We start from the raw sequence: 70,244 nt of genomic DNA on the forward strand, positions 1-70,244 counted from the left end.
GGGCCCCGATGGCCCATCCAACTGACCAGCCTCATCCACAGCCACTTGTCCTCCTTACACCAGACTGGCCCCTCACTCCTCCTGAAATCCGCCTCACGCTTTGTCCCTGCTGGTCTCCAGCTGCCTGAAACCCTCCTGCCCCCTCCCCCCAAAAGCCGCTCAGACATCCTCAATAAAGCCTTTTATTTTTTTATTTATTGTTTTTAAGCCTTTTATTTTTGATGATCCAATTTTAAACGACAGCCTGTGTATTTCCGTTTCCTCCGTAGCTCTATTACCATCGGAGGGAACATCTTATTTACTATCTGTTTATCTGACTGAGTCTCACTGTGGGATAAAAGGTCCGTGAGGGCGGAGGACTGGTTCATTTTATTCCTGGCTACACCCCAGATCCTAGGAGGGCCCTGGAGGAGGACTCGGTACCTGGAAAGAAAGAGTAAATATCATATCCTCGGGGTTGGTTTTCCACAGGGCAGCTGCAGGCTACTGTCAGGTTATGTACATCAGGTTATGTACAGTTTGGCTCCTCCAGGGACAGCTCAGGGCATGTGGGACCAAATCCCAAGTCCTACCCTGAGCGCCACACACACACACACACACACACACACCCACCCACCCACACACACACACACACACACACCGGCTTCTATCTCCCTCTCTGTTCCTCGGTCCTCTCCCCTTCACTCGCACTCCAGCTCTGTGGGTCGCCACACTCTTCCTTGACATTGCAAGCATGTCCCCTACAGGGCCTTTGCACTCGCTGTTCTCTCTGCCCCAATTCTTCTCCACCCGAGGAATCACTAGCCTTGACCTCCTCCCTCTATTCCAGTCTCTGCTGAAATAGCATTTCCCCAAGAGGACTTTGCTGGCTACTCTGCTTTATTTCCTCCAAAGTGCTCCTGCTGGCTGTCACACCACATAGCTGTGGATTCACTGTTCTCTCCCTGCTAGAATCTTAACGCTGTGCCAGTAGGAATGCTGTTCAGTTCTCTGCCGTGTCCCTAGCCTCTGTGTCTGGCACTTCCTGGTAGCAAACACTTAATAAATATTTGTTGGATGAATAAATGGAATAAACTCATTCTAAAAATAACACTCATCTTACCAAGTTCCTCCTCTGATCTGCCACTAGATATTGATTATCTCTCTTAAACCAGAGAACAAGACTTCCAGGTGGCTATGTTTACCTGCCAGGTTCAGGAAAACCAAGAGGTCACAGCCTTCGCCCAGGACTCAGGCATGACCGGGTGACTGGGCTAGGATGCAAAACTAGTTCTGTACCTAGGAGACTTTTAAAGACATCATGTTGATTCCACCCCAGGCCAAACCGTCTCCTAGGGCCCTGTTCTGTCCCCGGGAGCTCCCTGACTGTGAACTTGACAGGCTTTCCACTGCCTACAGGACAGACCAAGCTCCTTAGCCTGAGAAGGTGCTTAACCATAGAGCCATATTCCCAGCCCTTTTTACCTCTTTATTTTGAGACAGAGTCTTACTAAGTTGCTTATGGCCTCACTGAGTTGCTGAGGCTGGCCTCAAACTTGTGATCCTCCTGCCTCAGCCTCCCAGTCACTGGTGAGCCACCACACATGAACCATTAGCCCGACTTTTTATGGGAGTCCATTTTTTACTTCCAGCCACATCCCTTGCTCTGTCCTGCACAGACTTCCCTGGGGTTTCATTGTCCCACCAAATGTTCCTTAATGGAGCCGACCCCAGAGTCTTCTTTCCTAACAGCCTCCAGCAGCCAATACATAGGAACTTACAGTCAGATTTCCCCGGAGTGTGGAGGAAAAGTCCATCATGGGGCAGAATCTATGCAATATGCAGAGGTAAGTTCTGGTTTTTATGGTCTCACCCTGAAGGCTAAGACACAAGAAGGTAAGTCAGTTTCCACCTGTGGACTGGGAATTTTCTTTTGTACAAGATTTGACCCCTCCCATTTAATTCACTCATTAAACAAATATTTACTGTGCCCTCCACACATCCGATGCTGTAGAGGGTGTTGAAACGACAACGTGGCAGATCACATTTTCTAAAGACTGTGGTGACACGGTCTCTCATCTCATACCTCCTCTGCACATCACCTAACCCTCCCTTCTCCACTCACTTAAGTCCAGGCACGTCCTCTGAGTGCTTCCATCAACTGATCATTGCAGAAGTCACATGTGCCAGTTGTGTGGTGTGCCTTCACTAGCCTGCCTCTTGGGACACCAGCTGTGGGGGCATACACAGCTTTAGGAACATCCCTCTCAGAATCCAGCCACCATCCTGGGAGATGCCCGAGCTCGCCAGGTGCTCCTTGGTGACAGTCCCAACTGAGCTTCCCACCAACCGCCAATGCTCATCTCATGAGGGAGTCGGCTTGGGGTTCAAGCCCAATCAAGCCTTCAGGTGACGTAGCCCCAGCCACCTTCCGACTCCTGAGAGAACCTAAGTGGAACTTCCCCCACGATCCAGGGAACCACGGGACCAGGAGAGGTAATAAATCGTCATTTCCTGCCCCCCTCCTTTCCCCCTCAGTACTGCTCGGGGTGCACAGAGCCGGCTCGGAGCTCTGAGCTCTGGTTCCTGCTGTCCGACCACAGTGGCTGCCTGCAGCCATCATGATCATCTGCTGGACCTCACGGCATGATGTGTTCTCTGACATTTGCATGGTCCAGAGGACCACAAAGGGTGAGCCTGGAGACAGAGGGGGATGGCCAGCAGGACGGACAGCAACACACAGGACGGACAGCAACACACAGGACGGACAGCAACACACAGGACGGACAGCAACACACAGGACGCACTCGCGGCTGGAGCAGCCTCTGCTGAGAGTCCCCCAGAGCAAGGTACCGAACACAGTGACCACTGGTGCTGATACCGTCACCCACCATCTCTTACGGGAAACCAGCCTCCCAGAAGAAGCCTGTACGGAATGCATGGAAAACTGGGGCTGGGGCTGGGGCTCAGGGGCAGAGCGCTCGCCTGGCACACCTGAGGCTCTGGCTCCACCCTCAGCACCCATAAAAATAAAATAAAAGTGTTGTGTCCACCTACAACTAAAAGAAAGAAATACTTGGGAAACTGCAGGAAATCTACCAAAGCAGAACTGAAGGCCCAAGGCCCAAGGGTGACACCTGCTATTGACAAGCTGCCGAGCAGATCCAGCATGTCCTTGCTGATTTCAAAAAGGACCAGATCTTTGTTGGTGAGAACGTGAACCCAGGTGACACGCTTGCTCTGCTGGATGACGCAGAGGACATTGTGACCCATGAATCTGACTTTCTTTAAGGAGGGTTTAGAAATGGGAAACATTAACCGATTTGGCAATCACTGTGGACGTGTCACCTGTCACCACGCTGGTTGCTGCTTGTCATCACGCCACAGAGGGACTTAGTGCAAAGGGCACCAATGTCATCTCGAGCTCCTTGTTTCTTTTGACCATGATTTCCTTGAAGTGGTGGCATCGGTTTTCAGGGGCAGAACATGCCATGTATGTTGTCCAAAAAATAAAATTCACTTAAACCTGTTTGAGAGCATGTCTCTTAGCTTAACACATACTTACCCTGATCTGGAGGAGCGAGAGCCTGGGTAGGACCACTCCTGGGAAACAGAAGGCTGCTTGAGGCAAGCAATAGTCAGAGCTTTTAATTCTGAGTTCTAGTAAGCGAGAGGCCAGGCTCACAGCAATGCCAACATTTTAAGCCATGCCTTATACATTATATCACCCGCAACAGAAGTCGGTAACTCTGGAGAGATGACCAAAGGAATCAAAAGAGACAAATCCAGCTAGAAATAATAGTAATGAATTGTTGTTTTAAGCTACTAAGGTTTGGGGTGTTTCCTTACACAGCAATAGATGACCAAGACAGTGATAAATCAAAAATAAAATATCTCAGGCTGGGGGGGTAGCTCGGTGGTAGAGCACTTGCCTAGCACATGTGAGGCACTGGGTTCAATCCTCAGCACTGGTAAAAATAAAATAAAATTAAAAATAAAAAAAAAATCTCTACTCTCATAAACCAAACTCTCTAGTGAAGAAAATAAGCAAAAAATTAGTAAATGGAAAATATCAGCTGGGAGTGGTGGTGCACACCTGAAATCCCAGTAACTTAGAAGACTGAGGCAGGAAGATCACAAGTTTGAGGTTAGCCCCAGCAACTTAGCAAGACCCTATCTCAAAAAAAAAAATTTTTTTTTTTTAATTAAGGAGATGGGGCTGGACACAGTGGTGCACACTTGTAATCTCAGCAGCTCAGGAGACTGAGGAGGATTGTAAATTCAAAGTCAGTCCCAGCAACTTAGCAAGTCCCCAGCAACCCAGCAAGACCCTGTCTCTAAATAAAACATTTTTAAAAGGCTGGAATGTGGCTCAGTGGCTGAGTGCCTCTGGGTTCAATCTCCAGTACCAAAAAAAAAAAAAAAAGTTGCAGACACGGACACGTGCTATAATGAAAATGAAGCAAGGTCACATTATTGTGAGTTGGGGGTAAGGGATCTAGGAAAGGGTGGGGTGAGATGTCCTTTTGCATACAGTCACCTGGGGGCGAGGGTTACAGGGGTCCACAGGCTTCAAGGCAGGAACAAGGCTGGTGAATTCCAAGAACAGTAAGAAAACCAGTGTAGCTGGAAATGGAATCAAAGAGCTGAGCAGGGACAAGGTTGTGAGTCGGGCGGAAGGCAATGACAAGCAGCAGCACGATGTCTTCCAGGAACAATGGAGGTCGAGGGTTAACTTGAGCTGGGAGGCTGGGTATGAAATCATCTGCTTGATCATCTTCGAAAATCACTCCAGCTGCTCTGAAGAACAGATTATAAGAGGACAGGCATGGAGATTGGAATCATAGGAGGGGAAATTTTGCCGTTGCCTTGGCAAAGGATTGACAGTGATGGCTCCTTTGATTCGGCAGAGGATGATGAATCCCTTGGTGCTGGTCAGTCTGGAAGAGAGGTGTGATTTATCAGACTTGCCACCCTAAGGCAAAGTCACAGGGAGCTGAGGGGTCACTGATTCACCTGTTAGCAGGATGCCAATCTCCCGACCCCGACTCTGGCCATTCCTGGGATTGGAAAGATGGGGTTCCCTGTAATTACCCTGAAGCCGCATCCATCCCAAAGGGAAGTTGCTGGGAGTCATGAGATTTTCTCTCCCTATAGCCACGAGTGCGGTGGCAGCTTTGAAACATGACCACAAATGTTTTGGCCCTCCTCCAACTGAGAGATGGGCTCTCTGTCTCCTTCTCTTGAATCTCGGCAGGTTTGTGAGTGCTTCAACTAATAGAGGACAAGTAATATTCCATGACTTCTGAGAGAGACCAGCTCAGAAAAGCTCATGCAGTTTCTGCCCTTTAAGAAAAAAAAAATGTAAATGTTAGCTGGATGCGGTGGTGCGCACACTTGTAATCCCAGTGGCTTGGCTTGGGAGGCTGAGGCAGGAGGATCTCGAGTTCGAAGCCAGCCTCAACAACTTAGTGAGGCCCTGAATAACTCAGTGAGACCCTGTCTCTAAATAAAATACAATAAAGGGCTGGGGATGTGGCTCAGTGGGAATGCCCCTGGGTTCAATCCCTGATACCCACCCCCCATAAATGAACACGGTTGTATTGTTTTGATTTTCAGACTATGCAAATATATTCTTGCAGTTCTTCAAAAACTTAAATTTAAAAAAAAGGAAGCATATCAAAATGCAATCAGGTGACTTGGACATTCTTGCTGGGGCCACAGGTGTGGACTGCTGGAGAAGTCCTGGGATGCCACAGATGCCCCCCACCCCCCTTTTTTTTTTTACTTTTCCAAATCAAGTCACACCCCCAGTGGTACAACAATGAAGTCAATCAAGGTCCCCTTGCAGAGTCCTCCCTTCCCGGGATCTTTGAAGCATGCCAGGATTAATTAGGTCCAAGCTAATTAGAAAGGATTCCAGCTTCAGTTCATGTGTCAGTACTCTTCTGATTTTTTCCTGAGGCTGCAGGGCACAGAACCAAGAATAGACTCTCTAGCTCACTGCCTGCACTCAAAGTCCGCGGCCACTCACTGGCTGTGTGACCTTGGGCAATTTGTTAAACTTCTCTGAGCGGGCTGGGGTTGTGGCTCAGCAGCAGAGCACTCACCTAGTATGTGCAAGTCCCTGGGTTCGATCCTCAGCACCACATAAAAATAAAATAAAGATATTGTGTCTATCTACAACTAAGAAAAAATAATAAAATATATATTAAAAAAACTTCTCTGAGCTGTAGCTTCCTCTGAGAACCCAGGGCAGGACCCAGAGGTCTATCTCGGCAGCCAGCTTCTCTGCGAATTCTTGGGCACCCCGAGGCCAGAAAACCTCTGCATTTGGAGCAAGTCCTCAAGAAATGGGAAGAAAGATGCCTTTCATGTCCTTCCAATGAGCCCAAGAAAATCAAAATATTAGAGGAGAAACACGTTTTGACTCACAGTTTCTGAGGGTCAGTCCACATCTGGCTGCCTTGCTTTGGGCCTGAGGAGAAGCAGAACTTGGTGGCAGAGGAGCATGCAGGGTGGAGGGAAGTTGTCCAGATCATGGCAACTGGGAAGCAGAGAGAGGAAGGGGCCGGGAGGAGACCCACCCTCCCGGGGCAAACCCCTACCTCCTCCAGCACGTCTCACCTCCTCGGGGTCCATGCAGGTTTCAAAGGCGGAGCCCACTGGCAGCCAGAGCCCCACGATGCAGCACTTTCCCACCCTGAACCAGCTGCGACGCTGAGCAGGCCTTCAACACACGGGCCTTAGCAGAACAGTCCAGATCCCAATCCAACCACCCCCCGGCTCCAGGGCCTGCCCAGCCGACTCAGGCCTGGACCTTCCTCACTCACTCCCCGCCAGCTCATGATGCCCCAAATAATTTTTCTCTGCCTCCTAAAGTCAGGAGTGACGGTTCCTCTGCCTGATCTCCCCGAGGGAGGCTGTAGACACCATCCTCCTCCTCTCTGATTGCCTTAGTCAGCCTTCCCAGTGCCGTGACTAAAAGACCCGAGCAGCACAACTACAGAGGAGGGGAGGGTTATTGGGGGCTCACGGTTTTGGAGATCTAAATTCGTGGACAGCCGGCTCCATTCCTCGGGCTCAAGGTGAGGCAGGACATCATGGCAGAGGAGTGAGGCAGAGGGAAGGGCTCACGTGGTGATCAGAAAGCAGAGGAGGTCTTCACCTGCCAGATACAGATATCTACCCCACAGCCGCCCCCATGAACCTCTTCCTCCAGCCCACCCCACGGGCCTCCAGTGGCCACTCAGTCAATCCCATCGGGGATCACTTCACTGACCAGGTTGAGGCTGTATCCCAGTCCTCTCTTCTCTGAACCTTCTTGTGTTGTCTCACACGTGAGATTTTGAGGGACATCACGTCTAAAGCTTAACTCTGACAGTTTGAATGTGTCCCCAAAAGTTCTTATGTTGGAACTTATTTCAGTACACAGAGGAGGCGGAGCCTTTAAGGTACAGTCAGGTCTTTACAAAGGATCCCACCCATGCCCTTCCCGTGGGTGGGAGCTCGCTCTTATCAAGAGAGCAGCTGTCACACAGCCAGGCTGCCCTGGGCTCTGCCTCTCCTGTGCTCCTGCTCCCCTTCCATTTTCCCATCGTGAACAGAAGCCACGTGTGGCCCTCCCCAGAGACACCTGCCTCGATAGGGGGATTTCCAGCTTCCAGAACTGTGCAGCAAAACAAGCTTCTTTATCAATTATTAAACCTCAGGTGTCTATTTTAGCAACAGAAAATGGACCAAGACCCTCACCAAAAAGAAAGCCTAATTTTGTGTGTGGTAACAAATACTCTGCTAAAGTACGGGCTCTGCCTGCTCCCTTGCAGCTAAGAGTGGTCAGGAGACACAGATCTACCCACGGCACACAGGCTGAGGTCTCTGCTGAGCATCTCTAAGTCCAAATAAAAATATAAAAACTCAAAGAAAGAAAAATTTTAAAAAGAAGTTTTCCCCTTTTTTAAAATTGAGAATGGAGACGTGATGCCTAGGGAGACAACAGCTGTCTTTGTGAACATTAGGTAACAAGCATGAGCACAAGATCCTTATGACCTGGAGACCTGGAAAGCCCCTGGTGGCATCATGAGAATATGCCAGATATGGACCACCTACTCCAGAAGGTTTTGTCCACAGGCTGTTAGACACTTTTTGTTTTTGTTTTATTTTATAATTTTTTTAAAAAACTGGAAATTGAACCCAGAGGCACTTTATCAATGAGTCATATCCTCGGTGCTTTTTATATTTTATTTTGAGACATGGTCTTACTAAGTTGCCTAGGGCCTCACTAAGTTGCTGAGGCTGGCCTGAAACTTGCAATCCTCCTGCCTCAGCCTCCTAAGTTGCTGAAATTATACACATGCACCACCATGCCCAGCTTAGACTTTTGAACTTAATCCACAGATTTTTTTTAGTTATATCAACATTCACCACTATAGAAATTAAAACCAATAACTTCAAAAGTACTTATTCATTTAAAAAAAAAATAAATCTGTTAACTTTTTTTAAAAAGTCAAAAATGACCCTATTTTTAAAAACAAAACAAAGTGAGTGGAGAGTGGCCTCGTGTCCCATACTTGCAGACCTTTAGCGTCTGGCTTCGTGTGAGGCCGCTGTGTCCCCACGTCGGCTTCTGCATTGGTCTCTTGCATGGCCTCCCCAGATATGTAGTTGGGCAAGGACCTCGCAGACCCCGGGGTCCTTGGGCCACACTTTGGAGGGCATGGTGTAGCCGTTGGCTTTAATTCTACATCCTTGAAAATATAGAGAACCCAGAAAAACCGGAGGAGGAAGAGACATCCCAAACGCCTGGACCAGGAGTCAAGGACGTCACCCGCAGAGCCCTCGGGGTACCTCTCTCCCTCAGGGAGGGGCGCGGCCTTGCGGTGGTGAGGCTCAGGTGTGCTCCACTGGGAGACTTACTTTTGAGGTGAGCTTGGGAAGAAGGTGCATGTCAGATAGCCAAGGAGGGGCAGCAGGTGCCTCTGTGACTGGACACTCGGGGCACCCCTCCTTCATGGGCAAACCCTCTGTCGCTGAGTCTTGGCCTCGCCCAGAGCTACAGGAGCCAGAGGACCTCTCTTCTCACATTCTGGAGACTACAGAAGGAGCACACAGCCGAGGCTCACCCCTCCTCTTTGCAGGTGATGGAGGACTTCCTCATGGCAGCAGGGACAGCCTCTTTGAGGAGTGGTCCCTAGGTATGACCTTGGCCGGGTTTCCAGCAGCAGGACTTCCCAGGATCCCCTTGTGCTGGCTGAACTTGACCCCAGACTTCCTGCTGGTCGGAATATTGTATCCCCACAGATTCTTTCTAAGGCAGAGCCTTGGAGAGGGCTGAGGGTGGCCCCTGCTCAGGCCCGACTCCACCCTGCTGCTTCCCGGTACCCCAACCAGCACCCAGCACCCAGCACCCAGTACCCCACCCAGTACCCCACCCAGCACTCACCAACCGGCTGGTCGCCCTGACGCAGCCTCCATCTCCCACAGTACCCAGTGTAACCCTGTGGAGAAGCCTGGGACTGACTACAGCACTTCCAAACAACTGTCCCCCACGGAGCAGCCAGGTCTCACCAGTCTGCTGAGGGTCTGAACACAGGGTCCTCCCCCCACACCTCAGGTCCCCAACATTCCTTCAAATGCAACAACTTATACATTACTTTAAATTCACACTCTATTTGTGAAACAGAAGGCAAGGAAGTAATTCATGACTTACCACATATTCTGTGATTCCTTTAGAACCACCTTGTCATGTTTTCAATTCCTGGGCCAACAGCCCCCAGTGCAGATCACAGTCTTGTTCCTTGGGCCATCCTGCCTCACTCCAAAGAGGTCACAGGCTTGACCATGGGATATGGCCTCCAAACAGCATAGGTTGAGATGTGTCACATACATCAGCAGGACATAACACTCTGCACTGCAGAGAACTAGAATATTCGTGAGCTATATTTGTGCTTAAATGGTTTAGCTTGACCTCCTTTTTCTGCCATGAGAAAGAGGATCATGGCTCAGGGGATATCATACCTCCAGCCAGGTACCCAGAATATGGGCGCATAATGAGGAGCACAGATTTCCCACCATTCATAGCCAGACAGTAACTGTATTGGTTTCCTACGGCTGCTATTAAAAATAATATTGATAATAATAATACCACATACTGTGTGGTTTAAAGAACAGAAATTTATTCCTCTCAGTTCTGAAAGTCAGAAGTCCAATCAAGGCGTCAGCAGGACTGTCCCATGTCCTTCCTCCAGCATCTGGACATTCAGGGTGATCCCTGACGTTCCTTGCTTTGCAGGAGCATCGCTGACTCCCCCTTCATCTTCACCCGCTGCTCTCCTTGGACATCTGTTGGTCTCCAAATTCCCTCTTTTTGCAAGGACATTGGTCGTACTAAATTAGGGCCCACCCAATGTCCAAATTCCAACCTGATTTCCTCTGTAAAGTCCCTATGGCTCAATAAGGACCTGTTCTCACATTTGGAGTACCGGACTTCAACCTCTGAACGTGGGGAGGCCATTCAGCCCCTTATGGAGACCACTGCCCCTTGGGCTGGGATTGTGGCTCAGTGGTAGAGCACTCGCCTAGCACGGGCAGGACGCAGGTTCGGTCCTCAGCACCACATAAAAAAAAGAAAATAAAGGCATTGTGTTGTATCCATCTACACCTAAAAAAAATAAATATTAAAAAAATTATCATAGAGACCACTGCCCTGTGTTCTCAGCTGAAAACCCGTCCCGCAGCCTCTCTCCCAGCTGTATTTTCGGGGCCAGCCCCACGCCTGGCTTCCCTTCCTGGTAACAGCCTGGAGCCTCTCTAATGCACTGAGGGCAAACAGGTGCCCCTGGGTGCAGTCCTGACCCCCACCTCTCCACCGGCCCAGAGCCTGGCTTCTGGCTCCTGCCAAGAGGCCGACCTGGCAGCCTTGCTCAGCAGACCACCAGCCATTAAGTTTCTGTGCCTGTTTTCTCACCTGCTCTGTGGTCTCCCCAAAAACAGGATTAAGTCACAGAAACTGAGTCCAAATGACTCTCAACCCCCTCGATGACTGGCATTTGCCTGACTTGGACCTTAGAGCAAGTCTGCAGGTTTGAGTACCTAGGGGCACCCACATGCTGCCCCAGACAGGCTCTGCCCTCCAGGAGCTCTGTGTCCTGGGAAGAGACAGTAAACACAATGACACTTCACACAGGGAAGGGACAGAAGGCCCAGGGTCGGGTGCTCAAGTTGGGAAACAGACGGGGCCTTCCAGAGGGGCGGGGTCCCGAGGAGCGAGGAGTCTCCTTGTCAGTGGAGGAGTGGAGAAGAGTGCGAGCCAAGACTCACGGGGATTTTGTGGAAATGGCTTCGTGTGACTGGGGAAAGTGCCATGGAGGAGAAATGAAACAGGGGTGGGGACAGGGTGGTGGCAGATGATGCAGGACCTGGCTTCGGGTAGATTCCTCGACTGGCAGCATAGGGACAGTCGACAGGAACAAGGAGGTGGGTGTAATGCAGGGAGGGGGCTGGGGAGGCCAGGCTGAATCAGTGACCATGGGATGGCCAAAGATGGCCCAGTTTGAGGGACCTTGAGGAGCACAGAAAGCTTTTCTGCCCCTGTTGGTTCTTCCTTCTGTTTGTTCTCAAAACCACTCCTCCTGCTGACCCTGGCGCACATCTCAGGTAATGAGCGACTTGGTCCGACAGAGGAGACCCCAGGGTCAAGGTTTGGATCAGGAATGTCCTTGTGGAAGGCTTGGGTCCCATGGCCCCAGGGTCCAGAGGCGGGGCTTTGGGGAAGTAGTTGGATCTCATCAGTAGTCGTCTGATCCACCCGATGGGTCACTGATCGGAGCGGACAACTGGTGGAGGATATAGGTCATGGGGGCCAGGCCTGTGGGACTCCATCTTGTCCCTGGCCTGCCTCTCCTTCCCAGTCTTCATGAGCTCCTGCCTCGAAGCCAGTGAATCATTGACTCAAACCTCTGAAACCGTGACCCAAACAAATCTTCCCCCCTCCAAGTTGTGTGTGTCAGGCATTTTGGTTACAGCAACAGAAAGGCGGCCCACCCTGTGTGGTCAGAGGCCTGGCGTGTGATCAAAGTCAGGAGAAAGGAGCCCCCTTAATGATTCGGGAAGGGCAGGCAGTGGGTTTGGGATCCATCCCAAACCAGTACTGTATAGTCCTCCCGAGGGCTGGGCACTAGGGATGGAGCAGTGATTAAGAGATAAGCCTGTCCTTGAGGCCCGATGGCTCAGTGGGCCAGAGACACAAAGAAACGGGCAGTTGTGGTGAAATTAAAAATGTTAAGTGCTCTGGGAATCCAGTGGTGGGGATGGAGGCAGGTAGGATGATTCCCGCTGCCTAGATACACTGAACTCACCGGAAACACGTGGAACTATAGGGGGACAGGCATCCTCTCCCCAGATCTGGAAGGTGGGGGAAAGACGGTTCAAGTATTTACCCAACATGAGCAGCCCCAGACTGGGAAGAGGGCAGACCCGCTCCAACATTGGAGGGAACCGGCCCCAGCTACATTTTTATTGGTTTTATGAAACAATAGACAGCAAAACAGCATTTATGAGAAAATATATGCTGAAAATATAAAGAACAACAACACAGCAAGCACCTGTGGAGTCGGCCTGGGTGGCTGCAGGGAGCTTGCAGTCAGGACAGTAGTGGGGCCTGAGAAGCCTTCATTGCCCCTCGGCTAGTTTCCTTTCCTTTCCCTTCAGACAGGGCCAGCGACTTGAATTCTGTGCGTTTAGTTCCTTGCTGTGTTTACTAGTCTAACCACAGTGTCTGTCCCTGACACTCTTCGTACTCTACCCGTGGTGCGACACCTCCGAGATCTTCAGGGGTCGTGGACTTCTTCCCACTGTTGTGGCCGCTGGCTCTTGTCGATGATACCTCGCTTCCCTTTTATTTCCTGATTTTTGACAGTGAACTCAGGTTCCTTCGAAGGTTATTTGTGGGGCTGGGCACAGTCGTGCACGCCTGTCATCCCAGGGACCGGAGGTTGAGGCAGGAGGATCTCAAGTTCGAGACTAGCCACCTCAACTTAGCAAGACCCTGTCTCAATATTTAAAAATTTTATTTTTTTAAATTGGGGATGTAGCTCAGTGATAAAGGTTCAATCCCTAGTACCAAGAAGAAGGAGAAGGAGAAAAAGAATATCTGTGGGAATTCTTTGAGTCCTAAAATGTGAAGTCCTCCCAAGATACTTTGTTTCTGCCAAGTTTCTGGAGTCCCAACTAAGGGACCTCTTTAAACCCCTGCAGCTTGGAGTTTTTCAGGTGGATCACGTAGTGCGTACTGGAGAGGCAGCACCAGGTTAGAGGCTGGGCCTTCTCTCCCCTGGGGTTTATCTAATCTCAACACCCTTGGGTTTCTGAGTCATGAGGAGGACAGATCTTACCATCCCTTATTACAGAGGATAAAACAAAGGCTGAGCAGGTACCAGTCCCCGGCAGCAGAGTGCAGGCTCACAACAAGTGCTAGGGAGTTATCTTTGGTGCTTGCCGCAAACTTGTCTGAGAAGCATGACTGTAAAACGGAATTTGAAAATCTCAGGTGACCTTGGGTTCCTGGTTCCAGCCCAGCCGTGCGCACAGGGGAGTCTCAGGTCGCGGCCATTCCAGACTTGCTCCAGTCGTGGTGTCCACCCTCTCTCCCAGGCAGTCAGTGATGTTTGACAAATCAGATCACGTTACTCCTGCTCCCGCCCTTGGGGGGTTCTCACTGTATCTGGAACCACCATGGGAAGCACTGACTGCGCTCCAGAGCCCCCTGCCTGCCTTCCCTCCCAGGCCCGAGAAGGAACCTGGGGCCTTGGCATTCATTCTCCCTTTGGCACCCCCCAGGAACCTGGCTCCTTCCCTCACTCCTGCCTAAGCCGGTCAGTCCCCAGCGGCTGTCCCTAGGAAACATGTGTCACTGTCCCTTACTTAGGTACTCTCTCCTGCTGGAATGTCAGCCAGGAGGGTGGGGACCTGGATGCTGTATTCACACCTGTGACCTAGGAATCAGGGCCGGCCAGGTATGCCCAGCTCAGCTGAGTCCTCCCTGGGGCAGGCACTATTCTAGTCTGACATGAACTGCGTGAACCCCTCCTGGGCTCAGAAACAACCAAAGAGGAAAGTGCCACCATCCCCACTCCACGTTACAGGGGAGGCAAGTGATGAGGAGAAGCGGAGCCCCGGAGTGAACAGACAGGGTCTCTGCCTCCTGGAGCGCACTTTCTTGGCACAATCGCCAAGACTCGGAACCTCGTCTGGGCCTCTTTTTTTTTTTTTTGTACCAGGGGTTGAACCCAGGGGCACTTTACCACTAAGCCACATTCCCAGTTCTTTTTCTTTTTTTTATTTTGAGACAGGGTCTCACTTAGCTACTGAGAGTCTCACATAAGTTGCTGAGGCTAGACTCGAACTTGCAATCCCTCTGCCTTAGCCTCCCGAGTTGCTGGGATTACAGGCGCGGGCCACTCACTGCGCCCGCCTTGGTCTGTGCTTTCAATCACCACCACATAAATACTCTCTTTAATAAATACTCACTGAACATAGGGATGGCCCAGTCAATGTCCCCCAACTGCTTCGCAGATGCTCCTCAGTCACCACGGACTCAACACGCACAGAACTAAACTCTGGTCCTTCCTGCAAAGACTTCTCATTTTCCATTCTCAACTCCTTCCTCTTCCTCTGAGCAGAGCCCATGGGTTCTACCCCTGACTCTCCTCCCCACCTCTGCGGAGTCCAGGGTGCCTCAGGCCCACCCCTGCCCTCCATCCCTCACCAGAAACATTCTCCCAGGACGCCCAGGTGCTTTCTCCTCCTTCAGATAAACCCCAGACCTTGGTCTGTCCCTCAAGGCTCCAGCCGTCTGCCCCCCACGTCTGCCTCCTGATCCACCTCTCCCTAACCCTAACCTTCCTGCTCCCCCGTCCGTGCCTGTGCTCCACCCATGGCTGCTGAGTTTCCGTCTCTGCTCCGCTCGCCTCAGGGCTCAGCAGGGGGAGCTCTGTAGGGGCGTCTTCCCGCTCGCCCACCCTCAATGCCGCCTCCCTCCGCAGAAGCCAGCTCCTGCAGCTCGCCCACCGCGGGCTCCCTCTACCCATCAGCCTCTCCATTAGTAATCATCTGCTCAGTGCTGACCAGCTTTCTTGCAAGCAACCACACCCTGTGAGAGCAGAGGTTTCGTCTGTCCTGTTGACTGTGGGTGAATGCATAGTTTACATTAATTATTCATATGGATTTTGATCTATAAACTCAATTTCTCTATCGAAAAGAGAATGGTGGGGATATATCTCATCAGTAGAGCACTAGCCTACCAGGCTCAGTGCCCTAGGTTCAAGACCCAATGTTGAGAAAAAAGAAAGTCTTTGGAAAGCAGTTCCCCAAAGACTTAGACCTTCCCGTGTAGGCGGGGCATGTGCTTGGGTGAGGGCGAAAGCTGCACTTCCCTCTGCTGCCACAAGGGGGTGGGCAGTGCCTTTCTTTAAAGGCCGAAGAAGGGGTATCTGTCCCAAAGAGAATCACCTCCCCACAAATTTGCCAGGCAATGGGGTGGGCGGTTCTTCCAGGAACTGGACCCGATTGAGGCTATCACTGACGCACTAGGTCCCCCTAAGGAAGTCTGGGACCCATCTAGACTGTGGCCCTCTTGGGGGTGGGGACGGGATCTTCCTGGGGTGCACTTCCAGGAGGTGACACTAAAGTGCTATTTGTTTGTTTTCTCTTCTTTCCTTCTTTTTTCTTTTTTCAGTACCAGGGATTGAACCCAAGGGCACTGGACCACTGAGCCACATCCTCAGCCTTTTTTTTTTTTTATTTTTTTATTTTGAGGCGGGTCTCACTAGGTTGCTTACAGCCTCGCTGGGGCACATGAGCTCTCAACTTTTGCAGCCTTTCTCCTGCCAAAGGACAGAAGCCTGGGTTCTGCCACTTAACTGCTGTGAGTTTAATTTTTTGCCCCCAAAAAGGAAAGAGTGGAGTTCTAGCTCCCAGCCCTCAGAATGCAGCCTTATTTGGAGATGGGCTTTTTTATGGAGGTAGTCAGGCTAAGATGAAGTCACTGGGGCAGGCCTTCATCCAACACGACGTGTCCTTGTGGAAAGAGGAAAGGGGAGACAGACAGGGTGTCTTCTCATCCTGCAAAGATTCCAGATATGTTGCCGCGAGGAGACAGGCCTGGGACAGACCTTTCCCCCACACCCCCGGAAGGAACAGGGCCCTGTCAACACCTTGACCTTGCCCTTCTGGCCTCCAGAACCATGAGAGAAACTGCTGTTATTTAAACCACTCCGTTGATAGCAGCTTTTGATGGCAGCGCTGGGAAACTAGTACTCGGACTGTGAGAGCTTCGGGCCTCTACACCCACCTCTGTAGACCAGGGACAATATCACACCCTTCCTCAGAGAGAGGCAATGAAATGATGGCTGTAAGTGCCAAGCACGGACCCAGCTCCATGGGCAACTGGGATGGATGGGACTTAAACAGCGGGTCACTACCCAGACCGACCCCTACTCTGTCCACACACAGGAACAACCTCAGGGAACTGGGGGGGGGGGGCGGGGGTCAACTGAGCCTCAGGCTCCTTCCTTTCTCCTTGAGGGATTCCAGGAGAAACCGGGCACAGTGGTGCATGCCTGTCGTCCTAGCTACTTAGGAGGCTGAGGCAGGAGGATCACTTGAGACCAGGTGGGCAACATAGCAAGACCCGGTCTAAAAAAAATAAATAAATGAATAAAATAAGCCAGGCAAGGTGGCACTCCTGTAATCCCAGACACTCGGGAGACTGAGGTGGTAGGATCACAAGTTCCAGGACAACCTCAGCAACTTAGAGTGACCCTGCCTCAAAATAAAAAATAAAAAGTTGCTGGAGATATAGCTCCATAATAAGAGTGCCCCTGGGTTTAGTCTCCAGTACCAAAAAATAAGTGGTACAAAAACAGACCATGCTGGGTGTAGTGGTGCATGCCTGTTATCCCAGATTCTTGGGAGGCAAAGGCAGGAGGATCACGAGTTTGAAGCCAGCCTCAGCAATTTAGCAAGGCCCTAAGCAACTTAATGAGACCTTGTTTCAAAATAAAAAAAAATAAAAAGGGCTGGGGAGGTGGCTCAGTGATTCAGCAACCTGGGTTCAATAAAATAAAGCTTTAATGTTGAAGCATCACCCAGGTTTTTGTGTAGCACAGGATTCTATTAAGAAGCAGATGACACTGTATGGGGTTTGCCTCCCACAACTGGCAGGGCTCAGCAGAACAACGGGCAACACCACCATTTTTGCAGATTGCCGTTGATTAAAGCACCAAACAACAGAATCCATTGCAGTTGGTTTAATATAAGGCCAGAGCATCTAAAGTCACAAAGACAGCAAATATGTCCCACATCACAGGGGTTGGAAGATCTCTTTCTGGAAGATGCCTGGGCCACCACCGCTCGCCATGGCTGACGCTCAGAGCTGGATGCCATCTGGGGAAGAGGTGACCATAAGGTTAGGGCTGGGGCCTGCAGGCAAACCCCTGGCCCTGTAGTGTCCTGTCAGGGGACATGCTCACTCACTCATCCACTGCACAAATACACAGGGACTGTCTCCTCTGTGCCTGGGACTGTGCTGGGAACCGAGGGATCAAGAACACAGAGGCACACGGTTCTTATCGGGTGCTTAGAACCTACTGGACACGGCAGCATCGGAACAGTGAGCCCCTGGGGAGAGGAAAGGGGTTCTGCGCCAAGGATCCTGAACAGATCCTTGCACCTGACAGGTCGAGGCCACCCCAGAAATGAGCCACGCAGGTGCTCGCCCATCAGGGGACCCACAAGAAGGGAGCAATCCTCCAAGCCGGGGTAGGGAAGGCGCAGAGCCACTGAGCAGGGACAGGGGAGCAGGTGAGGTGGTGGGGATTCTGTCGAGGCACTTCTGGCAGTGACCTTCTGCCCAGCTGACCGAGGAGGACGTGCCAGTCTGTGGTTCACAGGCAGGTCGCCTCTTCCTCCTCCAAGGGCAGGAGAGCCCCGGAGGCTGAGAGTCGCTGAGCAGGTGTGGGGCGTATGGGGTCCCCCACCCACCTCCTTCCCCAGACCCCCCCTTCGGCCCATCGCGAGCCTCACCAGCGCTGTGGCCATGTCCCCCACAGACCCGCATGCACTCCTCCTCCTTCAGGAAGGAGTTCTTCTTCCTCCTGCAGCCACCGTACACAAAGGTCTCGCAGTGTCCCGAGTTGGCATTGTAGAAGAACATCCTCATCGAGGCCCTGCAGGGGCCCGTGTAGGGAGGCTCCAGGCAGAAGGCCGGCGGCACATCTGCAGGAACAGAGAAGGCCCTCGGTCAGCTAGGAAGGATGGTCACACAGCAACAGGCACACAGCAAGTGACAGAAACCTGGCAAGTCCAGCAACAGGGATGGGGGAAGGGTAGAAATGCGATAACCTGCTTCCTGGGACATTATTATTGATCCTGTTGGGTATGGCAATGAGATGGTGATAATGTAAAATAAACCATACGTCCTCAGGGAAGCATTTGCTGATTAATTTGAATGATGCCTGAGCTGGGCGCAGTGGCGCATGCCTGTAAATCCAGCAGCCTGGAGGATTGAGTCAAAGCCAGCCTTGGCAACTTAGCAAGACCCTAAACAACTCAGTGAGACCCTGTCTCTAAATAAAAAAAAAACAAAAAAACATATTTTTTAAAAGGGCTGGGGATGTGGCTCAGTGGTTAAGCATCCCTGGGTTCAATCCCTGATACCTGCCCCCACAAAAAACCCTGAGATTTTATTTTTAAAAACTCCAGAAAATATAGGAAAAAAAGGAGAATATATATATTAACAGTATTCTTTGTATGTCAATTATTTGAGCTGAATAATGGGTTCATAAAGGTTTATCATACTATTCTCTTTACTTTTGCTCATGTTTGCTTCATTTGAAAAGTTTTAGCCAGGCGCAGTGATGCACACTTATAATCCCATCAGCTCCAGAAGCTGAGGCAGGAGGACTGCAAGTTCAAAGCCAGCCTCAGCAAAAGTGAGGCTCTAAGCAATTCAGCGAGACCCTGTCTCTAAATAAAATACAAAATAGGGCTGGGGGTGTGGCTCAGTGGTTGAGTGCCCCTGAGTTCAATCCCCAGTACACAAATAAAATTAAAAGTTTTAAAAGAGCCCGGTGCAGTAGTGCATGCCTGTAATCCCAGAAGCCCAGGAGGCTGAGGCAGGAGGATCACAAATTTAAAGTCAGCCTCAGCAACTCAGTGAGGGTCCTAAGCAACTTAGCGAGACCCTATCTCTAAATAAAATATTAAAAAGGGCTAGGGATGTAACTCAGTGGTTAAGCACCCCTGGGTTCAGTTCCTGGTACCAAAAACTAAAATCAAAAGGGCTGGGGATGTGGCTCAGTAGTACAGCACTCTTGGAATCAATCCCCAGTTTAAAAAAAAAAAAAAATTCTTTATATCTTACTCTCTTCCACTATTATAATGAGTATATATTTTTTTATAATTCAAAAAGTAAATATTACAAAATATATTACAAGCTTTGTAAACTAATAAATAAATAATATTCTGGAAGACTATTTGACAGTGGAAAATGGTTGCAGTGTACTTTGGACTAAGAAAAACACTGTATCTGGTGACATCCTGTGTTGGGGAGGAGTAGAGCCCACGCTGAGTGTGGCAGTCAACCCTTTTAGCAGCAAACTTCACTTTTAAATGAGCTTTGACCACAAGAAAGTTGTCTGGAGGTCCCTGGATGTGGGCTCCAGAGCCCCTTCCTCAGCATTCTCACTAGCCCCCGCCCCCATTTGTCCCTCCCCTTCCCTTCTGGGTACACCGTAGGGCTTGGAAGCAACATGGGAACCCCCAGACTACATGTTCTCTAAGGTGCCACTCAATGGCTGCGTGACCCCAGGTAATAAGTTAACCGTCCTGAGCCAGCGGTCCCGGACACCAGTTGAGTTCCTGGGGCTGATCATACTATCCACCAACCGGCTAGACAACCTGGGGCCCCACAACCCATCTCAGTTTTGACAATTCTCTAGAACAGTTCACAGAACTCAGGAAGGCCCTTTGTTTACTGTCACAGTTTATTATAAAAGACACAACTCGGGGACAGCCCAAATGAAGAGATCTGTGGGGGGTGAGGCCTTCCATGCCCTGCCAGGGCGCACCTCCCGCATAGCGCATGGATGTGTTCACCAACCTGGAAGCTCCCCAAATCCATCCTTTAGGGGTTTATTCATCATTACTGCAGCATGATGGATTTGATCATCAGCCCTTGGTGACTGCACTCAATCTGGGAGCCCCCTCGCCTCCCTGGAAATCAGGGGTAGGGCTGAAACTTCAGGCTCTCTGATCACCAAGTTGGTCTGGAACTCCGCGGGGGAGGAGGGCCTCCCTTCAGTCACACAGTGGCATACAGGACAGTAAATGCCAAGAGTTCCAGGGGCACATGCCAGGAACTGGGAACTGAAACTAAATATTTACTCTTCTATACCACAGGGAGTTTCAGGGAAGGGGCCGAGGCCAGGGAGGGTAAAGACCAGGAACAGACAATTTCTCAGAGAGGGGTCCAGGATCTGATAAGCATTTAAACTGGGGATTGAACCTAGGGGTGCTTTACCACTGAGCTATATCCACAGCCCTTTCTTTTTGAATCAGGGTCTCTGTATGTTGCTGAGGGTCTTACTAAATTGTTGAGACTGGACTTGATCTTGCAATTCTCCTGCCTCAGCTCCTCAGTCGCTGAGATTACAGGCGTGTGCCACCGTGCCCAGCAGCCCTGGTAAACTTTTTAGAGTCATGATGCTAAAGCCCTGGAGTTAAAGCCCATTAGTCCTACATTTTCAGTTCTACAAACGTTTGAACACAAATGCATCAACATAGGATGGAACCCCGCACAGTGGTGCACACCTGGAATCCCACCGACTGTGGAGCTGAGGTGAGAGGTTCAAGACCAGCCTCAGCACTTTAGTGAGACTCTGTCTCAAAATTTAAAAAGTAAAAAAGGGCTGAGGAAGTAGCTCAGTGGTAAAGCACCCCTGGGTTCAATACCTGGTATTGAATGGGGGGGAATTTATATTTTTTTTTCTTTAGTATTTTTTTAATTGTAGTTGACATAATACCCTTATTTTATTTATTTATTTTTATGTGGTGCTGAGGATCGAACCCAGGGCTTTGCACATGCAAGGCGAGTACTCTACCGCTGAGCCACAACCCCAGCCCTATATATGGATTTTTTTATCTTTTTTTTTTTTTTTTGTGGTGGGGGGTATGAGAGATTGAATCCAGGGGTGCTTAACCACTGAACTATATCCCTGGCCCTTGTTACTTTTTTATTTTGAGACAGGGTCTCAGTAAAGTGCTAAGGCTGGCTTTGAACCTATGATCCTCCTGTTTTAGCCTCCAGAGCAACTGGGATTCCAGGCTTGGACCACCCACCCCTAGCTACATTACTGTATGTTATCCCAGTGAATACAAAGAACCAGGCGCTGTTACACACTCATAATCCCAGCAACTCAAGAGGCTGAGGCAGGAGGATCGAAAGTTTCAGGCCAGCCTCAGCAATTTAGCTAGACCCTAAGCAATTTAGCAGGCCCTATCTCAAAATAAAAAATAAAAAGGACTGGGGATGTGGCTCAGTGGTAAAGCATCCCTGGGTTCTATCCTAGATATCAAAAATAAAACAAAAACAAACAACAAAAATAAATACAACTAAATCCTTGAAATCAAGCTGAAAACCTAGAGAACACTTTCCTGAATACATCTTATGTATTCCATGTCCACTATGTACGTACTAGTTTGTTCCTTTGAACATCTACAAGTAACTTTTGCAGCAAAATCTATGTCATTTTCACATGGATTTAAAAGTATTTTCAAAACTCTAATAATTCACCTATTACTTTTCTCCAAAGAATGGCCTGGCTGGGTACGGTGGTGCACACTTTAATTCCAATGGCTCCAGAGGCTGAGGCAGGAGGATTGCAAACTCAAAGCCAGCCTCAGCAACTTAGCAAGGCCCTAAGCAACTCAGCAAGACTCTGTCCCTAAATAAAATATTTTAAAAGGCTGGGAATGTGGCTCAGTGGTTAAGTGCCCCTTGTTGAATCCCCAGTACAAAAAGGAAAAAAAAAAAAAAACAAAGAATAGTCCTCTAAGAACATAATAATTATTTCAGAGTTACCATAAGTGGTATATCTGTTGCTCAATTTGTTTTTATAGGTATTCCACATCTGGGACAAAATGGGTTTAAAACGTCCTAATTCCCCAAGAACAATCCAGAGAGATCTGACTCCACACACACACACACACACACACACACACACACACCCTGCTCCTTCAGGCTCTCCTACGGACCTCCTAGGAGAGGTGAGCCAGGACTTACCTTGGGAACGGGTGCCCACCACCAAGATGGCCAGGAGGACCAGGAGAGCCGCAGAGAGACAGAGCCGGTTCATCTTCCTGAGGAGGAGGAGGGAGGCTGCTGTGGGACCCTTGGGACTGGCAGCTTTTCATACCCAAGCTGAGGGGTGGGAACTCATGTGATGGGAGGAGAGCAGAAGGGGGAGGAGCTGGGGTCCCACCCACCCATTGCCTTATCTCCCACCTGCCCAGCATTCCTGCCTCGCCTGCTTCCCCAAAAGGCTCGACAATCATGCTTTGCACACAGTACCAGGGTGAGTCGCCTGGCATTTCCTTCAAGTGCAACCTCTGGGCTAGGCCTGAGCTGCTACCCTCCCCACATGTGCCTCAGAAACCACAGTTTCCTCTCCTATGAAATCAGCTGCTGATGGGGGGGGGGGGGCTGGGGGGAGGGCTGGGGCTGGGGCTCAGCAGCAGAGCGCTTGCCTATCGTGTGCAAGGCCCTGGGTTCGACCCTCAGCACCACATAAAAATGAATAAATAAAACAAAGGTATTGTGTCCAACTACAACTAAAAAAAGAAAGAAAGAAAGAAAGAAAGAAAGAAAGAAAGAAAGAAAGAAAGAAAGAAAGAAAGAAAAGAAAAGAAAGAATCAGCTGCTGGGCAGTACTTTGAGGAGCAAGAGACCAGAGGTGGGCAAAGGAGTGGACAGAGAGAAGGTGGCTTTCCAGGCAGCAACTCTGAAGGCTGAGGTGGGAGGATTGCAAGTTTCAGGCCAGCCTCAGCAATTTAGTGAGGCCCGAAGCAACTTAGTGAGACCCCCATCTCAAAATAAAAAGGGCTGGGGATGTAGCTCAATGGTAACGTGTCCCTGGTTCAATCCCCAGTACACATCATCCCCCTCAGAAAGAGAGAAGGTGCCTTTCCCACATTCTGGAAAACTGCAGGACCCTGGAGGAACCTGGGGAAAGTGGAAGAGGAGGCAAGATCAGGAAGAGATGGGTCACAAAGGAACCCCAGAATCTCTCTCTCCCACTGAAACGCCCCTCTGCCTGAACCTTTACCCTGCTTCTTTGAAACCTCAGTGCAAGTCACTCGACTTCTTTTGCAACAATGAAGGAGGTAGCCCCTACCTCCTCAGGGAATTAAGCAACTGTGTAGATTTCACTGTACCTGGATTGCACACCTGTGCTGCGCCCAAGTTAAATGGTCATTACAATGTTACTCCCACCCAGCTACCTTCAAGATCCTTCGGGTCTCCATCTGAATCACCCAGACCCACTGATTAATCCCCAACACTCTTGGAAGAGAAATGCCTTAATTCCTAGCTTATGCTAGAAAAAAAGTATCACGCAGGGGCCTGCCCGGGTTGAAGAGCACATGTTTCATTCACAGTAAAGTGGACCTGGGTTTGGCAAATGACTGTCTGGGGGCCTCCATTCCCTCGTACGTAAAACGAGGTTGCTTTCAAAATCAACACCTATTTCTTAGGAAAGTTATGACGAGTATTTGAGACTAAGGAATGGAGAATGCTCTGGGTAGTCCAAGCTCCGTAATTCACATTTCACCATGACTTACACCAGTTCCCAGCAGGAAAGCCTGGGCCTGACTCAGATCTGATAGAGGGATCCCCCTTTTCTCTCCAGGGTAGATGTACGCCCAGGAAGAGGTGGGGGGTAGTTGGAAGCCAGACCCCACAACGGCCCCCAGAGCTGAGACGCACCATCCTTTTCTGCCTACTACTCCCATCAGCCAGTGAATCAGCCACAGGGAACCGGCAGGGGGTTCTCCGGACACAGATGGGGGACCTCAGGGAAGAGGCGCGGCCAGCGCAAGCCCACACTGGCGGAACGCCCGGCGCCACAGGGGAGTGTCCAGCTCCAGTTTGAGAAGCTGCCCACGGTGCCGTCCGACGGCGGGGGGGACCCCACCTGGAATTGCATCGCGCTCCTAGGCTGGGGCCTGGCCTGACCTTGGAGATCCGGGAGAGTCTGCTCACTGAGCCCCTGGGGTCCGGACCTCCTGCGGCTCCAAGGGAGCCATAAACTGGAAGCCCCTTCCCCCAGCCCCAAGTGCTGGTGGCTGGGCCGCATTCCCAGCTGGAGGGCGTGCGGTGCTGAGCACGTGTTCCAAGAGCTGTTACTCGTCCCACCGAAGGTCCCTTCCCCAAGGGCGGGGATGGGGACACGTGGAATAGTTTGAAGAGCCCCTGAACCTGCCCCCCCCCCCCCGTTGCCTTCTCGAGCCCGTTTCTATTCTTTGCAATGGAAAGGAAACCGTGATTAACAGGGAAATCACTGCGCCTGCATGGGGCCGGGTGCGGAATGGAAAGATTCTGAAGATACGATAAGGAACGCGGCATTCCAGGACCCGAGTCTGCAAAGATCTCTTCGTCTGCATTCTTTTAAAATTGGCTTGAGGGCTGGGGCTGGGACTGGGTGGTACAGCACTTGCCAAGCACGTGTGAGGCACCGAGTTCACCTCTCAGCACCGCATATAAATAAATGAATGAAATAAAGGTCCATCAACAACTAAATATATATACAACTATGTGTGTGTGTGTGTGTGTGTGTGTGTGTGTGTATTTTTATTGGCTTGATGACAGGGGCCGCGGCTCTCGCCTGTAATTCCAGCGACTCCGAAGGCTGAGACAGAAGGATGTCCAGATCAGCCTCAGCAATTTAGCGAGGCCCTAAACAACTTAGCAAGATCTTGTCTCAAAATAAAAACTAAAAAGGGCTGGGGATGTGACTCAGTGGTTAAGTGCCCCTGGGTTTAATCCCTGGTACCTCAGAAAACTGTACCCATGCTGGACTGGGGTGTAGTGTCTGTAATCCCAGCCCCTTGGGCTACTGAGGCAGGAGGATCGCAAGTTGAAGGCCAGCTTGAGAGATTCACAGAGAAGCTGTCTCAAAAAATAAAAAGTAAAAAGGCCTGAGGATGTCACTTAATTATAGAGTGCCACTGGGTTCAGTCCCTAGAGGTGCGCAGGCATAAGCACAGACACACACACACACACACACACACACACATAGTAAAAGAAAAAAAGAAAGAAAAGAAAGCAGTTTCCATTGTATGATTTCATTTGCTCAAAATCATTTAAAATGACAGACATTTAAAAGAAGAAAACTGTTCCTCTGTGAGTCTGAGGTGAAAGTCCAATTAATGGGGTACTCTTAGGGCGCTGGTGACAGTCTGCAAAATTCATTGAGTTACACATTTATGCATACTCTGCCACACACGTGTGACATTCTACTTCAATAAGCACAGGGAGAAGGAAGCCAAATTAACCATGTCTCCTGTGGGATCTGATGATTCTTCTCTTTTCTTATTTTCCTTTAGTGCTAGGGAAGGAACCCAGGGGCACTGTGTCATGAGTTGTAATTCTAGTCCCCTTTTAATTTTTTTTATGTTTTGAGACAGGATCTCTATAAATTATCCAGGCTCAAACTTGTGATTCTCCTGCCTCCGCCCCCAAGGTGGCTGGGATTACAGGCATGTGCCACTTGCACTGGGCCGAATTCTTCTTAAAATGTGTGAAAGTATCAAATTAGTCACTGTGTCAACCACCAACAAGATGGCACTGGGAGACCAGGGGCTGGAGCTGACACTGCTGCCTGGGATGGGAACTATGCGGGGAATCCCTCCCAGTTGCAGGAGTCCAGGTGAGGCCCTGGCAGGATTCCAGATAAGCCTCTTGCCCAGGGACACTGGCCTGACACCTGCTGCCTCTGGCAAGTGAGTTCACCCCCATTCCTGCAGCAAAGCCCCTGTGATCAAGGTAGCTTTATCTTTTCTAAAACTTTATCTTCTTCTTCCTTATCTATCTTGTGGTGCTGGGGATGGAGCCCAGGGCCTCACGCCTGCTCCATGCTCACACGGGGCTCACGCTGGGCTCCATGCTCAGCCCCGACAGCTCAGTCTTGCACAGACTTCTCCAGGTGCCACAGAGACCCTGCAGGTCCCTGGTGGCAGCCCCCTGCTGTTCCTCAGGAAACAAACTCTTGGCTTTGGAGGGGCCTCCCTGTCATCATTTCAGGTTGACATGTGACACTGGTGCTCCTTTCACCTGGTACCCTGGTGCACCTGGCTTCCTCTCCACTTGAGGCCACGCTGGCCCTCTGGCGGTGGCTGGTGTCACCTCTCCCCTGCTGACCAGCTCTGGACACAAGGCAGCTTCCTCCACCCCTGGGACCTGTCCCCTCTCAGAGCTGTCCCCCTCCTGGCCCTCTCCCCTCCACCTTCCTGCCTGCTGATGCTGCCAGCTTAAAGGTCACCTCCTCTAAGGCTGCACCTGAGCCCCAATCTAAGTTGTAACCCCGTGAGTCCTCTCCGAGGGTCTTCTTTTTATCTTTTAAATGCCATGATTTGTATTTACACGAGGGTCAGGCATTGTTATTTGATGAATGACCTCCCCAGCTGGACTCCAAATCCCACAGAGCTGGGGCTGTATCTGGCTCATTTAGGATTCTACCCCTGGCATCTACCATAGCATCTAACAAAACTAATACTTGTGTGTGCCTTTGTTAGTAAAGAGTACTTTGGGAGGAAGCTAGTCAGCAAATGGACAAGCAAAAAAGATATGTTGGAGGAAAGGAAGATAAAATATTTGAATTGTTATATTAGTCTAGTAAAATCATGGCATTTTTTTCTCTTTATTATAGCATATTTAATCCCTTAAATCAGGCATGGTAGTGTCCACCCGTAATCCTAGTCACTCCAGAGGCTGAAGCAGGAGGACCACAATTTTGAGGCCAGCCTCCACAGCTCCACAGTTTGAAGAGCAATTCAGTGAGACTCTGTCTCAAAATAAAATATAGGAAGGGCTGGGAAATAGGTCAATGGTAAGGTAAAGCATCCTGTATTCAATCCCTGGTACCAAATAAATAAATAAATAAATAAATAAATAAATAAAATAAAAGGCATAGCAGCAGGCAGACCCAGTACCCCCGAGACACAGGACGCTGAGGCAGGAGGATCCCAAGTCTGGACAACTTAGTGAGACCCTGCCCTAAAACAAAAAGAGGCTAGGGCTGGGGTTGTGCTCAGCATTAGAGCTCTACTCTAGCATGTGCAAGGCCCTGGGTTCGATCCTCAGCACCACATAAAAATAAGTAAATAAAATAAAGGATCCTGTCCAACGACTTCTAAAAAATTTAAAAAATAATTTTTTTTTAAAAAGAGGCTAAAGGGGCTGGGGCTGGGGCTGGGACTCAGAGGAAAAGTGTCGCCTAGCATGCGTGAGGCCCTGGGTTCGATCCTCAGCACCACGCAAAAACTAAATAAAGGTGTTGTGTCCACCTACAACTAAGGAATAAATGTTTAAAAAGTAGCTCAGTTGTCCAGTGACCCTGGGTTTCATCCCCAGCACACACACACACACACACACACACACACACACGCATGGGGTTGGAGGTCAGAAGATAGAAGATTCCAATGCCGCAGGAGACAGGTCAATTTCCCCGCTGCCCCCATATTTACTGACACATAATATAATATGTATTCAGAAGAGTGTGCATAAATCTATATCTCAGTGACTCTGCAGACCATCAGCAGCACCCCAAGAGCACCCCTTCACTGGACACTCACTCCAGACACCCAGAGGAACAGTTCTCTTCTTCCAGGTATCTGCCTCTTTATATGCTTTTTGAGTAAATAAGACCATACAGTGGGGACTGCTTTCTTTTCTTTACTGTTTTTTCTTCTACTGTTCCTGTGTGTGTGCGTGTATGTGTGTGTGTGTGTGTGTGTGTGTGTGTGGCCTTGGGCATTGAACTCAATGGTATTCTATCACTGAGCTACAGCCACAGCCGTTTTTATTTTTTATTTTGAGACAGGGTCTCACTAAGTTGCTGAGGCCAACCTTGAACTTGTGATCCTCTTACCTCAGCCTCCTGAGACATTGGGATTATAGGCCTGAGACACTGGGCCCAGCTAAGATTTTTCAAATGAAAGCTCAACTTTATATAGTACAAATTTGTTTTAAATGTTTTTCATTTTTTTAAAAATCATAAACGATTAAACAAGCTAAAATAAAAAATAAAGAACGAGATCCATGGTCTTACTACACTAATACCATAACTTTTAATAATTTATATTTCCTTCCTTTAACATAGCGCTACATTTTTTTTTTTTTTTTTTTGGTCCCTATGTTGGAATCCTTCCCACCAAAGTATTTTTTACTAATTAAGACAAACCACAGGTATTGTTTTTGTTCGATGCTGTGGTAGGCACTGGGATAGGATCCTGAATGAGCTCTGTGGGATTTGGAGTCCAGCTGGGGAGGTCATTCATCAAACAACAATGCCTGACCCTCATGTAAATACAAATCATGGCATTTAAAAGATAAAAAGAAGACCCTCGGAGAGGACTCATGGGGTTACAACTTAGATTGGGGCTCAGGTGCAGCCTGAGAGGAGGTGACCTTTAAGCTGGCAGCATCAGCAGGCAGGAAGGTGGAGGGGAGAGGGCCAGGAGGGGGACAGCTCTGAGAGGGGACAGGTCCCAGGGGTGGAGGAAGCTGCCTTGTGTCCAGAGCTGGTCAGCAGGGGAGAGGTGACACCAGCCACCGCCAGAGGGCCAGCGTGGCCTCAAGTGGAGAGGAAGCCAGGTGAAAGGAGCACCAGTGTCACATGTCAACCTGAAATGATGACAGGGAGGCCCCTCCAAAGCCAAGAGTTTGTTTCCTGAGGAACAGCAGGGGGCTGCCACCAGGGACCTGCAGGGTCTCTGTGGCACCTGGGGAAGTCTGTTCAAGACTGAGCTGTCGGGGCTGAGCATGGAGCCCAGCGTGAGCCCCGTGTGAGCATGGAGCAGGCGTGAGGCCCTGGGCTCCATCCCCAGCACCACAAGATAGATAAGGAAGAAGAAGATGAAGTGTTAGAAAAGATGAAGCTACCTTGATCACAGGGGTCCTGCCCTAGCGGGGTCCAGGGAGTCCTGAAGGACGAGTGGCGTCGATGAGACAGGAGCCGTTCCTCCTAAAGCTCTCAGGCAGCTTGCTCTGGGTCACCTTTTATTGCCATTGTTATCATCGTGGATTCAGAATACGTCACTGATCGCAGGATTTCAGAACTTTGCCAAGACGTGACATTCCCTTAACCATCATTAGGGGCATAGAAAAGTGTAACATCAATTTACATTTATCCAGGATGTAACCTTTTTCAGATTTTCCCAAGATGTAGTATTTTCCCCAAGATATATTATTTTCTTATTAACTAATGCCAAACTACGTAACCAGACTCAAAGTCTCCTAGCCTATCATTAACCTTGAAGTTTAAAGTACACCTGCACTTTATTTTTAATGTAAAATTTCCATCTAAAAAAGTCCCCTTGGTTTGATCCTCAGCACCACATAAATGTAAAATAAAGATATCATGTCCACCTAAAACTTAAGAATAAATATTAAAAAAAAAATTTAAAAAAATTAAAAAATAAAAAAGTTCCCTTAAGTCTTATACTTAAAATAGCCTAAAGTTTATAAACCATTCTTGAAGCATATCAGAAATCCATTACAACTAAAAACTTAAGAATTCTAAGCCCAAGAATCTAAATAGAATAATATTTGTAACATTATTCTAAAAATGTGTCTTATAGAGCAACTTTAATTAATTCGTACATTTATTCTCATAAAACTGGTTGAGCTGCTCTCTCAAAGAGGTTCTTTGTTTCTTAGTCAAGTGCACTCGTTCTTATATCTTTGTTATCTCTCTCAGTAAAAAGTAATTTCTAAACATCAGTCCACTACCGCCGATATCAACTATGCTCATCATAAATCCTTATGCGAAGTAAAAGAGGGTTTAAGGAAAAGAGGAGAATGTATCCTTATATGTCTTAACTTTCCTAAGTGTCTAACATAACTTTCCTCAATTGAGGATGAAACTACATAAGGTGGGCTTTGTGAATAAGCATGATGATTAGGCTTTCTAAGAGGCTGGAGCTATGGGCCTGGGTTCTTGGTTGAGATAATCAATGTGGTGCCTGAAATTCTCATGACCTTTCGGCGGAGAATGATTGTTGTCCATTATCAGTTTTGTCCTCAATGTGCTGAGATAGAGGAGCAGCCTTCTACTTTGTCCTTGATATGCTGAGGGGTAGTGGAACAGCTTTCAAGGCATGACCTACCTGTTGTGTCCTAGCCCTCTGAAGTTTAGTCTGCTGTGGCATTTAGCATACTCACGCCTCCTGCCAGGAACATGAGCATGAAAATGAAAAGTCCCAGTTACATAAAAAAGGGTCTCATGGTTTCGGTTACCCACCAACCAGCGCGGCTTTGCCAGGGTTTATCCTCACTGAGACCCTGTCAAGACAGTGGGAGGGGGATCCCTTCACCACTGATCACAGGGGCTTTGCTGCAGGAAAGGGGGTGAACTCACTTGCCAGAGGCAGCAGGTGTCAGGCCAGTGTCCCTGGGCAAGAGGCTTATCTGGAATCCTGCCAGGGCCTCTCCTGGACTCCTGCAACTGGGAGGGATTCCCCGCATAGTTCCCATCCCAGGCAGCAGTGTCAGCTCCAGCCCCTGGTCTCCCAGCGCCATCTTGTTGGAGGTTGACACGGTGACTCTAATTTGGTGGAGGCCAGCCTCAGATTTGATGAGACTCTGTCTCAAAATTAAAAAATGAAGAGGGCTGGAAATGAGGTTTAGTTGTACAGCACCCTTGGTTTCAATCCCCAGAAACAACAACCAAAAAAGAAAAAGAAAGAAAGAAAGGAAAAAATAAAAGAAAAGAAAGAAAGAAAGAAGAGGAAGGAAGAGGACAAGGAGGAGGAGAAAAAGAATAGGAAGAAAATGAAGGAGAAGGAGGAGAAAGGGCCAGGCGAGGGGAGGAAGAGATTTAGGGTTAGTCAAAAAGCGATTCTTTGGTTCCTCGTGGCGTCATCTGAAGGTGGCCGGTGGTCACCAGGTGGTGACTGGGCTGGCTGGAGTGCCCAGGATGGCTCTTCTCCCATGTCTCGGGCCTTGGCAGATGGCTAAAGGCTGAACTCAGCTAGAAAGTTTGGCCAGAGTGTCTCATGAGGTGTCCTTTCCATACAGAGGTCTCAGACTTCTCACAAGGTGACCAGCCTTCCCCAGAGCAAGCACCTGTGGAAGTCTCAGAAATCCCAGCACCTCTTCCAGTGCATTCTGTTGATGGTGATGCCGTCAGCAGGCCAGCCAGATTCAAGGGGAGGGGAATGACTGCAACTCTCAGTGGGATGAATGTCAAAGAGTTTGTAATTTTTAAAAAATTTGCAGAATTTTATTCTAGGTTTATATGTGCGCGTGTGTGCGTGTGCATGTGTGTGTGTGTGATGCTGGGAATAGAACCCAGGACCTTGTACATGCTAAGCAAGAACTCTGTCACCAGGGCTGGGGTTGTGTCTCAGTGGTAGAGCTCTTGACTGGCAGGTGTGGGACACTGGGTTCAATTCTCAGTACCACAAAAAAATAAATTAAAAAAAAAATAAAGGTCCATTGACAACTAAAATAATAATAATGATTTAAAAAAGAACTGCCCTACTGAGCTACATCCCTAGCCCATGCAGACATATTTTTAAATTGCAACAGATTAAAGTTTTCTTACATACAAAATACAATCACTCCTTCCAAGAGTTCCGTTAAGTCCAGATGCAGACAGGCTCGTTGGGTTCTGCTGCGTGACAGAGGCCCTGTCCACCCGAAGACCTTTGACCTAAAGACACATGCTGTCTGCCTCTGCCTCACATGCGTCCAGCTTTCAATGTTGGGATAGGCACAGGAGTCCGCTATAGAGGCTCCTATTTACACAGGAAATGAGAAGCTCAGAGCCATCACTGAGCCATGGCAATTTCTTTTTCTTTTCTTCTCCCCCACCAACCCCCCCCCGCCCAATTGAACCCAGGGACACTTTACCACTGAACTGCATCCTAGCCCCTTTCTATTCTTTTTATTTTTTATTTTGAGACAGGGTGCTCTCTAAATCGCTGAGGCTGGTCTTGAACTTGAGTCCTCCTGCCTCAACCTCCCGAGTCACTGGGATTACAGGAGCGCTCCCCCGCACCCAGCCTAGCGGTGGCAACTCTGAAGTCAAATCTTGCACCTGTGGTCAGGGTTCCATCCTGCTGCTTGGGCTCTTGGCTCAGCCCTGATTCCTTTTGCATGAGAAATGTCTCCTGCTGCGATGGAGTGGCCTTCTTATTCTGCTTCTGCCCATTATTTACTGGGGCTCGGGTGGGGGGTATCCAAAGGCCTCTCTTCATTTTATACAGACTGTTCCTCTTAGTTCAAGATGACAGTACTTCCGTGAGTATAATTCTTCTAAAAGGTTATGAGTTTTCTATGAATCCCTTTGGGGTTTATTTCATTAAGCAAAAGCCAGAACCAAAAATCTCTTTGAGACAGGCCCTCTCAATTCGGGGCCCCTGTGCTTCACAGAGAAACACTTAAGATTATCAAAAGCCCTGCTGTTGAACAGAGAAAGGCCATAAAACATGCCCCTAAGATTTCTAGAAGAGGGAGAAAGCAGCGTCCGGGCTGCCGTGGGGTAGATGGGCCTTCCGGGGCGTTCCCTTCCTCCCTCCAGCCCACCTGTGCCGGGTACAGAGAAGAGAAGTGTGACAAGCAAGCGCCATGGGGCTCAGGATAAAGTAATGACAGATGGGCTGGGGCTGGGGCTGAGCGGCAGAGCGCTTGCCTAGCATACGTGAGGCCCTGGGTTGGATCTTTAGCACCCATAAAAATAAATAAATAAGGGGCTGGGGTTGTGGCTCAGTGATAGAGTGTTAGAGTCTGTAAACAAGTCAGGATGGCGCCTGGCATTTTGCCAGAGGGAGTGGTTTGAGAGGTAACGCCAGGGAGCCATTAAGTGTGGAGATTTCTTATTGGTTGACTGCTGTATCTAGTTTATGTTAATTAAGATAAGCTGTGTGGAATGTATAAATACCTCTGTTGTCCTACAATAAATGGCCCCCTCTCCTGCTGTATCAACGTACACAAGTTGTTTGTCACCCCCTGGTTATTTTGCTGCAGCCGGACTGCGGCAATAGAGCACTTGCCTACCAAGTGTGAGGCACTGGGTTCGATTCCTGGCACCACATTAAAAAAAAAATAGAGGTATTGTGTCCATCTACAACTAAAATCAATCAGATCAATAAATCAATAAAGAAAATAAAAGCATTCTGTCCACCTACAATTACCATTTTTTAAAATTATATGACAGCTCTCCCACGCAGTAAGGGGAACATAGAAGAGTATAGATTGACTTCGTTGGAATAAAGCAAACGCCAGGGCAGAGCTGCCCACACTGAGCAGGAACAAGGTGGGGGGAATCGTCGAGCTGTTAGCGCTCCTGGTTTCTGCGACTCAGTGTAGCTTGATCTCTTAAAATGGATCTGAATATTCATATTAAATAATAAACTCATTGTTTCAAAATAAAATAAATAAATCAATAGACAAAGCGCTGTTTTCCCTCCTGGGATGTTGAGGCAACTAGCAGGAGGCCCTGGGTGGACGCCAACAACAGCTGAGTGGAGAGCTATCGCGCTGTTCTGTTGGGGACCAGCTTGTCCTGCCCACTGTGGCGCTGGGCAAAGGTGCGACTCAGGCTGTCGAGGGGAGAAATAAAGACTGTCCACCACTTCTGCCCGCTCCAATGCTTCATTCACTCAAATCACTCACTACAACTTCACTCTATAGGTTCTTAATCAAGAAAAGGACAATCCTTAATGCTGGGCACTGCGATAGACATGATCAACCACAGCAAACAATTCTGGATTCATTCTAGGCACTGCAAACACACTTACTCATGACAGGCTAAGGACAGACATTCCCTCTGCGTGCTAAGCTCAAGTGTCTGATCAGAAGTCTGCAGCCTTAGGCTCTGAGTCCAGCAGGTGGCCACTCACTCAGACCGCGGTGATCAGGTCATGGTGATCAGGTCAGGAGCCAAGGCAGGCTTCTCCTGGGGTGGGGCTGACAGCCGGCTGAGGAGAGGGTCATAGGGAGAAGTCGTGGCTCTCACCAGGGTCAAGGTGTGGCCGCAGAGTTTGAGAGGAAGGTGCAGAGGATCAGCAAACGATGATGAGAGTTGGGATGTCAGTCCAGGTCCTCACCAGGCTCTCAGCGGGAGGGCTCAGTGGTGCTGGCTGAACACCTGTTCATCTGCTCCATCATCTATACAGAATTTTGGGCCTTCTGACCACCCTTTCAGTCCTTATCAGCTGCTACTGGACTGCTCAGTGGTGTCATTTGCCCTGGGGTTAAAGCATCCTCTGGTGGTCCCCACCCTGATTTTCCTGCCTCTTCTCCTGATCGCGGCAAGGACAGCAGAGACTTCATCTGAGCTGTCAGGGTGGGGAGAAGTGACTTTTTATGTCAGGGCTCTGCCTGATGATCTTATTGGAGGGCTCCACAGGCGTGCCTGGTGAGACCGCAGGTTTCAAAGTGGAGATTTTAAAATGGAGTTGCTTAGGCTAAGGCCCGAGGCCATCCTCATACCCACTCACTGTACATATGGGGAAACGGAGGCCTCAGAGGGTCACTTACCAGTCCAAGGCCTCTGGACTCAAGTCGGCCGTGACGAGGCTGAAGACAGGTATTCCAGAGGAGGACCAAGTCCTAGGGGACTCACTCAGCAGCCCCCGTGACCCCTCCAAGGTGCACAGTCCCCCAGACCAGAAGTCCAATTGCCCCAAGCTCACACTTGCCCAGATGCTTCCTCACCAAGAAATGAAAACCAAGTCACTCCCCAGCCCAGGGCAGCAGCAGACCGAGGAGTCCCAGCCTCCCAGCCTCCCATCCTCCCAGCCCCGTGGGGCACTGTGGGGCTCAGCAGCCAACTTGCTCCCTGCCCTGCCTCTGCCCTGCCTCTGCCCTGCCTCTGCCCAGTGGGCCTGGCAGTTTCAGAAAAGACCTCAAGGGTGCTGGGGTGGGGGTAGGAATTGGATCTGGATTCAAACCCCAGCCCCCAACTTATAGGTTTTAGGATTTTTGGAGAATCACCTCTCCGAGCCTCGGTTTTCTCCTTTGTGGAGTGAGGGCAGCAAAGCCCTCCCTTGGATTGTTGAGATAACGCAAAGTGTGCCAACATCTAGGCCAGCGCTTAGGGAGAAGAGGGTTCAGAAAAAAGTGCTACACCAGCTCATTAAAAGGCCACTTGACGGAAGTCCTTGTCCTTCCTTACCCTTGCAGCCAATCTCAGGAGAGCAGAAGCTATCCAGATGTCCCCTCTTGCCCCCTTCTGTCATGTGGCCCGCCAATGTGTCTCCAATGTCAACGCAGTGAGTAGGGGAGCACTGTGGCTCCAGTGGTTGGCAGGGTGGCCACCACAGAGAGGCTGGAGGGCCTGCGCTGGGGATTGACCAGGGAGGCTTCACCCGGAGCCACACCCCCGTTATCTTTTATGTTGGGACAGGGTCTCACTAAGCTGCTCAGCTGGCTTTGAACTTGGGATCCCCCTGCCTCAGCCTCCCGGTCACTGGGATGGGCACCTGGCTATTGATCAACAGGACTCCCCATAGAGTGAGTCTCCTGTAGGGCAGGAAGATTAACAGTGGTGACAGGATGACCGGGTATGAGGCGGGTTGGTGAGGGTGGTGACGATGACACAGATGATCATGTTAATACGGGAGCGATCGCAGTGATGGGAATGAGCAACCTGTGACCTGGGACAGTGGTGACAAGGGTGCTGGAGGTGTATGGGGAGCAAGGCTGTGGGGAGTGGTGGTGTGGAGGTAGGGAGAAAGTAGGGTCAGTGCGTGGTGAACCCCTGTAATCCCAGTGGCTCGGGAGGCTGAGGCAGGAGGATCGCAAGTTCAAAGTCAGCCTGAGCAATTTAGAGAGGCTCTAAGCAACTTAGCGAGATCTTGTCTCAAAATAAAAACTAAAAAGGGCTGGGGATGTGACTCAGAGGTTAAGTGGTACCTCAGAACACTGTACCCATGCTGGACTGGGGTGCGCGTGTTTGTAACAAGCTTGAGGCCAGCCTCATCAACTTAGGCCCTATTTCAAAATAAGAAAGTAAAAGAAGGCTGGGAATGTAGCTCAGTGGTAGAGTGCCTCTGGGTTTAATCCTTGGTATCAAATAGAAAGACAGTAGGATGAGTTACCCAGGGAGGCCTTTAGAATCTGTGGTGATGCGGCTGGGGATGCAGTCAGGGGTAGGACACTTGTCCAGCATGTGCAAGGCCCTGGGTTCCATCCCCAGCACCACAAGAAATAAATGATGAATAAATAAAATCTGTGGTGGTGGTGGCCGGGGCTGAGATGGCGATGAGAGGATCACTGGGGATGGCCGTGGTGGCAGAGATGGTGGAAGTCTCAGGATGGGTGGCAGTGATCACCAGGCGGTGACAGCGACCAGGAGGCCTGCAGGACCCAGGTGTTGGGGGTTGGGTGAACAATTCAGCTGACGCTGGCTCCGGGGCCACCAGTAGACCATCCACAAAGGGGGCCGACCGTCCCCTCCATTAGACCAAGGTCAAGAGCACCTGAAGACGACGCCTGCACAGTCCTGGACCCTATAGCCTGACTCTGCCTCCGTCCCTGCCCAGGGCCCGTTCTGGAGCCACCCTCTAACCTTCTTGGACTGGCCCTGGGAGCTCTTAAAGCTGCGGTACCTGCCTGCAGCTTCCCGCAACGACCTTGGGTCTGTCCTGCAAAACTTCTCGCAGGTACCGCACCTCTCAGGGGTCAGGAATGGGTAATCGAACCTGCTGAGCCCTCACCCTGACCCTCTAGGCCCTCGGTGGGTGTCCACCTTGTAAGCCTGCAGTCTGTCCCCAGGGCCTGGCCTGCTGCTCTGTGCCACCTGGTTGCAGCTCAAGCCCTGGGAGGCTCTTCCTGCCCAGCGGGAAACAGGTCTAGGGGGTGTGCGAGAGGAGGGGCAGTTCAGGGAGCCCTGGCAGGCCCAGGTGGACTCCTTCCCACCCAGAGTGAACTCAGGTCCTCAGGGTTCATCTGTGTGTGGGTTTTCTTCTTTTTCAGGCTGAACAACGTGTCGTTGTTATATAATTCTTTGACACCTAGCTGAGGACTGCCCCGGCCACTGTGCTCATCTCCCTCAAACCCAGTCCTCTGAGCCTACACAGCAACCATGTCCCCTTGCTGAAAAGGAAGCAGCAATACCAGAAGCCACAAGCAGGGACTCCAGACTGTCATATCCGTGACACTTCTGTCCTTGGCAATGTCCTCGGTGACTTTTTCCCTCCCTCTTTTTTTTTTTTTTTTTTTTTGCTGCTGAGCCACATCCTCCAGCTTGTCACTGGTGTCCTTGAAGTGCCCTTCCCACCCGCGTCCTTCAGGTGTCCTGCTATCTCCGCGGTTTGCCAGAGGCCCATCTGGATCACCTAAGACTGTCAGGGGATCCTCAGCGGAGGCCTGACTCTGGGGCTCCAAGAAATCAGGTCATGGAGAGGTCATGGCAGAAAGCAGGAAAGGAACTTGGGCCAGCACAGTTGCCCCAGGAGGACAAAGGGACCGAGTCCTTAGCCCTGCCTTGGAAGGGTTCATAGAAAGGGGAGTGAGGGCAAGGGTTAGGGGTCGAAAAACTGGTGGCTTTTTACAGCTGCCCAGACAGAGGATCTCGATCAGCTCGATTTGGCCGTGGTTATCTCAGGATTGGCCAGGTGGGGTTTGTCCCAGATAAGAAAACTGCTCCTGCCTCGGGGAGTCATTTCCACTCAGCACAAGCTGTTAATTGGGTGCGACCTCGACCTGGTTCTGGGAATCCAAGGTGACTCAGAGCAAAGAAGGTGGACACAAAATGGAGGCAGAGACGCCAAGTCTTTAATCCTGCTTTTAGCCACACATTGGGCATCTACAGGCAGATGTGAGAGTCTCAGTCTACACCCTCCTGACCACCCCACCCCGGCTTTTGTCCATTCCTCAATCTTTTTTTTTTTTAAACACTTTTTTCTCAATCCAGGACTATCTGGGTTGTCTTTTTTTTTTTTAATATTTATTTTTTAGTTTTTGGTGGACCCAACATCTTTATTTTTCATTTGTATGTGGTGCTGAGGATCAAACCCAGCGCCCCACGCATGCCAGGCGAGCGCGCTACCTCTTGAGCCACATCCCCAGCCCCCGTCCATTCCTCCATCTTGAGGGTGCGGCCAGTCTGGCCTGGCAGGTTTCTTGGCTCAGTGAAAGCCTGTGTGTGTGTGTGTGTGTGTGTGTGTGTTTATATTTATCTGCATTTGTTTATTTCTGTGCCCCTGGGGACTGCACCACCCAGGGGCACTCTACTGCTACCTTCCCAGCCTATTATTATTTTAATTTTTTTCTTTTCCCAGGGATTGAACCCAGGAGTGTTTACCACTGAGCTGAGTCCCCTGTGGCTTGGCCACAGCTACCCCCTGGTGGTGTTAGGACCCCCCCACACTGGGGCTCTGGGACTGGGGGCCCCAGGAAGCAGCAGGGCCCCTTCCCAGGCCCCCTAAAGCAGGATCTGGGAGGGCCCTGGCCCCAGGCTTCTCCCCTGCAGTGGGCAGGGACGGCCAGGCACTGAGGACAGGGCGGAAGGACAGAGCCCCGCCTGGAGCAAGGAGTGCTGGGAAGAGGGAGGGAGGGAGGGCCCCATTCCCAGCTTCCCCGCGTGGCCAGTGCTGTTCCCCCTTCCACGAAGCCTTCTTTCTTTCTTTTTCGTAGTCCTGGGAATTGAACCCGGGGTCTCTACCACGGGGTACACTCCCAGCCCTCTTTTATTTTATTATGACCACAGTAAATGCCCAGTAAATGACAGGCACCATTGTTGGCTGACATTGGCCTGCCAGCTGTCCCCAACTCCAAGGACACACAGCCAGGTAGCACAGATGTCCCGTCTGTTACCAACACATTTTGTGCTCTTGAATCTTGAGGGGGTCCCTGGGTGCGGGGTTCTCCCTCTATCCCTATAATCCATGGGGCACCCACTGTGGTGTCCTGCAAGTGTCCCAGTGGGCATGCACTGAGTGCCCGTGGGCCTGTCCAGCAGATGGAACAGCAGTTGGTTACAAGGCACTGCCCTGGGTGCCGAGGGGGACCCTAGTTCGGCTGGCAACTCCACTTCTATTCCCCATTCTTTTCCCTGGAAGCCCTCAGGGGATAAAAGCTCCTTCCTCCCTGCACTGCCACCCACCAGGGTGCACAGCTCCACCCCACGGGGCTCTGACTGGGCCTCAGCACCTTGGGCCCTTGCCAACCTCTGGGAGCAGCCACGGCCAGACTTACACTTGGGGAGCCCTAAATGAGCACAAAGAAAATGCCCAGCTCCGAGAGTGGGGATAGGAGAGGGTCTCAGTGCTGACTCAGAACCCCACGAGGGGTGGCCTGGCTTGCTCAGCAGCAAGGGTACTGCGTGAGACTCACACGTAGTTCACACGCCTTTGCCAATGTTGAAATGCAAACTACATGCTAGGTTCTGTTCTAGACACATAGCCACAAAAGACAAAAATCTTGCCCTCTGGAGTGTGTATTTAATAAATAAACAGCATGTTTGATGGTGGAGAGCTGCACGGAACAGAGGGAAGCTGAGCTTGTGTCTAGGTGTCCAGAGAAGACCTCCTTGAAGACTTGATGGCGGGAGTGGGGCAAAGGGGTGGGATTCTGCATGGGTTTTAAAGGTGGGTGCGCTCGCACCGTAGGAGAGAAGGATCAGGGTGACCCAAGGTGACCCTTGGTAAGCTGGCAAGAGGAGTTGCCATTAAGAGAGGAGGTGGCTGGGAGTGGGGGTAGAGAACATCATGAGTTCAGTTTAGGAGACACTGAAATGCCCTTACATGGATCCTGTGCTCAGGGAGGAGGTCTACACAATGGATATGTGGGTGTGGGGCACAATGTCCCATGCCTGTAATCCCACAATTTGGGAGGCTGAAGCAGGAGGATCACAAGTTTGAGGCCAGTCTCAGCAACAACTTAGTGAGACTGTCTCACAAGAGAATATTTTTTTAATTATTTTATTATTATTACTATTTTTGTGGTGCTGAGGATTGAACCCCTGGTCTTAGTGCATTTGAGGCAAGCACTCTACCAACTGAGCTAAATCCCCAGCGCAAGAGACGATTTTAAAAGAGGCTGAGGATGTATAGTTCAGTGGTAGAGCACCCTGGGTTCAATCCTCAGCTCAAATAAAGAGATGTGGGTGCCGCCCGCATGTAGATTACATCAGACCTGGCAGCTGAGGTTGTTTCCAGGGACTGACTTGGGTGGGGTGGGGTGGGGGTGGGTTAACAGCCACGGGGGTGAAAGCACAGGCCCTGACTCTGCTCTTCTGACTCCGAAGACATGCCACATATGCAGGCTGCCCGGCCACTGAGCTCTGGTGACCCACCCCTGCATTCCCACCTTTTATAGCTGCTTATTTACTACCTGGCCAGTAAACTCAGGTGAAAGCGACTCCATCAAGGGGCTTTTGCCGTGTTCTAGAAGAGCAGGCCACTTTTCCTCCCCAGACATGCACACACAAGCATCATGGCCTCCGTTCTGGGGGCTTGCGGAAAACCCTCCAAGGCAACCCAAGTGCCCGTGCGGTTTCTATAGAAGCCCGGGCACTACCTCCACAGCAGCATTGCCCAGGGGAGCTTCCGGAGAGCCCCGCCCCCTCCCCAGGCCAGCAAAGCACACCCCACTGGGCCTGTGCCACTGCGGGTTGATTGTACTTGAGGAAGAACAGCCCTGAGCCTGCAGGAAGCCGCCTAAGGGAAGCCAGGTGATAGGAGTGCGCAGAGGGCAGGTGGGGCTCAGGGAGCAGAGGCTCTGGCAGCCGGCTGCAGCGGGAGGGGGCTTCCCAGGAGCAGCAGGGTGCCATCTGGCTTTGTAAAAGCAAACAGGCAGTCGAGGGGCATCCTAGGCCAAACTGCCACCCAGGGGAACTCAGTGGTCGGGGTGGAGGGGAACCCCAAGCTTCCTGACAGGATGACGCCCACATGTCAGAGGGAGATGGAAGGCAGAGCGGGGGAGGCCGCTGCCCAGGGACGTGTTTTACAGGGATTTGGTTGCATAAGGAGGGGGCAGGGCGGGCTTCACACCCCGTGGGTGGTCTAAGGACCACCCACAGCACAAGCTCCTGAGGAGCCTGCTAAATATTCCAAGCCTGGGCCACATTACTTTGCAAACACCCCAGTGATTCTGAGGCTCACCAAGGTGAGAGCGCCACTCCTACCTCTACCCTCTGCCCTGGTGACAGGACTGGTTCTTAAGACCCCCCCACCCCTCCATCCCACCCCCAACCAAGGACAGAATGACTCAGTCAGGGATTATGCTGATAGAAATACTAACAGCCAAGCCGGGGAGTTCTGGGAATCACATCAGAGAGACAGGCAAGAAGCAGGAGCAGATGAGGAGACAGTGGCATTCTGGTGACAGTGGGGTGGGGGAGGTAGGAGGTCCTGTTGGGTCACCCAGCATACAAGCCCTAGTCCCTAACTCATCCAGGGCCTTAAGGAGAGGAGTCAAAGAACCAGAAGAGCAGCCATCTTTATTCCACAGTCAGTAAATCCCACCACCACAGTGATACAAACTCTCCAGCAGACTCTACTACCCAAGCCAGTACCGCACCAACACAACTGTGTGTGCGCGCGCAGTACTGGGGACTGAGCCCAGGGGCATGCTACCACTGAGCCAATTCCCAGTCCTTATTATTTTGTACTGTGAAACAGGGTCTTGCTAAATTGTACACATGGCCTCAAATGTGCAATTCTGCCTCAGTCTCCCAAGTCACTGGGATCACAGGTACATGCCACCACGCCTGGTTCCCTAACCAAACTTTCTGCAATGACAGAAACACTTTTCTGTACCGTCCAATGGAGTGGCACTAACCCTTTTGGCTACTGAGCACTTGAAGTGTGGCTACCACAGCTGAGTAAACACATTTTTAGTTTAATTTAAATTTCAATGCCACATTTGGCTCCCGGCTATTATACTGGAAGGCCCAGCTCTAGACCCTGGCCTGGTCTGGGGCAGTTTGGTTCAAAAGCCAACTCTGAGGAGAGCAAGTGACGGGAAGAACCCTGGGGTCACCACCCATCCCAGAGACAAACGGCAGCTGCAGTTGCTGAGGGACGTCTCAGAGTGGGGGGACCCCGCGAGCACGGCGGATGAGGTTGGCCAGGCGCTTAGCCAGGCCGCCAGTGCGGGGCTCCTCGATGTGGAAGGTTCTGGTGAGGAGGTTGTAGAAGGAGCCGTAGCACACGGCCACCACAGTGCACGTGAGGCAGATCACGTTGTAGGGCATGCTGAAGTCGGGCGTCGGCAGGCTCACCAGCAGCGGCTCGGTGTAGAGGCGTATGAAGTAGCTGGAGCCATCGGAGACTGGGAACCTGGGCAGGGCAGGAGTGCTGAAGCAGGACGGGGTGCTTCCCCCCAAGGTCATTCGCAGCCTTGGTGGCCAGTGCACCAAGGTTCTCTCAGCCTTGAAATCTTTTTTTTTTTAATACCAGGGATTGAACTCAGCAGTGCTTAACCCCTGAACCACATCCCCAGCCCCTTTTTAAAAAATCTTTTATTTTGAGACAGGGTCTCGCTAAATTGCTGAGCCTCAAAATCTTTCAACAGAAGGCACCTTACAGGACAGCCAACACCTAAGCCTCATCAAAGGAGAGCCGCCAGGTGCTGCCCGGGAGGAAAGGGCCTGGGCCTGCCGGTGCGCGGCTGCCTCTCTGAGCCCAGCCTCAGCCTAAATGATGCTCCTTAAAGAAGTTCCTAAATAACCTCACGGGCTGCTCTCCAAACACCCTCCATCTATCCCTTCCAGAACAGTCTCCGCTCTGACTGTGGCACAGGGAGGAGAGGAACAAGGCTGATTTCTTCGCTGTTGTTTCCCTGATGTGCTCTGAAACAGCTGGGAGGTGCTGCATTAGACAGCCACTCGAGAGTCAGGGAGGAAATGAGGGCTGAAGCACTGCCACTGTCACCTACTTTCTCTTCTAGAAGCACTTCAGGATCATTTTATAAAGTCTTTACAAGAACCAGGGACTGCTGGAATTTTCACTAGCATTGGGTGGAACCTACACGTTACTTTGGAAGAGGAACCTGCGCAATGCCCAGCAGGCAGCTGAGGGCAGTGCATCAGAAGGGCCTGGTCACTTACAGGGTGTTGAAGAGGGGGCTCCCTTCCCAATCCACTGGTTTGGCTGCCACCATGCTGGGCACAAGGGCGCTGAGGACAGATGGGCTGCAGAGAAGCAGAGACATGGCTCATGTTCCTCACTGGTTCCCTGACAAAGGGGTAAGTGGCATAGGGCAGATCAGGAAGGTGGGGGACAGCCTGTGGGGATGGATCTCACCTGACATAGAAGCCGTGGTTGGGGTCTGGGGTGTACTCAGTCCACTTGAGCAGTGCCCGCTCAAACTGGATGGAGACCTTGGTGACTGAGTTGGCCGGGAGCTGGATCAGCATCTCTAGGAGGTGGGGCTGCAGCCGGTCCTGGGCAGGCTCATAGTGGATGTAACCTGAGACAGACAAAGGTCCACCATCCCTCACTCCTGGGTCAGACTCCTACCCACACCTGTTCCTACCATTTGCCTGAAGGGCCACAATCTGGATGCCTAAGAGGTGGGCTTTGGATCACAGAAGCCAGGCAGGTAGGGAAAGAAGCAAGGTCTCAGAGAGGGAGAGCACATTCCCAGGAAGCAGTCCTGGATGGGTCAGGAATGCTGCAGGCTGCTACCCACTCTCCACATCCCTAAAACTGGGGTGCAGACACCTAATGCTGATGCAAGGAAATTCACAGGACCACCTGGGGATTCTTGTCAAAAATATGGGACAAAAATCTAATCAAGTTTCTAAATCTAATCACCAATGCACAAGAAATGTAGGGGATGGAGGGACATGTTGAACACCAGCACAAGGACAAATCCAGAATGTAGAACATTCTGTACCACAAATGACCTCATTCCTCCGACAAACACACTGCTCTGGGGGGTGGGGGGGGGGTTGGAGAGAGCCAAGCAAACTGCTCGAGATTAGAGAGACTTAAGTGTGCCACACCAAACACAAGACGGGAATAAGAAGGGAAATCGGGAAGGAGAGGAGGAGGGGAACTCTGCACTTTCTGCTCGATTTTTCTCTAAACCTAAAACTCTCAAGTTTATTTTTTAAAAAATGAGACATTTAAGAGACCCATTAAGCAAATGTGATGCAAGAACCTTGTTTAGATCCCAATTCAAATGAACAATTATACAAGGTTATGTTTAAGACCAGAGGGGAAAGCAGGAGTGTTAATGATACGGTTATGGTTTTTGAAAGTCCTTTTTCTGAATACTTAAAGATGAGTTGACACGACATCTAAGATTTATTTAACAAGTGTCAGCAAAAAAATAACCAAACCAACTTATTACAAAAAAAAAAAAGAGGGCTGGGTTATGGCTCAGTGTCAGAGTGAGGCACTAGATTCGATCCTTAGTACCACATAAAAACAAATAAACAAAATAAAGATATTTTTAAAAAAAAGATTAAAAAGAGGAGAAAGATGAATATAAATGCCAGGCAGCTGGGGACCACTGAAGCGGGGTGATGGGTGGAGGGGAGTTTGTCACACTAGCAGTACGTGTTTGAAGTTCTCCAAAGTAAAAGGCAAAACCCCAAACAAAATATCTGGGGAGGATGTTTGAAATTGATATTGTGAAGATGGCACAAGTAATGATGCTGAAAATAAGCAAAAAGAGGTTTAAAATTATGGGAAGCCACAGAACTATTTAAAGATTTTTAGTTTTTCATTGGGACACGATACAGCCTGTTCCTAAATCAATCTCCCCCAACATGAAGGAAAAACAGGGGCATTGAATGAGCCTGTGCTGGACACTTGACAGAAAGCACTCAGCACATATCAACATCTCCTCAGAAAGTAAAAACTAAATTTTAAATCTGCACCTCTTTACCCTCCTAAGAGGTGAAAGCCATCTCCCTGAGCTCTGCCATCTTCTTAGCTTCCAAGACCTATTTCTCTTGCCAACTCTTTCTTGTCTTAATGAGGCTGTGAGTCATCGTGGAACACAAGGATGTGCCCAAGGCTCCAGGAAGAGAAAGTCAGTGAAAAAGATCAGGAAGCTGCTGCCCTCAGACTGTGCTATCAAGAATCACCAGTGCTGCGTGTTTTCATTACATTGCTTTATAAGCAACTTCCAAATACGACACACTGAGGCTTTCTGCTCCATTTTCCAAATGATTCCTAACTCTTCATGCCTATGCAGGCCTTCAGAGGTATTTCAGGAACTACCCTGAAAAATGAGAGTCTTGGGGTCCTGGAGAGAAATGAGCTGGGGGGTCTGGCTGGGACTCAGCTCCTCACTTGGTTTGTTCTCCTTGCCCTTGGAGGTGATGGTGAGGGTGTGCACATACAGCCGTAGGTACCAGGGCACAGTGTCCAGCAGCAGCACCGGGAAGGCCCGGTAGGGGTGGTTGTTGTAGAGCAGCGTGCTCAGCTCCCCCTTCTGCAGCCCATAGCCGCTCACGTAGCGCTGGGCGTGGAGGAAGGGCACTGGTGGGGCTTCTGCAGAGAAAAGAAGCACCTGTTAGCTCCTAAAGACAAGGTCAGGGCTAAGCCAGGGAGCAGATGGGGAAAAGTTCTGCCATTAGAACTAGAAAACCTGGGCTCTGGAATCACCCCTCTTGCCTGGGCCCCCAAGAGATGACAACCGGATTACTATTATCTACAAAGTGCTTATGTGCCCAACATTGTGCCCCCTTCCAACCCAAACCAGGTGTGCTCAGGACATCCTTCCGGTTCCCTGGGTAATACTGCACAGGGTCCGAAGGAACTGATGCCTCCCTTGTCCCACACATATTGTTTCTTGAATGCAGCGTCCTCTTTTTTACCATTCTATATCTAGGCACATGGCACAAATTCAAAAATACCTATGAATACATGAATGAACTCCACATTTCACATTAAGTATCACATCCAATCCACCAGGTACTACTGTCCCTGTTTTGCAGTTGAATACAGGGTTAGGAACTGCCCAAAGTCACATAGCTTGGAAGAGCTGCAGTCAGAACAGGAACACATGACCCCAGAGATCTGGTCTTAATGGGATTCTTTTTTTGTTTGGGGTTCTAGGGATTGAACCCACAGGCCCTGGAGCACTGAGCCACATCCCAGTCCTTTTTATTTTTGAGACAGGGTCTCACTAAGTTGCTGAAGCTAGTCTCAAACTTGCAATCCTGTCTCAGCCTCTTGGATTGCTGGGATTATAGGACAGTGCCACAATGCCCAGCAACCCTATGACTTCTAAAAATGATTATAAAGTCATTAATTGTACAGATTGAGAGGCTCTGCTGCAGCACTTCCAACACGTATGTCATGCTTTGATCATGTCTACCTCCCACCTCTTGTCCTCCCTCCTTTGCCCCCTGCCTGCCCTAAGATCTTCTAGCAAAGACAGGACAGTGAGTGTTTCCCTAGGAGAAAGAATCCCTCTAGCCTTTGGGGGCCCTGGTGGCCTGCCCACGTGCCCACTCACCATTCTCCGGGGGTCTCTTCCACTTGAGCTGAAGGTTGAGGTTGCGGGAGTTATTGATCATGGTTGTGTCAAGCAAGTCATAGACAGCATAGGTCTTCCGGGTGCCAAGGATAACGTCTTGGTATGTGGTGGTGGGGGGTGGGTTCACCTCCAGTGTCTCATTGTCCTGGGAATACAAAAGCCACAAAGGGCTGAGAAGCAAGCAGAGGGGCAGGCTGGCCCTGGGGAGAGGGGGTGTAGCTGGAGACCTCGATACCTGGTTGTAGCTAGTGACATCCACATAGACTCGGCTCTCTGAAGCCAGGGGGCAGGGCTCTGTGAGGGTTCGGGAGAACATCCGGAAGAGGGACCAGTCTGAGGATCAGAAAGCAGGGCTGAGCAGGGCCTAGTAAGGGTGGCCACGCAGATAAGGCAGGGTAGGGATGGGTGGGCAGGTGGAGACAAGTTGCCAGGGCAGCCTACCTTTTTTCCCCTGCCCTGTGATGAAGGCGTCAAATACAACCGTAAGGGTCTGCCTCAGCTCCCAGGAGATGCTGGTACAGCGCGCATTCTACCACAGGGGCCAGATGGCAGCAGTGAGGGGCCTCACTCTCATCCAACCACACAGCCTCAAGGACTCTGAATCGGACACAACCCTCATCTGTGCATGCACATTCACATCTATCGATCTGCTCCCATTCACTACTGAGCACTTGACCCTGAGCCAGACCCTGACAGCTTTCTGTGCATCACTTTGATGAACTGTCACAGCAGCCCAGGAGCTGATTCTCCTACCATTCTCACATACAGAGAAGAGAACGAGGCTCAGGGAAACGGAATGACTCACTCAAGGTCATGCCAGCTGGCAAGGCACGGGGCCAGCAGTTGTACTCACCCAGCTCTGTTCCTAACCACAATGCTCCATGATAAAGATTTACTGAGTACTCGCCTGGCAACCACGCAGTTTCCTTGGTGCATGGACAATGCCCCACATAATTATCATATCTGCCACTTACTTCTCATTCAGCCAGAGCCAGACAATGGGCTACATCTGTACCTACACCTTCTCTCAGAGCCCCCATATGGTGGTCACCCTCTTCCTCCACTGACTTACTCTGCAGACAGGGCGGATGTGCACTGCCTGGGAGTGGTAGCTGGTGTGGAACAAGCGGTCAGCCTTCAGCAGCACAGAGAGGCCTGCCTAGACAAGGCAAGAAGAGACGAAAGGTCAGAGACCTACATGGAGCACCTGGCATGGGGCACCAGTTCTCTTAAATGCCCCCTGGCTACCAGGCTACAAACGGGCACTGCCAATTCTGTCCCCTCTCTGGGGCTCCCACCCACACTAAGACCACTCTGGCCTCACCTTGGAACTACAGGGCAAGAGCTTCTTCCATGGGGTGAGGTTCTCAGTGCAGACCACCTCCCGCGGCAGCACAGCATATCGCAGAAAGTAGTGGTCAGTATCTAAGGGAAATAGATACTGTCAGGGAGGCCTGGGGCCCTGCCCCTCAGGACCCACTCCAGAGACTGGGGAGACCACCCCTGCTCTCTACACCCTTCTCTAGCACCACCATCCAAACAGTCTCACTGACACCTGGGGCAGCGGGAAGCAACGTAGGGACAGAGAGAGCAGAGTTTCCAGAGGCCTGCACATTGGAGGGATTTTAGATCAAGCCCAGGCTGAGGAGGGAAGAAACTGAGGAGAAAGGAGGAGAAGGTTGGGCAGAGGTTCCAGGAAGGAGGACTGCAGGGACTATCTCACCATTGGCCAGCCCCAGGGGTTTGAAGGAGGCTGTGGGGGTGACTGTGTTGGTGGAGTCGATGAAGTTGAGAGAGGCGCAGAAGATTCCTGAGAGGACATTACTGAGCTCCTTCCAGGACTTATCCACACTGGATGGAGACACAAACCCAATCACTGTCACAGGGCTGCCTTGGCTCTCTTACCCAGAGCCTGCAGCAAGCCACCAAACCCTTGGTAAAAGGAGGCTGGATTCTCAATCATTAGACAGGCCAGAGGATAGAGTCAGAGCAACATCCCTGGCCGGCTCAGCCACTTCTTGGCCTCACTGTGCTCAGCCTCTTCGTCCCCTCTCCTCTGGACAGCCCTCATCGCCATGGATCTCTGCTCAGGTGGATTCCTGCCTAGGACTGCCCTCCTCACTCTTCTCTGCCCATCTTTCAGGTTCGGCGTCCTGGCCCCTCATCCAGGAAGCCTTTCCGGCCTTCCTTAAGCATAGCCTCCTCTGTGCTGCTGTAGTTCTGAGCATCCAAGGTCCACTCTGGGAGTTATCAGTAGTATCTTGTCCTAAGTACCTTTTCCCCTCAACGAGGCAGTGTGCAATTTGACAAGAACTAGTGTGGGTCATCTTTGCACTTTCCACAGTACCATGCAGAGTGTTCTATTACTTCAGAGCAGACATCAGCTCACTGAGCCTCCCCGAGTGTGCTCAGCCAGGCAAAGCGAGAGTCTGCCCTGTGAATACTAGGGGCAGGAAGGTAAGTCCTGGTCCTCTCCTCAGGTGGGAAGTCTTATATCCAAAAATCTCCTTGAACAAGGGGAAAACACCTATTCCTATTAAATTGGGTATCTTTTCTTATAGAAATATTAAGAGATTTATTCTCTAGATAAATAATAAAAAGCATAACATTCAATAAGCACTAGAATTCTGAACTTCAGCTTAATATCATAGGCAATTATCACCGAGGGTAGACAGTGACAACAGAGCAGTAAAGGCAAGGGAGCCAGAGTCAAGGCAAGAGCAAAAACTTTGGCCAATTGTGTGTGGGGTGGGGAGTGGGGGCTATCACTGCTTGCTCCTTGTCTAAGATTGCTTTGGTGCTGTAGTGGAGTTTTGTTGTTTTGTGGTGCTGGGGCATGTGCATTTGAGGCAAGCATTCTACCAACTGAAGTTTTTGATAATCCTTTGTTCAGTACTTTTCCATTACTCCAATCCTTGAAGTCTGAAAGTTTTATCCAAACTCTCCTTAACCATGCTTTATTGAAAGTGCACAACACTGACCCAAATAGCATTATTAAAAATTTTAAATTACTTTTTGATATTTAAATATGTCAGTTTTCACATTAAATTCTGGTATCTCTTGCTTAATGAGTCTGACCACATTAAGCCTCTATTGCTACATGGCAACAAATCATAGGTGATGGCTGTCCTTTTCAGATTGTCACACAAGCTCTTAGGTCTGCCACACTCATTTTATAATTCTCATTCCTATGCTTCTACCAATTTTTTGGGGGGGAGTACCAAGGAAAATTCAAAGTGTTCCTGTCTGCAAGCTCCCAAGGGTGCTTAACTACTGAGTCACATCCCCAGCCCTTGTTTGTTTGTTTGGGTGTTTTGTTTTCAGAACAAAGGGTCTCACTAAGTTGCTTAGGGCCTCTCAAAGTTGCTGAGGCTGAATCTGAACTTCCAATCCTCCTGCCTCAGCCTTCAGTGACACTGAGATTACAGGCATGTGCCACAGTGCCTGGCTCTATCAATGTTTTTATACCTTTACCAATTTACTTATCTGTGTGGCCCATGCATAGCATGCAATCTCTGCAACCAAAAAAGGCTGTACTCTTAACAGAACTGCCACAGCAGTCATTGGATGTGCCTGTGCCCCCCCCCCAACCCCACCAAACAGCAATTCCTCTAACACAGAGATCTAGCATCCTGAAGGTCAATTCTAGCCCACAAACATGTTTTGTTTGGCCTTATTGTTTTGATGGTACTTGAATATGAATATGAAAATATGAACACCTTTTAAAAAGGTAATCAGTTCGCCAGGTTTCTACAGACTTACATTCAAAAAGCACCATTTATTGCCTCTGTAAGGATACATATGTGCTACCTCAAGTCTGAAAGAATTAGGGGAAGTAAGTTTATTCAGCAAAGTAAAGCAGGCCACTCAAAGATAATCCCATTTGTTACTTCCAAAGCCAGCTCCAGTCCCATGAGTCGCAGTCCACTGGAATTCTTACGCCCAAGCAGTGGCAGAATGAAACATCTTTCCCTGCCACATTCCATGGTATGCAATAGGACGCAAAGTAGACACTCACTCAGTGACAGTGTCTTGGAACCAGACCCAGAGCTCTGCACCTGATGGGGCCTGCAGGTACGGTGGCCCCCAGTAGCGTGTTCTCCAAAAGCCTTGCGTGAATGACAGATGCAGCTCCCGCAGAGAATACTTGGAGATCAGCTGCCCCAAGGCTTTGGGGAAGAGCCGGTAATGAGACACTGGGGGAGAGAAAGCAGGTGAGTGGTGAGCCCCTCGCCTAATCGAGAGCCTTACCTGTGTGGCCCACGCATAGGGCCCACACCCAGGGTCCAGAACTCCACCGAGGGATGAGCCCCGCCTTCCCAACAGAGCAGGCGCCACAGAAACCTTTCTCCGGCCAGACCTCACCCTCTCACCTCCTTCCCGCTGCAGCTCCGAATCCCAGCGTGTGCGGAACTGGAACGTAGCGGCTACATCCCCGGAGGGCAGCGGGGTGATGACGAGCTCCTCCCGCAGGCTGTCGCGTGGGGGCTCTGCATGGCCCCAACCGCCAGGCCCCAGGAGCAGCAGCGCAAGCAAACCCAGCGGCACGGCGGCCGCCATGCCCGGGGCCGCTTCCGCCTCCCAGCGGCGCCCGCTCCCACGAAAGGCCGGCGACCAATAAGAAGAGCGTGTGAGAAGTGACTTCCGGTTCAGTCCCGGAAGCTGGGGTACGGTTGCCACAGCTACCGCCCCGAGAGCCAAAGTGATTTCCTCCTGGGCCGAGGGGTGTCCGGGACCGAGAAGACGCGGGAGGGGATGGGCAGGTGACGGGGCTAGGGGCTGGCTTGAGGACCCGTCCACTTCGAGGTGTTTCCACCCACCAGAAAGTGCTTAATAATACGGAGCGCGGCCTTGCCGCTTGATAGTTAAGGAAACAGTGAAAAAGGTCCATTATTTTTGCAAGGTCACGCAGCTGGGGTTGGGCTGCCCTCGGCTTCAGATTGTCTGGATTTGCTTGATCCAAACCTACCTCCTCAGAGGACAGTTTTGCTGCAGAATCCCCAAATAACTAACTGGTTATTTGGTATGAAAAATTTCTAACCTACAGCAAAATTGAAAGAATGAGCACCTGTTTCCCCCTCACCTAGACGACACTATTAACATTTTACCATTCTTGTACTTGATCACATAACTTTCTAGAATCCATTAATCCATCTGGTTTTAATGCGTTTCAAAATAACCAGACATTTGTATATTTCTATCTAAATAGTTCAGAATGCATATCATTAATGAGTTCAGTATTCACATTTTTCTTTCTCCAGCTCTCTCACCACCCCGAAACACACACACATACACGAATGGGGGTTGAAGTCAGAGCCTCCAGCTAGCAGGAAGCACTAGACCACTGAGCTATATCCCCAGCCAACCATGTACATTTTTCTTTTGATGTAAAGCTCACCTACAGGGCCAGTGGCGGTGGGTGGCAGTGGGCAGCAGGGGTGGATGGTGTGTATGTGTCTGGGTTTGAGGGAATCATGTCTGCAATCCCAGTGACATTGGAGGCAGGAGGATGGCAAATTGGGAGCCAGCCTCAGCAATTTGGCCAGGCCCTGGAAACCCTGTCTCAAATAAATAAATAAATAAAAATGGGGATGTAGATGTTTCCTCATCTGCAAAATAGAGAGACCTACTTTCAGAGTCATTGCTAGGGTTAGAAATTATGTACTTGCAGGATCTGGAATGTAATAAGTGCTCCTGGGTTCAATCCCTAGAGCCCAAACAAAACAAAAAAGCTCACATACAGTGAGATGTGCATGTCTGAAGTGCACATTGAGTTTTTTTGTTTGTTTTGGTGGTGCTAGGGATTGAACCTAGGGCCCTGTGCGTGCAAGGCAAGCACTCTACCAACTGAGTATATACTCCCAGCCCCCACATTGAGTTTTGACCAATATATGTACCTGTGTAATCCTAACTCCTATCCAAATAATTTTTTCCCAAACCCCAGAAAGTTGGCTAATTCCTATTCCCACACAATCCCTACTCTACAATCCAGAGGTAAACAATGTTGTGATTTTCTCCCCATAGTAATATATTCTAGAACTGAATATAAATGAAATTATCACATATATTTTGGGGGTAAAGCTTTTTTTTTTTTTGAGAGAGAATTTTAATATTTATTTTTTAGTTTTCGGCGGACACAACATCTTTGTTTGTATGTGGTGCTGAGGATCGAACCCGGGCCGCACGCACGCCAGGCGAGCGCGCTACTGCTTGAGCCACATCCCCAGCCCGGTGAAGCTTTTTTTATGGGGCAAATATTTTTGAGACTCATCCATGTTCTTGTATCAGCAGATTTTACTGTTAATTGCTGTGCAGTATTACATTGTATGAATAAGCCATAATTTATCTATTCTGTTGATAGGCATCTGAGTTCTTTGAAGTTTGGAGATATTAGGAACCAGGCTATTATGTATACAAGTTGCTTTGTAGATGTGTTTATCACATCACTTGGGCAAATATTTTCGAGTGGAAGTGTGGGTCAAAGAGGAGGAGTATGAGCAGGGCACACCTGTAATCCCAGCAGTTTGGGAGGCTGAGGCAGAAGGATAGTGAGTTCAAAGCCAGCCTCAGCAACTTAGCAAGGCCCTAAGCAACTCAGCGAGACCCTGTCTCCAAGTAAAATACAAAATAGGGCTGGGGATGTGGCTCAGTGGTTAAATGCCCCTGGATTCAATCTCTGGTACCATTTAAAAAAAAAAAGGAGTATGTTTAATTTTATAAGAAACTGTTGGGTTTGGCTTGGTGGCACATGCCTGAAATCCCAGCTACTTAGGATGCTGGACAGGAAGATTGCAAATTCAAGGTTAGCCTGGGCAACTTTGTGAGACCCTGTCTCAAAATAAAATATGAAAAGGGCTATCAGGCACAATGGCCCACACCATGTAATCTCAGTAGCTCAGGAGGCCAAGGCAGGAGATCACGAGTTCAAAACCAGCCTCTGGAATTTAGAGAGGCCATAAGCAACTTAGTGAGACCCTGTCTCTAAATAAAATATAAAAAAGGGATGGGGATGCGGGTCAGTGGGGAAAAAAAATGAAGGGGGGAGAAAATAAAAGGGGGAAAAAAAGAAACTCAGATCTTTCTCCAAAATGTATCCTTTTATTCTCCCACCAACAATAATGTGAGAGTTCTGGTTGTTCCACATCCTGGTCAACATTTCATGTTTTTAATTTTGGGGAACTTTTAATTTCATCTACTTGGATATACATGTAGAGTTATCTCATTGTGGTTTTAATTTGCATTTCCCTGGTAACAAGGATGCTGGGCATCTATACATGTGCTTATTACCATTCAGATAGCGTCTGTTGTGAAAGAGTCTGTTAAAAATCTTTTGTGCCCAATCCATTTTTCTTCTTTCTTTTTTTTCTTTTTTTACTGGCCTGCCTTCTGGTGTTTGTGTCTGTGAGGGGCACTGGACATTGATCACAGGGGCACTGCCACAGAGCCACATTTCCAGACTTCTTTTATATTTTGGGACAGGGTCTCACTAAGTAGCAGAGTCTGGCCTCAAACTTGTGATCCTCCTGCCTCAGCATCCTGAGTGACTGGGATTACAGCCCACCACGCCTGGCTTTGTTTTCCTTTTTATTGTTGAGTTGTAGGAGTTCCAATGTTAAATTCTGAAGAGGAATTTAATACCATTCCTCTTTGGAATTTAATATGCCCTATGGGGAATATATTCATGAAGGAGTTTTTAAATGGTCTTTAGGTAAACAGCCATATTTTCTATCAAGATCCAAATTTGGTATCTGGCAAGTCTGCCAAAATATATCCCAACCAATGAGGAAGGACATGTCAAAAAGATGTCCTTATCTCATGTCCTCATTTCTGCCTGCATTTACTGTTCCTGGAATAGTAGGAAGGCCAAATCCCTACCAGCCTTTAATCCATATCAGCAAAAGCAACCCCAGTGTTACTTCCTCATCTGCAAAATGGAGAAACATACTTTCAGAGTCACTGTTAGGATTAGAAATTATGTACATGTAGGATCTGGAATGTAATATGTGACTAATAATACCATTTTCTTATCAGGTAGGTATTATCTCCATTTTGATTGCAGTAAGTGGTGGAATCAGAGTCTACATTACCAACTTCAAAATAACTTTTTTTTAAAAATTTTTTAGATGTTTATGGACCTTTATTTTATTCATTTATTTATATGGGTGCTGAAAATCGAACCCAGTGCCTCACACATGTTGGGCAAGTGCTCTACCACTGAGCCACAACCCCAGCCTGCAAAATAACTTTTTTTTTTTTTTAAAGGCAGCTGCCAACATTGATATTTTGTATTTCTGTGCTCTACTGTTTCTCTTTGAAATGAACTGTCCCCATCATTCATAACCCAGCCACCTCCAATGAAGACTCCGCCCACTAGTGGGCTACAGTTCCTGCGGTATTTCTGCTCTAGCACTCATCACCTTATATTTCCATAGTCTGTGGCCGTATCTGTTCCTAGAAGAGCTCTTGGTCACCTTAGTATTTTGGTTGCCTGTGCAAGTGACTAGCACCCAGCAATGTACTCAACACTGAATGAGCAAAGGAGCAAGACAACATCCCCACAGTCCTGTCTTGTCCCCACATTGCCATGCTGTTTTGAGAGTCAAGTTCTCCTGAGGATTGCTGCAGTGAGCTTTCAAGGAAATCTTCTAAGCTGTAGTCCCTCGAATTTCCTCCAAAATATAGAGTTCTATGACGATGACTTGTCTTCTTCCCTCCTCTCCAGAGTCTGTCAGGATGTCTACCCAGTCATAAGTCTAAGCAACAGAAAGAAGCCACACTGTGGCTTGGAGACTGAAAGCTAGGCTCCTTGAATTGGAATTGGCTCCAAATCATCCCATCTCCAAGGGCACTTTGTGGCCTCAATAAAACAGTCAGCTGGAGATGATGCCTCTGAAGGCCAGCCAACTGGCTGTGGTTTGGCAGGAGGAGAGGTCATTGTCTCAACCAGGAGAGGTCATTGTCTCAACCAGGAAGTGGTCCTGTGGTCTCAGTTGACCCTAGACTTTTCCAGACAGAGCCTGGGCTCATAGTAGTAAATGAAGGCTTCCCATAGACTCACAAACAATTCCGCTCCTCAAGAGGCCTGCAGCTCTCTCTCCAGTCAGGATCCCTGTCCCAAACCCCACAATCTTAGCATTGTGCGCTTGGGGTACTAAAAATTTATTGGAATGTTGACAGCCACCAAACCAGTACAGATTCCCATCATTCACCCTGGAGGGGAGGGGGTTGATTCCAGATCTGGGAAGTACTGCATATCCAGAGCCCAAGAGAAGGCTTGGCCAGTCAGATTGGAGGTAGAGCCTTGCTAAAGAAAGGGTCAGGACGTGAGAAGGCACCAGAGAACAAAGACTCTTCTGAGTCCAGAAAAGTCATAAGCAACCCAGAAAAATCCCCAAGGTTATTATGAGACTGGGCCTTGGCCCAGTTTAGTGAATGATCTCAACATGGACCCAGAGACTTTTGGACAAAAAGGTACTCATTCCACAAGCTTCCTAGAGACAGGGAAAGACTAATGGACATGACTACATCCCTGGAGCTCGCATGAGTTTCTCTTTAGGAAAAGCACTTAGGAATGGTAATTTATAATGGCCTCCTGAAGGGGAAGAAGCAGGATGAGACAATAGGAAGATGGAGGCCCTGTCACTCAGACCGGAAAACACAAAGAACTTTAGGATTTTAGGCTGAAGGTCACTGATCCATGGCTGGTGTTTGATATATGAAGAGAAGTGGAATGACTTTTTAGAACGTGAGACATGAACTGATGTTCCTTAAGGCCAGGTCCCCCTTTCATTCGACACTCCCTGGCTTCACTTACCACCTGTACACTGGTAACTTATCTATTTATTCTTCCAGCTCAATCCTCTCACCCAAATTCCACATGCATGGATCCAGGTTCCCACTCAACATGTCTAAAACAAACTTATAACCTTCCCAAACACGGTTCTCTCCTAAACTCCCATCTTGGTAAAGAGCACTCCAACCCATTCTGATGTAGGAGGCTAGAAATAATGGTGGCACTTTTGACTCCTCCTCCTTTCACATTCACCCTTTAAATTTTTGGAATTTGCCCCCTGAATCTTCTTTCATTCCACTTTTCTCCACCCTAGCGCCTTATCTCTTGGCTGAATGGCTGTGATCATCTTCTGGTTTCCAGGGATTCCTTCTGAACTCCTTGAATCTTTATTCCACAAGAGACCTTCCAGCCATTCTTCCCTCATTTATTCCTACTCTTCAAGCAAATCTTAGCTCAAGTGCCATTTCCTCAAGGGAAATACCCTGGGGACCTCTCTGAATAGGCTAACTCCTTCCTAGAACTTGTCATAGTTACACCTTTACATTTGGGCCCCCTCTAGACAATAACTTCATGACAGCAGAGACTCTGTCCACCCAACCATCCCAACCCCATCTATAAGGTCATGCTCAGTGTCTTGCACATGCTAAATCCCAAAAGTTAATATCTGTTCAATGAATAATATCACTTGTTTACACCCCAATTCAACCCAAGTAAGCTAATCATCACTGCTGTCTTCTGGGCCACCACTCTCTCTCACACACACAGGTTATCTGTCTTGAGCCTGTCCTCCAATACTCTCTACACTGCTGTCAGAATTAGCTTTTAAATATGCAAATCCAGCCACTTATAATCCTTCATTACTTCCAATAAAGTTCAGCTCTTAACATGTAAACTGCTCATTACCTACCCAACGACTACTGTCCTCTTGTTCCCTAGTAACAAAACCCTGATTCTGTCAAGACAGCAGAGTACCCTGTCAAAGGACTATTCCAGCTCTCCACCAGCCAGGATATTTCTCAGAGATGACAGGAAGTACAAAAATCAGATGCATTGGTAATTCAGGAACTTGAAAGGGTTATTTTATTTCCAAAACCCAGAATTTCCTTTCTTTTAGTTAATGCTGTGTCCCTGTCTATAAAATATCCACAAATGAAACATTTCCTGTGTTACCAAGTTCTGGCCAATGAGACGAAAATAGATGCGATTGCTCAGAATTTCGAAAAATGCTTCATAAATTGAGAAAAGACATCAGGCTATGCCCTCTTTGCCTAAATCCATTTCTTCTGCTGTCAGTTTCAAAGTCATGATGGCTGGGGCTTTGGCAGCCATCCTATACATGAAGTATCCATAAGCATCAAAATCATGTGTCCTGAACAATTGAGCAAAAAACCAAAAAGGAGCCCAGTTCTCAGTGATAGAGCTTCCGTACAGCTATAGCCCTGCATCCTTGGACTTTTTTTTTCTTAACCTTTATTATTTATTTAATGTGGTGCTGAGAATCTAACCCAGTGCCTCCCACTGAGCCACAACCCAGCCCCTGGACTTCTTTCATATGAGGAAATATATTTATATCTTAAGTCATGATCTTCACTGGCAGTCCAACTGAAACCTGGAACAGGCTTCAAAGCACCTGACCTTTATCAATCTTTTTCCCCCCAGTACTGGAGATTAAACCCAGAGGTGCGCTACTACTAAGCTATATCCCTCTAGACCTTTGTATTTTTTGAGACAGGGTCTAAGTTGCCCAGTCTGGCCTCATTCTTGAAATCTTCCTGCCTCAGCATCCCAAGCTGGGATTACAGACACACACAACACAACTGGTACCTTTGTCAATCTTTCCCTTTCCCATTTTGTCCTCAAATCCAACAATTTAGCCAAACCAAATGCTTTTCAGGTCCTCAAGGATACATTCTCCCCATTTAAAGTCTCTACAAGCTGCTTCTGCTGCTTGCCTAGCCCTTGCCCCTTCCTGGCCTAACTCCTAAGCATCCTTCACATCTCTGCTAAAAACCTCAACTCTCAATTATCAACCAAGTTAGGATAAAATGCTTCTACTTTCTGTTACCAGAGTAGTACTTCATCTTGCTACTTAATACACTGTGAATTTTCCCTTCTGTGTCCATGAAGGCAGAGATATAGCTTGTCTTCCTCAGAACTGCATTCCACACACCTAGCAGGTGTTCAATCAGTATTTCTTTAAAAAAAAAAAAATGGGGTTGCTAGACATGGTGGCGCACATCTATAATCCCAGAAGCTGGAGAAGCGGAGGCAGGAGGATCCCGAGTTCAAAGCCAGCCTCAGCAATTTAGCGAGGCACTACGCAACTCAGTGAGACCCTGTCTGTAATAAAATACAAAATAGGGCTGTGGATATGGCTCAGTGGTGGGGTGCCCCTGAGTTCAATCCCTGGTACCCGGCCCCTCCCCCCCAAAATGGAGTCAATGAGTGATGGGGATATGATGTTGGTGAGAAAGTAGACATAGAGTGGGTTGGATATCTCTATGACGTGAAAAATGAAGTGGAATGGTTGGTATATTATTTTTGTTTATTATTTATACTGTGTCTTGTTCCAAAAAGGATGTAAGGAGGCAGGATAACTGGCGTTCCACCTCATATGGAGTGCTAAGGAGTTCACATCCACTTAGAGACACTGGTTTAGGAGGCTCTACTGGAAAACTACAGGATGATTTGAGGGAGGGAGGAGTGCTAAGAAAAGCAATAGCATCTTGTCCTTCCTCATCTTCCAACTCCCCATTTAAAAGTCCTACCTCAGAAGTAAGCCAAAAACTGGTGGAAGGGTTGCAGCGGGAAAAGGTTAGCAGAAAAGCAGGAGAGGGTTAACGCTCAGAGAGGTACACTATCCCACCATCCTCCCCTCCTTTTGGTGCTGACTGTAAGCGTAGTGTCTGGTCTTCTCCTGAAGAGCTCTGGCTGGGCCTGGGGTCCCACTTGGAGAATAGCCAGCTTGGTCAGTCTGCAGCAGGGGGCCGCTGCTAGCTGCAGGTTCCAGGCTCTGCTCCTCTATCACCCCCATCTTCCTCCTCATCAGACTGTGCCAAGGGTGTATCTGCTCCACCATCACTTGGATTTGGACTATGCAGGTTGGTGGAAGAGTCAGAAGACAAGGAGGAGGTCCGGGATGTAGTCCTGTCTGGCGCTGGCAATGGCAGGCTCAGCTCCTCTAGATGGTCATCCACCCCTGCCCAGAGAGAAGAACTGGTTAGAGCCACAAATGGTTTCAGAGGACTTTTAAGAGCTATCTGGCCAGAGAAACTGAACCCCAGAGAGGGCAGGTACTTGTCCAAAATCATCTGCCAGTCCGGTGAAGAACCAGGATTAGGACCTTCATCTCCTGGCTCCCAGATCCTTCCACATCATTACACCGTGTCTGGACTTGAGTCAGGTCAGTTAATGAAAGAGTTCAAGTTCTATGTACATCATTCACTTTCTGGTGAAGAGCTTTGGACAAGTCACTTTCCCTCCTAAGGACTCTACTCTTCCTATGTAAAAATAAATAAATAAATAAATAAAGGGGGGAGGTTACCTACATTCCCAAAAGGTTTTGAGAATAAAACCTGATAATGCTTAAACAATACCTGGTATAGCAGGCCATCAGGGAACAGGAGCAGGTTTAAATAAGAGAGTATCTTAAAGTTAAGCACAGGGGCTGTTGAGTCAGGTGATCCTTTTTTCCACTTTAAGGCTACAGTGTAACTGAACTTCTCTGAGCCTTATTTCCTTCTTATAAAATGGAGTATTGCCAGGTGCGATGGCTCAAGCCTGAAAACACCTCAGGAGGCTGAGGTAGGAAAATGGCGTGTTCAAAACCAGCCTCAGCAACTTAGCAAGGCCCTAAGCAACTTGTGAGACCCTGTCACTAAACACAATATAAAAAGGGCTGGGGATGTGGCTCAGTGGTTAAGCACCCTGGTTTCAATCCCTAGTACCCCACGCCCCCAAATGGAGACTATTTCCATTCTTCTGGGGGAAGAAAGAAAGAGATAGAGAAAGAGAGAAAGAAAGAAAATAAATGGAGATTATATACCTGCCCTGAAAGGAAATTTTAAGTATTGAAATAACTTTTATATAAAGGATGTTACCACAGTATTAGGAACCTAGTAAAGTGCTCAGTAAATAATGACTAAAATCACTAGTCTAATTAAAAATTATATTTTACATTATTTTTATTGTAGTAATTACATTAGTTTCACAAATATAAAATTAAAAAGGCTAAGGAGGTTGGCCAATCCTAGAATTTTGGCCTAGGAATCTATAACCCAGTTTCCCCTCAGGGTCAACTTCCTTAAAATCAGAACTGAAAGCTATTTCACTGGCAGACACCCACTTCCAGTCCCTACTTGAATTCTTCCCCAGTTCAGCTGTGCAGCCTCAATATTCAGCTCCAGTAAACTGGTTCCCAAGTCCCTAAAGCAGAGGCATACCAGAAGTCTGGGGCGTTGGTGGAGGATCTTCACAAGGCAAGAACACGTCTGTTCCATCCTGATCCCCGAGATCAATAAGTTCTACTTGTTCCAGTGTGTCTACATTCACTTCCATGGATGAGATACTACCTATGGGGGCTGTGGATCAAAAAGGGGATAAGTCAGGAGGACCTAGGATGAAGCTGACAGGATGCTCAGAGTTACCCATCAGATTACAAGTTACAAGTTCATCCAGCTAAGAACACAAGAGGGATATGGCCCCAGAGATGCAGGACCCCCTGGATACCCTCCTCACACTACCCCAAAACTGCACCTCAGGACATGGAACTTACGCCTCTGTGACTCAAGATGCAGGTGGGACAGAGGGAAGACAAATTCTGTCTCTGGCTGTAAAATGTCCTCGAAGAATTTCTGCCTCTCCCGAAGGCGGAGCTGTTGCCGCTCCAGGGTTGCCCGAGGATTTGGGTCCATGTCAGCCCCTGGAAAGATAATAAGCAAGACAAGTACAGCTGTGAAGTTGAGAAAAACAACAGTGGGACCTGGGCCTCGGGAACCCCACAGCAGCCAGCATCCCAGCAGTGGGGTTTCTGGTTCCAGCTGGACGACTCTGGCCTAAGCTACTCTTTCCCCTGCTCTGAAACAAAGTCCTTCCTACAAGCTTCAAGTCCTATGTAGAGGCAGAGCCTGCCCCAGCTCTACAAAGGGGATGCCAGTTCCAGGCACCAGAAAAGGCTCTCTGTATTCAGGGAAGGCAGCCAAAGGCCAACTCTCATAGTATGCCCTTCTGACTGGGTTGGGGAGGCTAGTCCAGCCCAAATGATATTTTCTCCATTTAACGGACCCAAGTCCCTTCAGAAGGCCAGGGAAGAGGATAGGATGGAGATGGTAGGGTAGAAAGTCCTCTTCCACTAGTGCAACCCCTCTTCTCTCCCCTCTTAAACACATACACATCATCCCCATCATCTCCAAACTCTTGCTTTGAAGTCACCTATCTTTCAGACTTGGATGCCCTAAGGAAAATATCTTTCGCAGTCTCCCCATCTGAAAAGGTATAGTGGTCATACCTTCCTGAGAACACGGCTTGTGAAGGTGAGCTATTTAGAGAACCACCATCTTGTCTCTGAACTCCAACAGTTCTTTATTTGTTCCCCTCTTCCGACACATCTCACCATCTTATCTCCCTACTGGCCAATGAGTAGGAATTGGAAAGGCAGATTGTGGGTCCAATTCAGGCCAGGCCTCTTGACTCCCAGGGCTGAGAGCTTTCCAGAATACCAAAAGTTCCAGGCCAGTCCAGGCCCTGTGCATTCACTTCCATTCATTCAATCTCATTCCTAGCATTCTGCTCTGAACCCATCACCAGGGCAGGGTAGTTTCCAGCTTGGGACCACATCTGCATCCTCCACGGGCCATCTCATCTGGACTCAGTCTATCTCAGGCTAGGGCCTGCTCCAAAGGCGCTGGGGCCAGCTCAAGACGGATCCAAACCCGAGCGGGCCAGGGAGTGCTACGACGGGGAGCCAGTGTGGCCACGATTCGGCCACGGAGAAGGGAGGCGCTGACGCCGATTCCTGGGAAAGGCTCTTAGAGCTGCCGCCCAGGTCACAACGCTAAAAATATCCAGGGCCCCTGGGGCCGTCTGCGCTTGCAGGGGGGGAAGGGGAGGGAGAAACCCAGGGGGAACTGACAGGACCGGGGGCTCCGGGACGCCCCCTCTCTTTCCCCTCCCCCTGACCCCATTGGTTTCACCAGATTGAACGGGCTGGCCACCTGGGGCCACAGAGCCGTAACTGGAGCAAGGGAGTTGTTTACGCGACCACAGGTGCTGGGGAAAGAGTGAAGAGATTTGGGGCAGGAGGCTGCCAGGGGACCAGGCAGGAGCAGTGAAATGGAGAACTCCCTCTCTGTCTCAGCCCCACCCGCACTAGAGTAAGCAGAAGAAGAATTCCCCAAAAAGGGACACGCCGCGTCCGCGGGGGGAAGGGAGGGGTCAAAAGAGGGCGCTACCCACCCCCGGCACTTCCACTGGTGCTCGGGTCTCCTCCGTTGTCCCTGGAGTCACCTGCGCCCACCGTCGCCGGAGCCCCTACCTGCAGCGCCCGGCGCCCCCGCTGACTCAGTCTGTCCGCTCCAGCTAGGCGGCGGCGGCGGGGGCGTGGGAGCGAGCCGCGCCGGCCGGGGTGGGGCTGCGCCTCCGGGTCTCCCCCGGGACCGACGGCCCTGGGAGCCGGGAACGAGGAAGAGGCGGGAGGCGGAAGTGGGGGAGGGGCAGCGGCGGGCACACTCGCTCTGCGCTCGCCCGGCGGCCGGAGGCAGCTCCGTGGAGCGCGACTACTCGCACTTGCAAGGCCGGCAAAAAGTTACCGGCACGCATCCTTCCTCCCTCCTACCAGCCGCACTCCTCCGCGCACCACCTCGCCACCGACGCCGCGCACGGTCTGCGCCAGCTGCGCTGCACTTGCGGCGCCCCCGCCCAACGCAGACCCGCTGCGGGCACCCGCACGGGCTCCCTGCCCACGCATCTTGTGCTCTCCGACTCCCGGGCAGCGCCCACGCAACCACTACGCGCACGCACCCGTTCCCCAACTCGCGGCACCCTCGGCCGCACTTGCCACGCTTATGCGCGCACTTGGCGGGCCGGCGCACGCTGAAGAACGCAGGATGGGGACCTGCAGAAGGGGGGAGGGGCACTGACCCCATGCAGCCCAGCGAGGCAGGTGCGTCGTAGGGGACGAGCCCCTGACCCGGGAATTCACCCTGTTGCCCCTGATTCCTGGTTTCCGGAGAAGGCAGAGCCGCCGCCCTAGCTACCAGTGCATTGGGTGGGGTGGACCAGGGATTGGGCGGATCAGGCCTGGAGGGGGTGTGCAGCTGTGCCGCGCCCCTAGACGCCGGCAAGGAGCCAACACCTCCTCGGTGCTAAGGGGGTTGCTGGACCTCCGGTTTGGCAGGAATGGAGGTGCCAGGAGGAAACTGCGGGGGGAGGAAAAATGCTTTCCCCCTTCGCAGCACATCCCGGCTCAGAGGAGTGCTAGCAGTTTCCAACCTAGCAGCTCCTGGACCTAGACTGTGTTCGCACCCATTCCCTTGTAGCCCGAGCTCCGGAGCTGTGATGGGGAACGGCCAGTGCCCGGGCTGTGTGTGAGATGTCCGTCCGAGATGACTCTGGGTTGGGGGAATCACTCGATAATTCATTCAACAAACAAGAGAAACTAGCACCTCCCTCTCGCTCACCGCCCACATTAAAATGCACCTCCATTTCCTGTCGAATCTCTTTCCTAAGTAACTTTCCAATCCACCATTCCTCTCCGTTTCCACCACCCTCTCTTGGCCCTCCACTACAGTAGCTTCTATCTATTTTTTCTGTGCACTTTGGCCCTGTCACACTCCATTCCCCACACAACAGTCAACTGTCACTTCAGAGCACTAGGATGTTGTGCCACCCTCAGCTCAAATCCCTCCATTGTTAGACAAAAATCCAGGCACGGAGTCTTGAAGAAATGAGTTCAACCAACAGAAAGGGAGAGGGGCATGTGTAAAGAGATGGACAGAAGTGTGGAAAACCATATCAGGTTTTCCTGTCAGGGGAACAGCGTGCTACAAATACTAAGTTACTGTCTCTTCTATTATGTTTTGGGACCTCCAAACAACCCCGTGAGATAAATACAGCAAGCAGCTCTCCCACTAGTTTACCAGAATGGAAATTAGGTTGTGGGAGGTGACAAATTAAGTAGTTAAGAGCTCCACCACTGTAGTCAATCCATTTTGGGTTGTAAACCTACTGCAGTCTCTGTCCAGCTGGGAAAGCATTTAACTTCTCTGATCCTTGATTTTCTTTCTTATGAACCAGGAATAATCAAACCCTACCTTTTATAAGATAATTCATACAAAATGCATTGTACAGGACTTGGACGCTTCAGAGATACTCAATGAACCTTAGCTGTTTTGAGAGGAACTGCGCTCTGCCACCAATTTCTGAAATTATAGAAAGGGAGTCCTAACCAGCACTGCTACAGAGCTTATTATGTGCCAGTTACTTCTATTATAAGTGCTTACGTATATTAAGTCTCTTAACACTCCTATGAGATAATTGCTATCGTTACTTTACCAGTACAGAAACTGAGATACAGGGAGGTAAAGGAGCATGTTCAGGGTCCTACAGCTCGATGGAGCTGGAATTTCAACCCAGAGACTGCTGGTAACCACTAGCCTAGACTATTTCTTTTTTACCCTGCTGTAATTTTTATCTTCCAAGAAATATTTTAATAACTTTGATTCCTATTTCTCATTAATGGATAGATGAAGAGATATGTGGTCCATTTTCTAGCACAGAAGAATGGAATCAAGCCAGGAATACAGTAGATGGAGCTCAGCTCCCAAAGTCACCTTTCCCATGTTCCCCCTGGGAACAGGACTCCATGGATTATTTTGAACTCAAGATGATGAAAGATCAGGAACCTCCGCTCCTTCTCTTTGTCAGTTGTTTGCCACAAGAATAGTCAGAGGCAGGGGGTATCCAAGCTGAAAATAATTCAGGCTGCTAAGCTGGAAGTGCATCTCTCAAGAGAAAGACCCAGGCAGCAGGCCAGGAGCTGGTGGCCAAAGGAGTTGAAAAGAGCAGAAGAGTAGATGGCTTGATACTCTGGCTCCCATCCAGGATACAGAAAGCTGGGAAGAGCATTGTTAACACACTAATAACAATTGTTAAGGAGTGTTGAGTAATCTACAAAATCATAACTGCTGTCAAAACCATCAGAGTTGAGGTTGCAGAGTGAACAATTAACCTGAATTTCAAAGCGGGAACAGGAGCCTCCAAGAAGAGATGGGATATAGGCACTGGATCCTTGTAAAGCAGGAGTTGAAGTCTCTATGCAGGAGGGCAAGAAGAGTTCACTAACATTTTCACTGAATTGCTAAATGCCCAGTTAGCCCATTGCGGCTAACTTGAAAGCAAAAACCCATGGGAATTGCAGACAATGAAATAATGAGAGAAACAACAAAACCCAAACTTAATTCAACTCCTCACAAGACTGACTCAATTCCTCACACTAATGGCCCAACAGAAGAGACAGGACAATTTCCAGGCATAAATAATGCTATACTCAACTGTACTCAGTTTTTACTGTTCTATGTACTGTATGTCCAGAAATCAGTAAAAAAAAAATCACTACACACATACACATTAAAAACCAAAAAACCTTGGGCTGTGGCTGTGGCTGAGTGGTGGAGTGCTTGCCTAGCACGTGTGAGGCACTGGGTTTGATTCTTAGCACCACATAAAAATAAACAAATCAAAATAAAGGCATGCTGTCCATCTACAACTACAAAACAAAACCCTTCTGTCAAGAGACAAAGCAATCAGCAGGACCAGATGCAAAACCCAGATATTGTAGTTACCTGACAGAATGTAAGATGATATCTACCTAACATGAAAATGTAGATAACATAAATGAACAGAAGAGGAATTTTAACAGAGATATGGAAACTATAAAAAGGAGTCGTGTGGCTGGGCATGGTGGCACATGCCCGTAATCCCAGTGGCTCAGGAGGCTGAGGCAGGAGGATCACAGGTTCCAGGTCAGTCCCAGCAAATTAGTGAGGCCCTAAGCCTCTTAGAGAGATCCTCACTCAAATAAAAAGGGTTGGGGATGTAGCTTAGTTGTAAAGTGCCCCTAGGTTCAATCCTTAGTACTAAGGGGGTGGGGGGAAGAGTCATACAGCAATGCTAGAAATAAACCCACATACCCCAGAGGTTTGAAGGACACTTTTGACAGACTGGTCAGTAAACTCAACACAGCTAAGGAAAGAACTGGTGAACTTAAAGACAGATCAAATCATAAGACTGAAGCTGAAACAGAAAGAGAAAAGTGAAACCAAACCAGAACTAACTCTAAGAGCTAAAATGTAAGTAATTCTGATTCCAGAAGAAGAGACAGAGAAAAAAATATATATGTAGATATAATAACCAGGAATTTTCCAAAAATAACGAAAGATATTAAACCACAGAGCTGAGAAACTCAAGGAATCCAAAAAAGAGTAAATACCAACAAGACAGTCAGGGACCACTATAGAGACAAAGGGCACATACTCCTGAGCTTTGGCTCATAGCCAAGTGAAAAATTTTAAAGAGATACACTTTTTCTGGTAAACAATAACAGAAAATTAATTGCCAGCAAATTAGCATTGGAAGAAATGGTAAAGGAAGTTCTGTAGAAGGAATAAAGTATCAGAGAGTAACCTGAATCTAAATAAAGAAGTGAAGGTCCTCGTAAATGAGTAGATAAAGGTAAATATAAGAGATATTTTTCTTTTCTTTTTTTTTTAAAGAGAGAGAGAGAGAGAGAGAGAATTTTAATATTTAGTTATCGGCGGACACAACATCTTTGTTTGTATGTGGTGCTGAGGATCGAACCCGGGCCGCACGCATGCCAGGCGAGCGCACTACCGCTTGAGCCACATCCCCAGCCCCTTTTCTTTTTTTTAATCACCTTAAAAGATAATTGCTTGTCTTAAGCAAGAGTAACAAGGCATGGGCTGGGGTTCTGGCTCAGTGGCAGAGCGTTTGCCTCACACATGTGAGGCACTGGGTTGGATCCTCAGCACCACATAAAAATCAGTAAAAAAAATAAAAATATTGTGTCCATGTAGAACTAAAAAAAATTTTAAAAAAATAGCAAGGCATTGTGGGTTTATAGCACATATATTGTAAAAGTAAAATGTATGTCAAAAACAATATAAAAATGATAGGTTTGAGAATTGGAAATATGCTATTGAAGAGCCTTTATCTTACATAAGAAGTAGTATAATATTATTGGAAAATAAACTGATTAAAGATATATATATTATAGCTGGGTACAGTGGCATTCTCCTGCAATCTCAGTGACTTATAAGGCTGAGGCAGGAGACTCTCAAGTTTGAGGCCAGCCTCACCAACTAAGTAAGAATCTGTCTAAAAAAAATTTGTATGTTATACATATGTACATATATATAGGTATATATAATAAATGTAAAGGTGACCACTAAAATTTTTTAAAGTATTAAGTAATAAGCCAATATGAACAGATAACATAAAATCATAAAAATGTTAAAATGTATAACCATGTGAGTGATAGACATGTTAATTGCTTCACAATAGTAACCATTTTACTATCTACAGATTGTATACCTTAAGTATATACACAATAAAATTTATTTCAAAAAAATTAATGACTGTGAAAAAGTAAGTAATTATATAAATAAATATTACATAATAATAAATGTTGGGAGGCATTCTACCTGGGCCTCTTGTGTTCAGTGTGCCTAGCTGAATCTGTTGAGATGCCAAGGTCATCTTTTTCACCTGGGTCCTTGCTCAAAATTGTATAATACAGCAGGAAATTTTGTGAGATGAGAATGTCTTTCCTAGACCAAGGAAGGCTTGCTTATGACTTGGCAAGAAACAGCAAGTTCTTGAGCTATAGCACTCCCCCACCTGTGTACCATGTGTATGTGCCACACATCTGCACCCACTGCACCACCTGAGGCACGCGGGGCCAGGGGAACCCATGCAAGTATTCTGATGTTCAAGTTGTCTGTTGTGCTATGAATAATAAACTGCCTCAATGCAATGACAAAATATAATCAATCAACCCAAATTTGGTAAAGAAAGTAAAAAGGAAAAAAGCACAGAATGAAAAGATAAAAACAAATAGCAAGATGGACTTGAATTTTAATCCAAGTGTATTAATAAAAAGACAACCAATTAGAAGAAATTAGATTGGGAAAAAAATAAGAGGCAATAATATGCTGTTTATAAGAGCACTTTACACATAAAGAAATATATATGAGTTGAAAGTAAATGGATGGGGGGCTGAGGATGTGGCTCAAGCGGTAGCACGCTTGCCTGGCATGCGCGGGGCGCTGGGTTTGATTCTCAGCACCACATAAAAATAAAATAAAGATATTAAAAAAAAAAAAGAAGAAAGTAAATGGATGGGTGGGCCTGGGGTTGTGGCTCATGGTAGAGCGCTTACCTAGCATGTGTGAGGCACCAAGTTCGATTCTCAGCCCTGCATATAAATTAAGAAAAAAAAAAAATAAAGGCCCATCAACAACTAAAAAATATATATTTTTTAAAAAAAGTAAACGGGTGAAGGGCTTGGGATGTGATTCAGGCAAGAACACTTTCCTGGCATACATGAGGCCCTAGGTTCAATTCCCAATACTACAAAAAAAGTACATGGACGGAATAAGATAAACCATACCAATATAGTCAAAGCAGTTGGAGTGGCTATATATATATATATGATTTTGGGGAGCAGGGGTACTCAGGATTTAGGCCAGGTGTGCTTTACCACTGAGCAAAATCCCCAGCCCTTTTTAAATTTATTTTTTATTTTGAGACAGGGGCTTGCTAAGTTGCTTAGGGCCCTCACTGATTTGCTAAGATTAGTCTTGAACTTGCCATCCTCCTATCTCCACTTCCCAAGTCACTGGTATTACAGGTGGCAATGTTAATATCAGACAAGTTCAGAGTCACAATATTAATATCAGACAAAGTAGGTGTCAGAAGAAGGAATATTTCCAGGATGAAGAAGGAAATTATAAAAAGATAAATGTTCAGTTCACCAAGAAATCTTAATAATCATAAGTACATACACACCTAATAAAAGAGCTTCAAAAAGACAAAGTAAAAACCACTAGACTTGAAAAAAGAAATAGAAAAATACAGAGAATTCAATGCTTAGAGAATGCAACACTTTTCTCTCAGTAATCAATAAAACAAGCAGTCTAAAAGAAGAAAACCTTAACAGCATCACTAACTTGTCCTGATTTACATTTTCATAACAACTTGCCCAACAATAGCAGGATAAATCTTCATTTCAACTGCATATTCACATTTAATGATATCTATCATATTCTGAGACATAAAAACAACCCTCAACAAATTTAGAAGAATTAAGCAGAGTTAAAATAAAAATAATAACAAAGATATCTGAAAAATACCCCTATTCCTTAGAAATAAAACATGAGTCAGCCTGGCCTGGTGGCACCTACCTGTAATCCTGGTGACTCAGGAGGTTGAGGTAAGGGGATGGCAAGTTCAAAGCCAGTCTCAGCAACTTAGCAAGATTCTGTCTCAAATAAAATAAAATAAAAAGAAAAAAGAGCTGGGGATGTGGTTCAGTGGTTAAGCACCCCTGGGTTCAATCCCTGGCACCAAAAGAAGAAGAAGAAGAAAGAAAGAAAGAAAACATGAATCAGACAAAGTCCAGAGGGAAATTAGAAAAAAAATATCTTGAATTGAATAAAACTAAAATGC

At 48.8% G+C, this 70,244-nt stretch overlaps 3 protein-coding genes across 5 annotated transcripts; all 3 read right to left on the minus strand.

Moving 5' to 3' along the window:
• Positions 1–17,270: 17,270 nt before the first annotated feature.
• LOC114107010 (serum basic protease inhibitor-like) lies at positions 17,271–34,960 on the minus strand. The gene is made up of 4 exons (XM_071607385.1): positions 34,799–34,960; positions 22,319–22,395; positions 18,061–18,252; positions 17,271–17,421 (listed from the first exon to the last, which is right to left on the minus strand). The coding sequence occupies exons 2-4, from the start codon at positions 22,389–22,391 to the stop codon at positions 17,405–17,407; spliced, it is 282 nt and encodes a 93-aa protein (XP_071463486.1). The 5' UTR covers positions 22,392–22,395; positions 34,799–34,960; the 3' UTR covers positions 17,271–17,404.
• Positions 34,961–41,686: 6,726 nt separating this feature from the next.
• Pigt (phosphatidylinositol glycan anchor biosynthesis class T) lies at positions 41,687–51,303 on the minus strand. The gene is made up of 12 exons (XM_027954197.2): positions 51,082–51,303; positions 50,727–50,904; positions 48,432–48,559; positions 48,033–48,133; positions 47,781–47,867; positions 47,150–47,237; positions 46,944–47,041; positions 46,688–46,853; positions 45,517–45,717; positions 43,513–43,678; positions 43,317–43,400; positions 41,687–42,546 (listed from the first exon to the last, which is right to left on the minus strand). Exons 1-12 carry the CDS (start codon positions 51,266–51,268, stop codon positions 42,294–42,296), a joined length of 1,737 nt encoding a protein of 578 aa, XP_027809998.1. The 5' UTR covers positions 51,269–51,303; the 3' UTR covers positions 41,687–42,293.
• Positions 51,304–59,028: 7,725 nt separating this feature from the next.
• On the minus strand, positions 59,029–63,332 carry Dbndd2 (dysbindin domain containing 2). Of its 3 annotated transcripts, none has more exons than XM_027954232.3 (4): positions 63,160–63,332; positions 61,276–61,550; positions 60,944–61,081; positions 59,029–59,700 (listed from the first exon to the last, which is right to left on the minus strand). In XM_027954232.3, exons 1-4 carry the CDS (start codon positions 63,315–63,317, stop codon positions 59,495–59,497), a joined length of 777 nt encoding a protein of 258 aa, XP_027810033.2. In that variant the 5' UTR covers positions 63,318–63,332; the 3' UTR covers positions 59,029–59,494. The 3 variants fall into 3 exon arrangements, with proteins under 3 accessions (XP_027810033.2, XP_027810029.2, XP_027810032.2); XM_027954228.2 differs by having other exon boundaries at positions 61,276–61,422; positions 62,955–63,167; XM_027954231.2 differs by having other exon boundaries at positions 61,276–61,422; positions 63,034–63,165.
• Between the last annotated feature and the right edge of the window lie 6,912 nt (positions 63,333–70,244).

The sequence above is a fragment of the Marmota flaviventris genome, chromosome 2, assembly GCF_047511675.1.
Source record: "Marmota flaviventris isolate mMarFla1 chromosome 2, mMarFla1.hap1, whole genome shotgun sequence".
In the NCBI taxonomy this organism is placed as follows: domain Eukaryota; kingdom Metazoa; phylum Chordata; class Mammalia; order Rodentia; family Sciuridae; genus Marmota; species Marmota flaviventris.

Coding starts and splice junctions, on each gene's coding strand:
- Dbndd2 (XM_027954232.3), bottom strand. CDS start 63,317: ATGCGTGCCGGTAACTTTTTGCCGGCCTTGCAAGTGCGAGTAGTCGCG. Junction 61,082..61,275: donor GCATCTTGAGTCACAGAGGC/GTAAGTTCCATG, acceptor TTTGATCCACAG/CCCCCATAGGTAGTATCTCA. Junction 59,701..60,943: donor ACCAACGCCCCAGACTTCTG/GTATGCCTCTGC, acceptor CTCTCTGGGCAG/GGGTGGATGACCATCTAGAG.
- Pigt (XM_027954197.2), bottom strand. CDS start 51,268: ATGGCGGCCGCCGTGCCGCTGGGTTTGCTTGCGCTGCTGCTCCTGGGG. Junction 43,679..45,516: donor GGGCAAGGAGAACAAACCAA/GTGAGGAGCTGA, acceptor TGTCTGTCTCAG/GTTACATCCACTATGAGCCT. Junction 43,401..43,512: donor AACCACGGCTTCTATGTCAG/GTGAGATCCATC, acceptor GCTTCTCTGCAG/CCCATCTGTCCTCAGCGCCC.
- LOC114107010 (XM_071607385.1), bottom strand. CDS start 22,391: ATGAACCGGCTCTGTCTCTCTGCGGCTCTCCTGGTCCTCCTGGCCATC. Junction 18,253..22,318: donor GGTGGGCACCCGTTCCCAAG/GTAAGTCCTGGC, acceptor CTGTTCCTGCAG/ATGTGCCGCCGGCCTTCTGC.